This window comes from Ammodytes marinus, assembly GCF_949987685.1.
Source record: "Ammodytes marinus genome assembly, chromosome: 22".
NCBI classification, from domain to species: domain Eukaryota; kingdom Metazoa; phylum Chordata; class Actinopteri; order Uranoscopiformes; family Ammodytidae; genus Ammodytes; species Ammodytes marinus.
Window position 1 is genome coordinate 10,610,089 of NC_137226.1, and position 60,948 is coordinate 10,671,036.

The window sequence follows — 60,948 nt, forward strand, 5'->3', positions numbered from 1 at the left end:
ACATGACCCCCCATGTGTGTGTGTGCGTGTGTGTGTGTGTGTGTGTGTGTGTGTGTGTGTGGCTTCTTGTGTCTTTATTTGATGATCCAAGGGAGGGCTCTAACTGGATAATTGCTCGCCTTGACGTTGTGCTTCATCTGGACCTGCAGCGATTGCTGGTTGCCAAGGTTACATGGGCGTGTGTCAACACGTCCCCCCCTCCTGAAAGGAGACACCTTCCTGAATGGATATTACCATGACGCTGTAGATTCTGCCTCTCTCTCTCTCTCTCTCTCTCTCTCTCTCTCTCTCTCTCTCGCTCTCTCTCTGCAACACACACACACACACACACAAAAACATAAAAGTTACCACACACGCACAAACATATTGGAGAGAAAGCAGACTCAATGCCCAGAGATGCGCTGAGGCTCTGTTTATGTGTGTGTGTGTGTGCACAGGCCCTCTCACTGTATACTGTAAGTGATTAATCTTTTATGTTCCTTCAGGTGTTTTCTTGCTTCACCGGGGCTTCACCTGTACAGTACTGAAACATGGCCCATGTGTGTGTGTCTGTGTGTACCTGCCTTCAAAGCTCCTCTCTCTCCTCTCTTTCTGTCCCTGCTTTCTCATTGTTTTTTAACACTTCCCTGTCTCCCATCCTCTGTCTTCTGGGTTGTGTTTGGCTTCTTTAGAATAGTTAACACGACGTGTTAACACAGTTTTGACTTGCCCGTTTAGGTCAGGTGACATTAATACCCCTTTTACACCCAAATGAGCATGTATAGGCGCAGGTTTTCTAAAAGCGGGTTACACGCCAAAAATAGGCTAATGTCCACTTACAGATTGCAATCAGACCCGGGTCTGATCGCCAGCAGATGGTTGTTCCTCAGTTGCCGGCGGTGCTATGATGTGCAGACCTTGGCCCAGGTCATACCCCAAATTTCCATGTTCATGCCGATCGGAGGTGAAGTCGATAAATACCCATGTATTGCAAAGTAATTTGACCCGGGAATGAATGCCGGTTGCACACATTCGCACTGCAGACAAAAGCCGGATGTTTAAGTGGATGTTTTGGCTAGTGTGAAAGGAGCATAATACGGAGCTCCAAAGTTCATCCCCATATCACTTTTTGACCAAGAAGAGACCTCAATTGGGTTTCTCTTGTAACCTTGACACAATGAAGGTCCCCTAACCATATCAGATAAGACATTTCATCCCAAAACATCCTGTTTTACTATTAACCAAGTGCTTTTTTTAAACTGAACCATCATCTTCCCTAAACCCTTAACACCAAGTCATTTTGGCCCTTCAAACCTATAACCATACCTTAACCATAGCATATAAAGGCTCGCTTCTCCATTGTTCCGTTCTAACCTTTTGATAAAAATGATGTGGCCCTGCTGATAGTGGTGTTGGATCAGAAATGGCTTCAATGTGTTGTGTTGCGCATTTTGTCGTTGGCTGTGAGTGATGAAGTCCTCTCTCTGTCATCATCCCGTCAGAGTTCACGGCGCTCGTTGCCTCATGTCTGACATCCCTCTCCGCGCACACTGCCTCGTAAATTAACCCACAAGGTGTTTTTGATGCATGTGCACTTCCAATCCCTAGCCCCCCTGTCTCACTCTCTTCCAGACCATTTCTCAACCCCGCCTGCATGACTATTATTACCTTTTTTCGCCAACTAGAGGACACGTCGAGGGTGTCGGGCCTAGGATGACAACAAATGGGCTGACGGCTGGCGATGAATGGTGGGGTATGAGTCGGCATGAAGAAAAAAAGGGAGAGAGAGAGAGAGAGAGAGACAGTAAGGGCGGCACAAGAGGAAAAGATAAGTGGCTGCTGAGGAGAGCAGTGTGGGTGATGGAGGGGAGGAGAGAAGAGCAGCTGTGTCCGGAAGACAACAGGAGGTCACTGCCAAAGAGTTGCGAGCCTCTTTTATCCTTCTCCATCTCTCTCTCTTTCTCTCTACCTCTGCCTTTTTCTCTCTCTCTCTCCCTCTTTCTTCCTTTTCCTTTCCTGTTCACTTTCTCTTTCCTCTCTCTGACAGCTTGTCTGTGCTCCCGTCTCGCCAAAACGCCTCGTAGGCTGTGTATGTGTGTGTGGGTTACGCACTACCGCCCCTGCTCCAGTTTTTGCACCACACAGGCTGCTGCCTAGGTGTGTGTGTGTGTGTGTGTGTGTGTGTGTGTGTGTGTGTGTGTGTGTGTGTGTGTTCTCAACAATGCTTTTCTTTTCTGCCAGCTCTGCAGTCTGACATAGGAGATTTTTCAGCCGTGTGCTCTCTCTCTCCCTCAGGAGTCAGCATTTTGGCATTTTCTCAATGCGCCCTGTCATCTGTTGGCATCAATTGGCTGCGTATTGTTTCGTGTGTGTGTGTGTGTGTGTAGGCCTATGTGTTTTTCTTTTTTACTCTGTGTTTTGTCTGTGTTTGTGCAGGGAACCATGAAGGTGGAAAACAGCTCATTTTCAGCCTTAGCCAAATCGTGCTAGGCAGGTTTAGGGATGTGGGCGTAAAAGTGCCGTTACCAGAGTTGTCGACAAGGTCCGTTAAAGGCAAGCGTGAGACGGAGGACAATCAAGCTTGAAGAAGACAATGATTGAGCCCTCTCTCTTCCAACACAAAGGTTCAAGATTCAATGTCTTTTCACTCTGGGTGCCACCTGTGTCAAACCACATGATTCTCTCAGGAAAATGCATTTGATTCAAATTTGAACCTTATAAAGCTACTTAAGGAGAAAACACATTTTAAGGATTTACAGTAATTTCCTCCTTATCTAACCACACTGTAGAGTTAAACTCCTTTTTTGATTAATCTTGGGGCACAAATAAGATCTTCAGTAGCCTTTTTCCATATAAAGTCCGATCCATAGATCATATTAAATCAAATGATGTCTTTCAAAAGTCTCTTGTGTTGGCTTTATATCATGTTTTTTTCATAAAATATTGTTTTTAAGAAAGTTGGTACAAAATCTCTCTCTCTTATACTAAAAAAATGTATGTTACCTTCAAAACCACTTGAGCAGGTGGCAACCGATGAAACTAGACCATGCTTCCATGTCCTAGTCAAAATAGCTTTCAGACTGAGACACTTATAAAAGGAAAACCAATGAAGTATCCAAAATCTTGAAAAAGGCAACACATTAAAGCAGTTCGGATGGATTTGAGTTTGAGCATTTCAGCACAATCATAATATCCCGCCTTCCTCCAATGCAGCCCCACCCCCTCATTCCTATCCCTGTTTTTTTTGTTTTGTTTTTGAAGAAACTTAATTTAGGCTACACAAGCAGACTTACTTGCTTAATACTGTCTCCGTGCACAAAGTGAGTTATATTGTGGCTGAAGAAACTGGTGGCTGTAGTAGGCTACCGGTACCGCGCTGATCTGCTTGTATCACTGGTTTCACTTCAGATATGTCGCCAGAACACCACTTATGCTTATAATGAGACTAGGAGAGGAGGAGTAGGGTTTTATCCGCTCTTTATTTTCCTTCTTTCACAGGCACAGCCGCATATAGATCGCGGAAAAAGAACAAAGGCTTAAACTCCGCTCGTGAGGAGACGTTTGAACAGCTGTTGCGACCCGCGAATCGCAGCCGCTAATAACATGCACAAACTATAACTTATAACAGCGATCGGGACTACATGTACATACTCACACACGGGTGATTCACATTTACACTCAGATAAACACGAATGATGGCTTACTGTGGCAACTTGCTCACACACATCTCACCGAGGGAGAAGCGAAAGGAAATTTACTGAACTGGCTCTCTGGCCGACTGACGTCACGGCCCAACACTAAAACACAGCTTAACACACTGTAAAAAATAACAAGAAATAACAACACTGTAACCTTTTCTACAATGGTCGCTACTCGCTAGGCTACTGTCTGCCGTGGAATCAAAACAAACCCTTTCGTTGAGGACGCGCGTGCACGAATGCGCGGTACACAAGCAGACGGCAAACAGACAGGTCTGTCGGCCAATTAAATCGTTCGGTCCGAACGATTTGATTGGTTGTAGTTTTCACCTAATATTATGAGACTGAAATAATTGTTTCTTTTTATTCCTGGTGGGTCTACCATGCATTTTAGAGTGTAAAAACCTTATTTATACCATTTTAAAGTCATTTAAAATAAGTGTAAAAACTCTACAAAGGTAAGAATAGCTTTAAGGGAAAAGATGACTCATCCGAATTTTGACTGCTGTCAGAATTATATTCTCGTTTTAATTCACCAGCTGCACTCCTACGCACAACACATTTTTATATCATCAAAGACATTTCAAGTCCAACCTTATGTGTCTGTGCTTCTCATTGAGGTCATATTTGTCAGCATTTATTTATCTATTCCAAATAGCTGTCCGCACAAAAAGGAGGATCTTAAACGAAGGACTGATAACACGTAAATCATCCTGTGTACCAGTGTACTTTGACCAGCGGAGCTTCAAGTCACCAGGGGGGTGGGGTGTGTTGGGGGGGAAATCAGCAGTTCTGGCCCAGCTACAGTTGCTTCTCCCTGGCCTTCCTGATCAGGGATTCAGCCTCTCTCGGGGGTTCCAGTCCGGCGGCAAACAAGGCCAGCCAGAGTTTGCTGCTTGTGTGTGTGTGTGTGTGTGTGTGTTCTCAGTTCATCACAGTTAAGAGATGGGGGAGTGTGAGAGGAGAGAGATAAAAACCTAAATGGCTGATGAATCTGACTTTCAGACAGACGACAAGATTCAGGGAGAGAGTGATAGAACAAAGCAAAGAGGTGTAGAGAAACAGATGGTGATACAGAGAAAGTGTGTGTGTGTGTGAGAGAGAGAGAGAGAGAGAGACGGATGGGGAGAAGGAGGGAGAAAGATCTGGGAGGAGAAGTATAGAGAAGATATATTTAGAGAGAGAGGGGAGGGAGTGGGGTGTTTTTGCCTCCCAGCTAGAGGCATGACTCATCTTCTGCCAGCTGACAGAAGGATGGATGGAGGGAAGAAGGGAGGAGATGGACAGAGTGGAGGGGGAGTGGGGTATAGAGAAATGGAGCGGGTGAGAGAGGCAAAAGCGTGACGAGGGCAAGAGACCAGGGAAGAGAGAGGCGACAGGAGGATGTGGGAGGGAAGAAGAAGGAGTGGTGGGGTTGGGGGGCAGAAAAAGAGGATGGGTTTCCACGAGCCATTGTACATGCAACCACACATGTAAAGTAAAAAACAAAAAACAGACAGATATGAAGCCAAGGGTCTCTCCAAAGCCCCTCTCAGCTGCTTCCAAGTCCCACTGCATTTCCCCTGTGTGTGTGTGTGTGTGTGTGTGTGTGTGTGTGTGTGTGTGTGTGTGTGTGTGTGTGTGTGTTTGAGGACGATATAAGCAGTACCTTTCCCCACATTTGACAGTTTGATGTTGCGTGTGTGTGTGTGTTTACATATTTGTGTTTTTCTTTTGATAAAGTAACTGACAAAATGAAAAACAGTGAGCGACAGAGTGGCATCTTTTTATTAAGTGGAGCAGGTAGTTTCATTGTCCCATGTGGTTCTAGGTTGGTTGCATTTTGTTGTAGTTTACAGTTCTTTTTGGTTAATGCAGTTGGCACATATTCCTATTTCTGTTCTTGGCTTGTTGTTCTTTTTATAGGAGCGGGGGTTGACATGAAAACATGTTGATTGCTGACATGGAATAAGATGACACAACAACAGGAAGAGTGGGTTGAATAAACTGTTCGTTTAAGGAATACTTTGGGAGAAATAAATGATCCAGGCCTTGCATACAAAATATACAAGCATAAGAAATACAATGCTGACCAAAAGTATATGAAATATTTGTTCCCCCGCGACCATACTGAAACAGTAAAATGCTACTTACATATGAATACATCTACTCACATAATCTATAGTATTATAAGAATCACAGGGGCAATATTTATGGAAAAAATGTGTAAATTTATTTTGTCAATTGCATACTTGTGAGCCAATAAACTCGGTAAAATGAGCCCGCTTCCAAAAAAAACAAATCTCCCCTAAACCATCACCTTAAAGGGAATAAATGTGTCCCAACCTGATCAAGCCTAATTCTGCAAAAAAAAGAAAGTATTGTTTCCTTGAGGTAGGAAAGACACTACATTTCCTTCCAGGTATCTAGGCTGCCACATGCTCTTTGCTTCTCTTTTCTCTTCCGTCTTGACTTCTCTGAACACTCAGAAGATTTGCCTTTTTCTTTTTTTAACTAGCGGGTGATCAATTTTCAAGTGACAGTATTTAACATTTTGGCATGAGCGGGAGAGGAGAGGGGAGGGGGGGAAACTTCATCAGCCTACTGCAACTGGTTTTCCCTGCAGCAGGAGAGAGAGAGAGAGAGAGAGAGAGAGAGAGAGAGAGAGAGAGAGAGAGAGGCTGGCTATGCTGGCGGCTGGTATAGTCTGGCTCTGTAGGCAACAGAAAAAGAAAAAGAAAAAAAGAAGTGAGGCTGCTGTTAATCCGGAGAGGAGCTGCCGACTTTCTCAGGCGTTGCTCGGCGTTGCATGGCTATTGCTCATATCCTCCAGGGACAAGTCCTCTCGCTCCCTCCCTCCCTCCCTCTCTCTCTCTCTCTCTCTCTCTCTCTCTCTCTCTCTCTCTCTATGTATCCATTACTTGGACACTCCCTCTCTCTTTCACTCTCTCCCTGTTTTCCCTCCCACCTCTTTTCTTTGCTTCATCTCACTTGGTCCAAGTTCTTGCCTCCGCGCCCCCACCTCCCTCCCCTCTCTCTCTTCTCCTCTCTCTCTCTTTGGCTATGGATGTGTGTACTATGGCTGAACTGCTCCTCCTTGTGTTTCAACAGACACAGCACAAGAGAAGACACCAGTAAAAAGAAAGCAGCTCTCTCTCTCTCTCTCTCTCTCTCTCTCTCTCTCTCTCTCTCTCTCTCACAGAACTGCTCCAGTCTGGTATTTCTGTATCTCTGGGTCATGTCCCAGAATAAACTGCTGGCCTGTTTTTTTCTCTCTCTCTCTCTCTCTCTCTCTCTCTCTCTCTCTCTCTCTCTCTCTCTCTCTCTCTCTCTCTCTCTCTCTCTCTTAGTTCCGTAATGAAAAGACAATGAGCATGTTTTTTAATTATCTGTGTCCGCAAGAGGAGAAAGCTCTTTGATTTCAATTTGGCTCCCTCATGTCTCAACCGAATCACCTGGAAATTTAAAAAAAAAACAGTATAACAAGCATCCTGATATGTAACAATACAATAACATGTCCTTTATGCACTGGAGGACCACACACACACATAAAGCAGACTCAGTGGCAAGGTTTGTCAGGGTAAAGCCAGAGTGGCTGCAGTTTACACCAGGTGGCACTGTGGTGTCAGTTACATTTAACAACAGGGTTCGGGTTCCTGCTCCTGATTGGTCTGTCATTATCATGAGTCACTGCTGCTTCTGCTGTGAACCAGCCTTTCATTATGCAGAATATTTCAGCTGCCACAATACAGGACATTGTCCAGGAGGGGTTAAACCCAAACCGTTAAACCTATACATGGATGTGCTACTCCCTTGTGTTACATTGACAATAATACAAAATGCATTCTGCAGGCCGGTTGTACTGCATAAAAGTTTTTTCGAATTACGAGACTTTGTTTCTTCTTTAACTTTGCTTTTAGGACAGGGATTGTGGTCTTCATCTGATGCACAAAGTTCCTCATTTCAGAGCCATGTTACATTTTAGTACTATATTCAAGTTTGATGGCACTAATGGGAGAAGTACTGGTATCATTCAAAGCTAAAGTGCGTAACTTCTGTTGCCCCCCCTGAGGAATTCTGAGTAATTACAACAACAGTGTTGGTGCATCTACATGATATGAGGGAAGCCTTCAGTGATTACACATGGATTTTATACCTTCTGCTGTACGTCCAGGTTTTTTTTTAAGCAGTAAAATCAACAACTGAAACATTTCTTGGGCACTTGTTGGGATTTTTCTGAGCTCCTGTGCCAGTGTCAGGGGGCGCCGCGACACCAGTTTGTAAACGCTGCCATACTGAGAAATACAGAGAGAGTTTTGTGTAGATATCAACTGTGTATCATATTGTTCGGCAATGGCTTGAATGTAACCGACATTCATTTATATGAAAAAGGTACGCACTACAGCTTTATGAATAAAATAGATTATAAGTAAAAGTCCCCCATTTAAAATCCTATACAAAGCACAGAAGTGTAGCATTAAAATGTCCTTAATAAAGTTCTCATTCTGCAGAAAATGGCCCCCTGGACTGATATACTATTAAATACGACATGCACTGACGCATCAATGCATTGGAAGCATTTTATTGCCGTAGCTGCCCGAGGTGGAACTAGTTTGGTCTAGCGGTTCTCATCCTCGGGGTCGGGCCCCCTCAGAGGGTCACTAGATAAATCTGCGGTGTCGGGAGATGATTCATGGGGTAGCTAAAAAGAACAAACAAAAAAGTGATTTATTTTTTGGGAAAATATTGGATCATTGACCTCTTTGGGACTGGAGCAGTTAGTTAAATGAAACCATCTGAGAGTTTAAGAGATGAAATGTCTCCGTGGTAGAACGATAAGATAACAACACATAGACATTGACATTGCTTATTCTATAAGATGTCACCAACTACTGGCTTATCTCAAACAATATATTGTATATTCAGTGGTGGGAAGAAGTAATCAAAATGGTAGCTTCAGTAAAATAAGTGATGTAATGTATCTAAAGTAGCAAAAAGTGTCAATATACTGTATACAAATAATACAAATCAAAGTTTCGCATTCTTAAAGGTTCAGTAAGCGGAATGGTCGGTTTAGCTAACTTCCTGTCAGTTACTGCAGTTAGCAGTCCCCTCGCTCGTCCCTACGTCACCACATTAATGCACTGCGGTCTTCAAGCAGCGAGTTATCTAGCATCATCTCAAATCCATAAGTGTGATAAAACATGATAAAACTATCAAAACAGACATTGGGAAGGATTTTTACCTGCTCCGCCATTGTAGGCGCATACACATTCACCCATCTGTCACTCTGCACGTGCACCGGCAGTGAGAAGGGTGCCGGTTTGTAGCGTTCTCTCTTCTGATTGTTGGTTAACAGTGGGATCCCCGAAAAGTTTATTTTCCGATTACATGCAGATCGAGTGACTGAGACATTGGTTTTATGAAACGCGCACACTATAAGTGATCACTGTACGAATAAAGAGCGATTTAACACTTATATTAACATAAATAAAACGCTTACTTCACCTTTAAGTAAAGATTAAGTGTTATCACCAGCATAATACTTAAAGTATGCTACAAAAAGTTGAATCACAAATTATGAATATTGGCCCATTTCATAATCATAGATAAGATAAATATTGACCAATTTAAGGTTGCAGCTGGTAAAGTTGGAGCTAATTTCAAATACCTTTATAGAATGTATGCTTGGGAGCTAAACCAATAAACTAATAAACTAATAATCTGAATCTGCAAAGAAACTAGTTAGTAAAACTAGTAGGCTAAATAAATGCAGTGCACTAAAAAGTACAATATGTGCCTCCAAGGTAGCATGAAAGTTGAAGTACATTACAAGCTATCTATTACTGTAGGCCTCTATTAAGTCAAAAAATAAACAAGTGGATCCTTGTAATGTCGTTTTTTAAAAGTCAGGGCAGAAGTAGTCTTGGACTAAGTCAATGTCTCTGTTTGACCAGGTGATGGCGCTGTTGCCATAGTGAACCCCTCTTCATACAACGTATTGAGTGACACGACACGAGCTGCATTAGGTCCTTTGGAGAGACGACGACTAGGCTACTACAGAAGTCAAGTGGACAAACAAGAGGAAATGCAAAAGAAAAAAAGGAATTTGATTCGGCCTCGGGGGTCACTCAGATATCGGTTGGACCAGTTTTCTGTTACATATTAAAATGACCTGTCTGTTTCCTGTCATTGTTTATTCACTCGCTCAACCTGACTTTGACCCACCACCACCCCACACCACCCCACCCCACCCTTAGCATGCAGCATATCAATCAGATGTATATTGAAGGGCAGCCAGTTAGATCACTCCTCCACATAGCTGTGTGTGTGTGTGTGTGTGTGTGTGCTTGTGCGCGCGTGTGTGTGTGTGTGTGTGCGTGCGCGCGCGTGTGTGTGCGTTGGGGAGGTTTAGGGCCCCCGAGAGATGAAAGGTGTGTGCGGCCTCTGCTTCACATTGCTGTCTATTATCATGCAGAGACAAGGGACATCCGACTATATCCACTGAGGAAACACCCACAGAAAAGGGTTCAAAATTAAAAATTTTGACGTTTTACGCACGGGAATTATGGATCAATGAAAGCCAAAGTGGACGCGATGGCTTATACGAATATTGTGATTTAACATCAGGTATCTATCTGCTGCATCTCCTATATAATGCGGTTAATAAATTATAATTTTGTTATGATGATCCTGAAAGTAATTTACACAAATATATGTGGTTATTAGTGAATTTGTTTGTGATATTTGCTGTCTTTATCTAATAAGGATTATTATAGAAAATAAAAATAATCGATAGACTCATAGAGCAGTTTCTCCAGGTTTTTGAAGGGGCCCCTACACTAATCTCCCCGGCGTCCTACTCTGGTTGTGCACGGACTCTTTAAGAGAAAGTCAGATCAAAGAGGCTGTTCCTCTGCAGGTTCACCGCCCACCGACCCAGCCGCAGTTTGTCTTTGACCGGGATATGAATTGAGGAGAGCTCGCTCCAACACGCCTTTTCTTTACTTCAGGACTTTTCAGGACTCCTGGCCGTGTGTGTGTGTGTGTGTGTGTGTGTGTGTGTGTGTGTGTGTGTGTGTGTGTGTGTGTGTGTGTGTGTGTGTGTGTGTGTGTGTGTGTGTGTGTGGCAGGGGGTTGTGGTGTGTCTCCTTTTATATTCGATGTCCAAAGGAGAGGGGGGATTATACGATTTCACCTTTTATTCAAACAAATCATTCACTCGAGCTAATAAAAGGAATTTGACGCACGTGAACTTATATAACCCCCATTGTCAACTTGCTCTCTCTTCTTACTTGCGTAAACAGTTCCTCTTGTCGATTATGTTTATTTGTATTCCTTTCTTATTTTCAACATGTTTTAATTGACTTTTTACAAAATAATACAAACATTTTACTTTTAAAGGTTTGTGTAAAGGGCTGAACATTTGGATCCCTGCCTTTCTGAATGGACAATATACTACTCAGTTAGAAATAACGAAGTAGGCCTCCGGTTTTGTAAATAATTAGCCATGATCCACCAGGTCCCCATTTATTACGCCCCACTTTCGTGAATGCAAAATCACAGGTGCTTCCACTCTTGTCTTATGCGTTGAATGTTGACTGCGTCCAATACCCATTTGGTTCACTACATGCGCGCGCAATGTATGGCGTAGGGAAGGATAGGGCAGGGGGGGTTCTGAGGTGAAGTAGGGGGTGAGAAGAGGAGGAGTGTAGTCTAGAGAGAGAAGGAGAGAGAGAGAGATGTTGAGTGGTCGTGAAGGGGACAGGAAGGGAAAGGAACGGTCACTTTGCTGCTAAAAAAAGAGTTTGAATCTCCTTTTTTCATTCCTCTACTCCTTGTCAATATTTCCTGTCAGACAACAGCCTTCGTTTATTGATTCCTCGCTTTTAAATGGAAAGAAAAGGGAGCAGGAGTAATCCCCTCGCACTTTGCGTTAAATAACCCAAGTGATACCAACCTCTTTTTACGCACGACTTCGAATTGGAGTTTCAACCATAGTCAACTGGATTCACATTTCTTAAACAGGCAGCCTCCTCCGACCTTACGGATACAATGCTGCTGTAATTTCAGATTCCACTATTGACTTTCTCAACCACAGTTTAAACCTACCTGGGGGATTACAAACTGTCCTGTCTTTTTTTGGGGGTCACTTTTTCAGCTCCCCGTTTTTTAATGGCACTTTTGATCCATAGTTTGAAATAGTAGAAGAAGAAAAAAGACCCAGCAGCAGGACTTAAGCAAAGGACGCCTCCTTATTCTTCTCGTGCTGTCCATGTCTCGACAGCAGAGCACTTTCCCCGTGAGGAGGAGCGGCTGTGTGGCGGTGACGCGGCGGACCATGGACAACAGCAGGCCCGTCCGGACGAGGCGAACCGGTGCCGTGCGACATCTGCTGCTGGCGGCCGCGTTCCTCGCATGCAGCGCACAACTGCTGGTGGTGGATGCCAACTCGTGGTGGTGAGTTACTGACTTGACTGATGCATTGATTCTTGAGAGATAGCATCTGTGGTGCATGCATGGCCTAGAAAGACGTGGATGAACTATGACCTTCCTTTATTAGTGGCAACAGTATAGGAGGAGAGAGGATAATAACTGTTGACAGATTGTCCGAATAATGTTTAGAAAAAAAAAAAGTTGTTTATGTCACAGCCTTTCATTTGCAGTTGACATCCTCCACTTATTTCAGTTTTTGGAACAATCTAACCTACAGAGTATACAGATTAAGTGAGGCATCTGGAGTGTGTGTGTGTGTGTGTGTGTGTGTGTGTGTGTGTGTGTGTGTGTGTGTGTGTGTGTGTGTGTGTGTGTGTGTGTGTGTGTGTTGGTGAGGAGTGGAACAAATGTGAGGGCTCTGTCACAATATTTACCCTGGCCTCAGCCCCAAATGGCACCACTGCTGCTGCTGCTGCTACCTGCTGCTGTGCCTATATAGGACCCCCTCAATTAGCCACACTTGTTCTTGATTTACAAAACAACTATGCGACAATGCCGTAGTGTGTGTGTGTGTGTGTGTGTGTGTGTGTGTGTGTGTGTGTGTGTGTGTGTGTGTGTGTGTGTGTGTGTGTGTGTGTGTGTGTGTGTGCGCAGAGCAGTGGAGATCAACTTTCTCTCTACATGTTCGTGCAAAATTCAGAGGAAGATTTTGACTTTGGAGTGCAATTGAATACATGGACAAGACCCCCCCTGTTGCGCAAACCATGCCACAATTTCACGAATGCATCTAATACATGTGATAGCATGGTAACTGAGCTCCCTGTAGCTCTTTAGATGGCCATGAAATTGTTAAGTGTCAGCTTAGATTTGATTTGTGTGTGTGTGTGTGTGTGTGCGCGTGCACATATTGCCCTTTTTTCAGGAGCAGCAGTGATTCAAAATGTACGATTACTTTACAGTCGTTGGGGGTCGAACATGGAAACTTGAGTAGGGTGGTTGCAGTGATGAACACCAGAAGAGTCTATTGCTCTGCACTTTATAGGCCAGTTGTACTAATAAACTTGTGTCTTGAACTTTGTCCTCAACACAGCGCCGTGCTCATCTCAGAGAAAGAGAGAGAGACAGAAAGAGAGAGAGAGAGAGAGAGTTGTAGATCACAGGAATGTGATCTACAACTCTCCGAGCTTAACAGATAGGGTTTATTGGGTTTAAATTTAGACTTATTGTGGCCTGCTCCGTCTCTTTTAGGTCACTGGCTCTGACCCCGATCCAGCGGCCAGAGATGTACATCATCGGAGCTCAGCCTCTTTGCAGTCAGCTGTCTGGCCTCTCCCAGGTAAGTTCCTGTCCTGTCCATTGCAAACACATGTCTCACCGCACTATAGGCATGGGCCGGTATGATATTCTGACGTTATGTTGATAAAAATTAACAGTTTAAACAGTATCACGGTATCGCGATTACAGCTCTCAAATGTGTTTCTGTTGTCTGGATTAAAAAAATTTTTTTTTTTTACAATATTAACAATATTCTACATTTTTAAACACATATAGAATATTCTGGACATTAATAAACTTTTGTTTTAACATCCTGTTTGTGTGTGTGTGTGTGTGTGTGGGGAGGGCAGTAATACCCTAGAATGGTATGACGAAAAATAATAGTAGTTTTGAAACCTTGACATTTCAAACTGCCGTTTACCTTGAAACCGGATAACCCCGACCCATGCTTAAACCACACTCATAAATTCGGCTCAGCTGTGGGAATCTCAATTCAAATGAGCATGGTGAATTCTCCTCCACAGGGCCAGAGGAAGCTGTGCCAGCTGTACCAGGACCACATGGTCTACATCGGAGACGGAGCCAAGACGGGCATCAAGGAGTGTCAGTTCCAGTTCAGACAGAGAAGGTGGAACTGCAGCACGGTGGACAACACATCTGTGTTCGGACGGGTCATGCAGATCGGTGAGTTTTTTTTAACCTATTTATGATGAGAAAAGTCAGGAGCAGCACAGGGAAAGGTTGTTGTTAAAGTGTCTTAAAGGTGCACTATGTAACTTTTTCTTAGGTGTATTCTCATAACTAAATAAATAAACTTTCCTCACCGGAACATTGGATCCCTGGAACACTGTTTGAAGTTAGAAAGCTTCCTAAAAAAAAGTAACTGTTTCACTGTTGTTGTGTACAGCAGCTGTGTGTGTTATTACCTTTATTGGATGGTATTAAGCACAAAGTTGTAATGGGGAGAGAGAGAGAGGTGTAGGGGGTGGGTAGGGGGGGGGGGGGGGGCGTGCAATAAAACCGCCCGGGCCACAGGTCTGCTGCAACAAAGACTTTTGCCTTAATGGTACGCGCCCTACCGGTGAGCCACTAGTGCGCCCCCTGCCTCCAAAATCTATACGACATTGGGTATTTCTTATGTCTGTATTTCCAAATGTATCTTATATTTGGTTATATTCAGACATCCATACATGCAGAAGAACCAGAAGTTACTGTTGACTTTGATCAAATCATGTCAAAGGTTGGACAGAAACAGGTTTGTACAGTCTTCAGTATCATGTTTGTCACAATCATCTATCTTCTGTTGCTATACGTGGTGGCAGTAGTAGTGCATACGTTCATTGTTTGACTTTATTAGGATTCTGTGGTTTGGGCAGGTCATGTGGTTCAGGAGGAGTGTTGAATGTGGATATATTATTAATACAATGTACCACATATCGTTGTTTAGACAGGAATATGAGTTTGACAGCAGAGTATAGTGAGGTTGTTAGTGGAAATACTACTGGGCGCCAATGAATGGATGGATCATTCAGACTCAGAGGTCAGGGGGGAGCAGACTTTACTTTAGACAAACCCGAAAGAAAAGCTTAGACCAACCATGTAGCATAATAGCATCCAAAATGAATACACATCAGAGTATTCACTTTAATACTCCTCGAGAGATTTACAATAGCATAGCCTATATAGTGTGGGCTGTGATACTCAACTTTTTTTATAGCCTGCCCTACACATTTATATCGGTTAATTTTTATCCTTTTTATTTATTTTTTATTTAGTAGCTAATCATTTCAGTATTAAGATTCCTAACATGGTCCAGATACAATTTTGCATGCTTCTCTTTTTATTGTAGGACTTTTCCGAGTATGTGCATTTCTTGATAACATCTACTGTAAGTATATAGGATTACAGTGGATTTAGCTATTGTTGCGTAAAAGATAAAAATACCCCGAGATGTTAAGAACACGTCAACAGGACTTTTTAATCTATTCCTAGCATTTCACATAATGACGACTTCGCCCCAAAGAGAGACACACACCCATAGCCTGTGAATGTAAATCGAAACAACGTAAACTCGCTCGTCTCATTCGTCGTTCCCACTTTACGCAGGCGCAATGGGGGACGGGTCATCTTTTGGAGGCAGTGAGACGCACACGAACTAGATAAATTGACAGAAAAAAAAGAAAACAAATCTGCGTCACTGCGTAGGTGCAGCAGTAATTTAAGTAAACATCCACACACTCGGAGTATACGCTCAGATCCTGGATCAGTATCTTGTGCGCGTAATTCTCAGCAGGCGATGTGGGAAAGCTCTCATCAACAAGTAAGTGTCAAATCCGCTGCGGGCAGTCAGACGAGGTGTTTGCTGCTCTTTCTCTGTCTCCGTCGCTCTGTCTCTGGCCGTCTCTCTCTATTGACAGTCGGCCTATCTCCAGGTTTATACGGAGGTGTTAGTCGGTCCATTGTCCTAAGGGCTCTCCTTTTGAAATGCGCTGATGAGCTGACACCGAGCCGGCAGATCCGGACCCCGCTATTTGAAGTCTGGGCCCCAGCAGTCCCATAAACTACTCGGCCTCTGTCTCTGTGTCTCTGCCTCTTCATCCGGATGCATAATGTGTACGGGGGACCCTGCCTGGCTGCTACTAAAAAAACCTGAATGAGGAGCTCGCGCGTCTCAGCTCTGCATTCATTGCATACCTGTATGTCTGTCTGTGTGTGTGTGTGTGTGTGTGTGTGTGTGTGTGTGTGTGTGTGTGTGTGTGTGTGTGTGTGTGTGTGTGCGTGCGTGTGCGTGTGTGTGTGTGTGTGTGGCCGGTGTTGATTCCAGACAATGGGAATGTATTATAGAGCGATACTAGAACGAAAAGTATTCCACTGTAGAATTTCAAGACAGTAGCCTATGTGGCTACAAGCTGGAATTTTATTGTATTGTATATAGGCTACATAGCAACTCCAATAACATAGCAATAACACAGTATGCAACATGCTTTAAGAGACATATCAATAAAGGGATCAAATGGAATATTTTTTTTCATGTTTATTTGAAAATTGTAAATTAACCAAAATAAGTCTAAAAAAAGCCAATTTTAAGGGTTGTGTCTGGCAAAACACTTGTTTTAAATGACCCGAATATAGAATAAAAATATATGAAACGCAATACAATAAAGTATGGTAAAGGCATCACTTATCAGCGAGTCCCACAACACACTGGTAACAAGGTACAAGATTCCTAAAGCATGAGAAATACATGAGGCCGAAAATGAGAATACCTACAGTCTATAAAATTAACATGTAGCAGTTTTCTTCCAACATTACAGGAATGTCATAGCACACTTAAGGGTGACATTTCCCCTTTATCGATGCAGAATTTCAATCTTCAACCTCCCTTTGGTCTTTGTAAATGCAGAAATACCACAAGGCTCTTTTGCTGTTCACATGTTAATGTTCAGTTTCACAGCACTTAACCTCCTACCTGTCAGGCTTTCGTCTTTGTCCTGTTTTTTTCCCCTAAACGGTTTGTGTATTAATGCAGAGAATAGACTGAGTGTTTGTGTATTCCAGAGTAACGTGGCGACGTTAGAAATCATTAATATAGACCCATCTGCTGAATGTGATGCCTCGAGGTAGCTACAAAGAGCATAACAGCAGAAGAAGAAAGATATTTAGCAGATTTTTTTTTCTATTGTTAGAATAAAGTCAGAATCCATAATCCAGCTTCATGGTTCAACCCTGACATGCTGTAAGTAGTATGGTAGGTCTTTGCACAGTGCAGTAAACACAGAGTTTGTAGCCTGTAAAAATGAAGTTCTCCCACTGACTCCTTTTCATCCCCCTCTTACCTTTGGTCTTTTTAAAGGGTCTGTTCGCCCCAAATCACAATCCCATAGCATTAGTGGCATCTATCTACCCATGGATAGGGTTTTATTAGACTTGTTCATGATTCGAGATCTTTTACCCTGAACTTTAACCCATTTTGATGTCTGGCAAATAACATTAGGCACAGATATACACTGTCAACAGCTTTGTGTCGGGAATAATCATTAGTAGTTTTGAAGAGAATTGCTCACACAGAGTAAAAAGAATTTTGCTTCCGATAAGACGTGCTACTTTGATAAATCGGTAACACTTTATAATAACTATCTGTTGTAACTCGTTAATAGATCATTAGTAAACTCTTAATTAATGATTATTAATGATTTGTTAAGTGTTTGATAGCAGTTTGTTAAGGATTTATAACAATGGTAGATAGTTAATAGCTTAATAATTGAATCAGTTCATCTGGGAGGTAATCCGAGATTAATTGATCACGTCACGTTCAAGTCCATGGCATGCACAGTCTGTATTGAGACTATTTAAAAATATTTGAAAATGGGGCTGCCCTCAGTTGCCCATGCACTGTGTATAGTCTATAGTCTATTTCAGCCTCGTCGGTATCTCGGATTACCTCCCAGATGAACTGATTCAATTATTAAGCTATTAACTATCTATCATTGTTATAAATCCTTAACAAACTGCTAACACACACTTAACAAATCATTAATAATCATTAATTAAGAGTTTACTAATGATCTATTAACGAGTTACAATGGATAGTTATTATAAAGTGTTACCGATAAATCTATATGATTTAAACCAAAACTATCTGACTGCTCCACACCTGTGTGAATCCAACATTATGGTTGAAAAGCCAGAAGAACTAGGGCAGGTACACCCAAAGGCCTACTATATGGGAAAAGTTTACTTACGCCATTGAATGCTCCACATGTTTTGGCTGGTACTTAAAAGTGTCTGAGTTTAACCAGGTACCAGAGTTTAGAGCCTCAAATCACAGCTATTGTCTATTGTTAGGTCAAGTGGGTGTGGGGCTGTTTGCGCTGTGTGTGTGTGTGTGTGTGTTTGCGTGCGTGCGTGCGTGCGTGTCTGTGTGTGTTGGGGGGGTTTAACCTGAGCAGTTACCCATGTTTCCTGTCAGTGAACACATGCATTCACCACAGCCCTGAATAAAAAAAAACATGAACGCCATCATGACAAAAAGTAGCTCACTATTTGCATATCATTGGCTACTACATAACACAGGTAAAAATATAAGAGGAATATCCTGCTCCATGTGACACATAATCTATCCTTCGCCTCCACTCATTGTATATATATATATATATCTCTTCTCTCTATTTAGGCTCCAGGGAAACAGCCTTCACTTACTCCATCAGTGCGGCCGGAGTGGTCAACGCAATCAGCAGGGCGTGTCGCGAGGGCGAGCTCTCCACGTGCGGGTGTAGCCGTGCGGCGCGCCCCCGAGACCTGCCACGTGATTGGCTGTGGGGCGGCTGCGGCGACAACGTGCACTACGGCTATCGGTTCGCCCGGGAGTTTGTGGATGCCAGGGAGAGAGAGAAGAACTACCAGAAGGGCTCAATTGAGCACGCCCGCACACTGATGAACCTGCAAAACAACGAAGCCGGGAGAAAGGTACATTCATGCCTTTTTCAAACCCATACTATACCTGTAAGGAATGTGTGTGTGTGTGTGTGTGTGTGTGTGTGTGTGTGTGTGTGTGTGTGTGTGTGTGTGAGACAAGGCACCCCAGATTGACTGACCGGGCAGTATTTGTGAGTGTGTGTGTGTGAGTGAGTTATTTATTGGGAGTGTCTAACGCCCTTGGAGTCTGGCTATAGGTCTCCAGGTCAATGCACATTCCAGTTAAGAAAGAAACACACACACACACACTATCTATAAACGCAGCAACACAATGGACAACAACATGTGTAATTGTGTGATGAAGTTGAAACTTTGTAGAAAACAAGAAAGAGATGGATGGGTTGACAGATAAATGATGGATAAATGGTGCTGGTTAAATGTTTTCTCAAACTTGCCATGCTTCAGTTTCTGAGGTTTTTTGTCCCACTATGGCTGCCATACAGTGCCATACGGCAACAATGACAAGTTTCAAACTTGATAATGGTGCTAAAGTTGTTTTCAAATGCACAAAAAGAAACCTTTCACCTTTCGGCTGAGCTCTACATACAGACACTAGCACACACACACACACACACGCACACACACACACACACACACACACACACACACACACACACACACACACACACACACACACACACACATAAACACTTTTCTCGTAAAATGTCAATTTGCCGTTGGTTGGTACACATTGAATCAGGAGTATATGTTTATCTTTAGTTAGAGGAGCTTTGTTAAAGCTGTTTGCAAGACAGATACGCTGTTTGTGTGTGTGTGTCCTCGTCCCGGCTCCATTTGATTTGTGTGAGAGACAGTGAGCCTGTTTTTGTGTGTGTGTGTATCAGGGGTCAAAGGTGAGGGTCTGGAGAGGTTGTGTTTCTGCTAAAGGGTCCCATTGGGGCTGTAGCAGGGGAGCGCATGCAGGAGACAGATTCACTGCTACAGCCTTGTTCTCACACACACACACACACACACTTCCCTTTCTGTAACATACACACTCTTTTGAATGACTTTTCCTCCTCTCCTGTTTGATCCCTGTGTTTCATTGTCATCTGTCCATCGAAATGGAAGAGAGGAGAAGAGAGAGATGAAAAGGAGGGGAGAGCAAGCGAGAGGAAGACAGTTTCTCTCCTCCTCCTCATCCCTCCTTCTCCTCTTTCTTTTCGTGGACACGCCGGGTTTGTCCCAAGCGGGATTTGTCTTGCTTGGTTGAACAAGGCAAACCGCAGGGCTTTTGTGGAGGTGACAGGGGTGTGCCGCTTAGCTGTCTGTGTGTGTGTGTGTGTGTGTGTGTGTGTGTGTGTGTGTGTGTGTGTGTGTGTGTGTGTGTGTGTGTGTGTGTGTGTGTGTGTGTGTGTGTGTGTGTGTGTGTGTGTCTGCGTGCTCAGCTTCATTTGATTTGTGTGCAAGGCGGATAACATGGTCGCCTGTGTGTACAAGCGTCTGGAGACAGAGACACAGGGCGAGGGATGGACCTCCGTCACACTCCCGCGACTCTCAAAGCCACACGCACACACACACACACACACACACACACACACACACACACACACACACACACACACACACACACACACACAAATGTACACAGCCTCCTAGGTCACACTGTCTCCATTTCACACAAATCAAATGAGGCAGGCCTTGTCACATAGAGACCAAAACAACTACTAGATGTACATTCCCGGGCCTAAAGACAACAACAGACCACGTTTCTTTGCCACATTTGCTCTTACTTGGTTTCCAGAGGACACACACTGTTTATAAGGCAATGTCGTGTGCTGTGTGTGAAACACCGTTTCTCTAAGAGTTATTTAAGGATGAAAAATTATCATCAATTTGTTCCGAAGCAATGCTCTCATGTAATCTTCAAAAGTAATCTTGTTAGAATGGACTTTGATGGTCCATTTCTGCAATACATCTCCTTGTGAGAACAGAGGAAGTTTTAAGTGACTGTCGAGTCATGTGCATTTTTATCTATATAGCCCCAAACCCCAAATGTGCCCTTTACTATCAGTACAGCACACAGACCCATAGTTTGGATAACTCCTTAAAACCCCTTTAACAGACAAAAAAGTAAAAGGAAGGAATCCAATGGGAGAGCAATGGACAAAAATAAGTCAATTTAAAACTTTAAAAAACTGTATGAGAAGATTGGATTGGATTTACAAATATTAATAATGTTTATGAAGACTAAAGATCAGGGGAACTCATAATCAGTAAAAAGTTTTTAAAAAGTTACTATTACTTAACTATACCTTATATACCATTTGAATCAACAGTCAGTGTGAATGTCAGTGTCAAACAGCAAGTGACAAAGTTACAAGCAAAGGTTTAATGCCCTAATGATATTTTTAACCTAACAACAACAACAAGAGCAGACAGGAAAATGTGTCCCTCTCCTTGGTTTACAAAGGGTGGGCTATTTTGCTCTATTTCTAACCCATTCTTGTACACACACACACACACACACACACACACACACACACACACACACACACACACACACACACACACACACACACACACACACACACACACACACACACACACACACACACACACACACACACACACACACACACACACACACACACACACACACACACTCACACACACACACAGCTCCCAACCCCTAACCCTGTCTGAGCAGAAACCTATTGTGCCTGACACAGAGACCGTGTCTCCACCATGGATGACTGACCGTGTGTGTGTGTGTGTGTGTGTGTTTGTGTGTGTGTTCAGCAGGTCCAGTGCCACTGCTGCGCCCTGCAGGCACGACTCTCCAAATAGCTCAGTGTGACGCTGGGACACACACGCAGACACATGCAGTACATGCGTGGCTCAGTTTGACAGGTTATTGGCAGCTTGCAATATTATTAATGAACTGTTTCTATAGCCTCATTACAATGAAATATACAGGGTAGCAACAGCAGGTAAATAAAAATATGGGGAAAAAAATGAAAGATTAAACTTTTTTTGCAGGCTTTATGTATATAAAACTGGCCTCCTTCATATCTTTCATGCTATCGACAGCATGGGGCCATAGATGAAAAAGAGTTGAATCCCTACTTTTCTTATTTCCGGGGTTCTGACTGCACCTCTAATAAAAGCCACAGCAGGGGATGTGAGTAAACATGAAGGCTCGTAAAACGACAGGGAGTCATAAAATATAAGGATCTCCCCCTCTGGGTTTTATGTTTGAAACTAAATCCTCGCTCACCCGGAACAATGAGAAAGATACCAGGAGGAAACACTGAGAAATGATTTCAGAAGTTAGTTTTCCCATTTAAATTGAAACTTTTCTAAACTGGCAAAAACAGGGCACACAATCAGAGGGCCTCTGCCATCACAAAATGTCATTGTCCTCTCCACTCTGTCGGAGCGAGGTCACGGGGGTTGAGTCTCAGGATTGGATGGTGCCGAGTGCTATGCCTGCTGGGTAGTAAAGTTAGAGGGGTGGTGGGGTGGGTGGGGAGGTGATGGGGGGATGCAGGGGTTAACAGAGGTGAGAAGGTAATTGAGATCAGGCAATGTGAGGAGACGGGCTGGTGGCTATTCATTTGTGTAAGGGGGGAAGTTAGGAATCGGAAATTATTTGTTTCAGCGAGGAGGCTACACCGCTGTGTGTGTGTGTGTGTGTGTGTGTGGGGGGGGGGGGGGGGGGGGGGTGTGTGTGTGCGCGTGTGTGATGTTTTATGTGACTTGTTTATGGAATTCTGCTTAAGTGCTTAACTGATGACTGACGTGGGGAAGCTGTGTGACTGAAGGGCTCCCCCTAAAGTTCACTGCTGCTAGGACCATAAATCTTGTATGTCCTGTTCTGTTTTGCTTTTCTTAACCTACCCATTATGTTAAAAATAAAAAAATAAAAATAAAGAAAGCCTAATTATGTTGAGACCCAACCTAATTTGCAAAATCATCCTGCATTGAAATAATGAGAATGCAGGAAAATAATGTGGAGATACATTGTCTCAGCTGATGAGTTTTTTGGGGGGTAAAATGGGGCATTTAGATTGTAAATCATAGTGGGATTTTACAGGATCCAGACCAGGAATTATGGTGTGTACAGTCATATATTTAGCCAATGCTGCTTTCTCAAAATGAAAGAGTGAAACATAGGGCTCTTTTTCATTAAAAACGAATAAATATCAGATGAGTGGATCCACCTCTTTTATAGGAGGAGGATTTCCCTGAAAGCTAAACTTATTTTATGTAAATTATAGTTTTCTCACAGGTACTCTTTAACGCTTTCTATGTAGGAACAGCGTGGGAAACCGGGTTTACAATAGAGCCACATTCCCTCTGGTTAGCAGTAGCTCTTCTATTCTCAGTTGTTTGTTTTAGTTTGGTGGAGTAGTATTGACAGCCGTGTCGGGCAAAAAAACCTTTTCTTTGTTTTTCTATGCTATGCTTTGCATTTCTCCCCCTTTAAGGTTACCGCACATTTGAACACATTGTGTGGGTGTGTGTGTGTGTGTGTGTGTGTGTGTGTGTGTGTGTGTGTGTGTGTGTGTGTGTGTGTGTGTGTGTGTGTGTGTGTGTGTGTGTGGCACCAGAACACAATGGTGACAGATTACAAGAGACAGGAATATGATTTAGATTTATTGCTGCTTATTTTGGAGAAAAGGTCCCTCGGGTGGCGCCTTCCTTTTAGCCATCATTCACATGTTCTTTCAGGCAGGAGAGTGTGATAGTGTGAAATGACCCAAAAGGTTGTAATGCCTTCATTTTTATATTGTTTTCGAAGCATTTTAGTCACACAAAATAGCACTCAAGATTTCTACCAGTCAAAAGCCTTATTGGCATGACGGCTGTACTCTGCTAAGTTAGGCTAATTATCTTTTAAGCCAATTACCTTTTAAGCCAAACTAATTCAGCTGTTTGTTTGTTTTCGCTCTTCATTATGGGATTTAGCAACTTTCTTGTTAGTTAGTTGTGGTTTAAAAAAAGAATGACTCTGTTTGTTTGAGTTTTATTTCTTCAAACTGAAATTTTAAAAGAAAATGTATCTGGCTGAACAGATATTATTCCTAACTTAATCTTGACTTAATATTTATTATCAGAATTTTTTAGAGCATTATTATCTAAAGAAATTTAAAATTCTTGTGTTTGAATATCATCTTAATTCATCTTGATTTATTCAATGGTTGTGCTTTTCTAAGTATTTGTCGGGAGGCAGTGGTTACACATGTTCTCCACTAGATGGTAGCAGCGTATAAATATAGTATCTCTGCATCACAACATGAATATGTTTTAAACTGTGTAAACCAGAGGTCTTTAACTACCAGCCAGAACATTGGATCTAGTCAGAAAAGTTAACAGTTTCAAAAAAGAGTGACAGTTGATTTTTTATATATATATAATAACGTGTGTTTGTTTATAATGGAAATGAATTGTGGGGGGAAAGAAGCACTAGAGCTGTTTTTCTTTTTGTGTTCTTCATGTGTAGAAAGATAAAGATGATATAAAGCAACCACACCTATCTTACAGCTCCTTCTTCTCCCCCCCCTCTCCACCAGGCGGTCTATAACCTGGCCAATGTGGCCTGTAAGTGTCATGGCGTCTCAGGTTCCTGCAGTCTGAAGACCTGTTGGCTCCAGCTGGCCGACTTCAGGACTGTAGGAGAATACCTGAAGGAGAAATACGACAGTGCGGCTGCCATGCGCATTGGACGCAAGGTATGGACCTCACAAGCCTGGTGCAACCAGACCATCGTACTTCATTTCATTTGTACAGAAGGTCTGGAACTGCTGTAATTGGCAAACGTTCACTCACTTGGAGGCGGGTGTCTGTTGAAGTTTAAAACTATTGGATCTGCTCAGTGCCACTCTGGATCAGCCAACCAATCGCATAACGTTTGGTCGGCTTCTGACGGTGCGTTTCAGTTGTACTGGGAACTCGGAAATTTCCGACTTCAGTTCATATTGTAGTCTATGGATCTAGCGGTACCTGGCAACGGTAACTTGCTAGAGCCTAACGTTTAGTTATTTGGATGAGAAAGGTTGTAGGCGTCCATACTTTCCCGAGCAGATACACTGGAACACAGACAGGTCGGAACTCGGAACTACCAAGTCGGAAATTTCCGAGTTCCGAGTATAAAGGGACGCAGCATTCAACTGAAATTGGAGTGCGACTTCGACGTCATCGTTCTCAGCCACTTCCTCTGTTCGCTGATTGGACACCCAGAAATTTGTTCGAGCAAAATCCCACTAATATGCCCCGTCCTCAGACTGACTACTGAAGGGAAAATGAAATTTGGGCGGAAGTAGGTGGGCGGGTAGAGCCAGGCTAGGACCTCACAGCAAAACCACTGAAGTGTCATGCATATATATATACATATAGCCTATGTCAAACATATGGGAAATATATACATTATTATTTTATTTTTGTATAGGGACGATGCAGTTTTACATTACAGTTCCATTACAAAGAATGCAACTGATGACCTGAAAGGAAATTTAATAGCTTTCCGCTTATTTACAACCCTTGTCCCTACTTGGGCAACTTAATCAACATACAAAGCCTTCATTGATCAACATATTAAAACCATAGTACAACACAGAATACACATACAGCAACACACATGCTGTACTATATCATCACATTACATAACACTATAACCTGTAAGCAACGAAAGTAAGCCAAAAATGGGTACAGGCTTGTTTTGCTTTTAGCCAGATTTTAAAGGTGCTGTAAGCGGAATGGTTCTTTTAGCTAACTTCCTGTCAGTTACTGCAGTTAGCAGTCCCCTCGCTCGTCCCTACGTCACCACATTAATGCACTATGGTCTTCAAGCAGCGAGTTATCTAGCATCATCTCAGATCCATAAGTGTGATAAAACATGATATAAACCATCAAAACAGACATTGGGAAGGATTTTTACCTGCTCCGCCATTGTAGGCGCATAAACATTCACCCATCTGTTGCTCCGGCGTGCACCGGCAGTGAGACCATGGAGTGTATATAGTATGTATGAGTGAGACAGGTGACGGTTTGTAACGTTCTCTCTTCTGATTGGATAAAAATTTCGGGATTCTACAATAAGTGTATTTGCCAATTACATGCAAAGCAGCTGACTGAGAGATCGGCTTTATGAAACGAGCACATTATGTAAGTGATCACTGTATGAATAAAGAGCGATTTAACACTTATATTAACATAAATAAACCGCTTACTTCACCTTTAACCTTTGCTGTGAACAACTTTATATTTGGTATTAATTTGATTTGACAGGTAACGTCACATGTTCCATCTAGTATACACAATGATCCTGAATCTCACACCAACTGACTCTCTCTCTCTCTCTCTCTCTCTCTCTCTGCACTTCTTCTTCTCTCTAGGGCAAGCTGGAGCTGTTGGACAAGCGCTTCAACGCCCCGACGGCAGACGACCTGGCGTACATCGACCCCAGCCCGGACTACTGTCTGCGCAACGAGACCACGGGCTCCCTGGGCACGCAGGGCCGCCTCTGCAACAAAACCTCGGAGGGCATGGACGGCTGTGAGCTCATGTGCTGCGGCCGTGGCTACGACCAGTTCAAGATCTACAAGCACGAGCGCTGCCACTGCAAGTTCCACTGGTGCTGCTACGTCAAGTGCAAGCGCTGCACGTCGCTCGTCGACCAGTTTGTGTGCAAGTAGCAGCGTGGACAGGGGAAGGGAAGGGAAAGGGGGATGAGAAAGGAGGAGGGGAAAAGGATGGAGGAGGTGGATGGGATGTCGCAGAAGGAAGGTTTGATGACAAGGAGTTGAAAATGTCAGGGGTTTTGTTCAGGATAAGTTAAAGGAGAAGTAAGTGATATGGTCCTTTTTTAGCTAACTTCCTGTCAGTGACTGCAGTTAGCAATCCCCTCCCTCGTCCCTACATCACTACCACATGAACGCACAGCCGTCTTTGTCAGATATTGTCAGAGAGCAGCCAGTCCTCGTTCACGGGCACAGAGACCCGCCTCTTTATAGCGCTCTGTCTCCTGATTGGTTAAAACGAGCGAAATTTTATCTGAAAATGACTGCAAAGCTGAATGACTGGGAGAACCTGGATATGACCGGCACACACTGTTTAAGTGATTGCTGTATGAATATAGAGTGATTTAACACTTATATTAACAAACAAATATCACTTACTTCTCCTTTAAGGCACCACAAGTTCCATTTTCTGACCGGTTTCCCCTTCTTCTCCTGCATTATATGAGTCTCCTGCCCTTATCTTTAACGTCAAGAGTAAACAGCATTTTTCATGTGTGTGTGGGCCTATACCACATAAATGAGATGAGAGGGAATGAGAGCAGATGGATGGGAAGAATGGGAGACAAGGTGGTGGTGTTGTGATGACTTTGCCCCTTTTTGCTGACAACTCCACAATCACGTTTGTCACCGCTCCATCATCCCCAAGTCTGCTGCTTCTGCACTGTAAACTATCCTGATCACAACCCTGGAACCGACAAGGGAAGGACAAACTGAATGGAAAAATAGACCCCAGAAAGTGGAACAACTGGACCCTAAAACAAGGGACACACACGCGACTTAGGTGTGATGATCAAGATATGAGAGATGAAATAAATATATAAGTAAATAATAAATAAACGTACAACTCTTGATTGTTATTTAAAGAGACTCGAAATGAAAAGCTAAGGCGCACTCGTATATTTTTGGGAACCCAACAACTCTCAGTTCATTTTGGAGTTTGAAGCCATCGGAGAGCTGGACGGCGACAAAGAGCTTTTGACCTTTAACCCCGGAAATGAAGACAAGTAGAGGAGAAGGAATCGCTTATTTCGAAATGAATGGAGGGAATAGATGAAAAAAGGGAAAAATGAACAGAACAAGGGACGATTATTATGCATCAACAAATCAGGAGACAGTCTCTCAGGCCACACAGCTGAATTTGAAACTCAATCAAAGGTGTTTCCAACATGCTGATTTCTGTGAACATTTTGTTTTGCAATAGGGTGCATTAATAAACACTTCATCAAGCCAGATACCCAGCACCTATGATTTGACAAATATGCCCGTGTGGGTTAATGAGGCTCGCCCGGTTTTCGGCTGTCACACGTTGCGCTACCGTCTCCACGACCTTCACTTGACAGTGGACTCTAGAGAGAATCTCCATTAGTGAGATTAATGTTCTGCATATCTGCCTTAATGAACCCGCACTAAGAGACACATTGGCTGTGAGTGAGTGAGTGAGTGGACCTCTTCATCTCATCATATTGTAATGCAACTTGCTATGTCAACGCGAAACGCCCCTGCGGTGTCGACTTGCCACCATTTTTAACAATTTATAATGCTGTGTTGTACCACCAATCTTGCAATGTGTAAGGCCTATGGGTTGGGTTAGAGGCACGTGTGTAATGTAGTCCATTCCATTGATGCAGTTGATGACAAACATGAGGAGGGCAAATTGGACAGATGAGGACTGAACACGTGGCGGAAGAAAAAAACAGAGAGGACTGCAGTCTATTATGTGCTACTTAAAAAAAATGAAAGTAGTGAATCAGAAAAAAAAGAAGGTATATTTTATTATGGTTTTAAATTGTTTCTGTTTTCTATGTTTTATACATGAGTATTATGGTGTATTCTTTTGATAAACTAGTCTTGGACAATGAGGCTTTGTGCTGTTTATTGAGTCTGCTGCAGTTCTTCTTCATGGAAAAGTCTGACTAACTTGACAACTAGAAACACGTCTTGAGCATGTTTTAGAAAAAGATGCTCTAAAATGGGGGAAATGCAGTACAGCTAACACATGCAACAGCAAGAAGAAGAAAAAATCACCATGTGTATAAAAAGTGTGTAAAAAATCACTAATATTACATGGTTTGAAGATTTGATTAATATGGTAAGTTATTCCAGACTGGAACACATTTTGCAGGCCACACTGCCACAGCAAAACTCAACGTTTAAAAGCTTTGACAGCTCTGAAGCTGCAACACCTTCGCTGCTGTGAAAAGGCCACAGAATAAACATCCACTGAAAACTATATATAAATATTTATATATATAATATTGTGTATACAGTAGCCTATATCAGTGATTCTGGCTCATAAAAAAGTTCAATATTACGTAGGTTTGTGTATATATTTATACTTCATTTGCATTCATTTGATTGTGGGCAGTCCTGCTTCTTCTTGTCATTTTGTCTGATCTAATCTTATTTTCTTGCGCCTCCCTGAGACCTTTGATTCCATGTGAAGGCTGAATCTATTGACGAGCAGACTCTCCTATCTGCTAAGAAGGCGTCAGGCTGCTTTTATACTCTTACTGTTTGTGTGTCAAATAACGTCATTTGCATACCGCCCTCTCTTGTGGGTACAGTGTGTCCTCCATCCGCTAAACAACTTGTCCCAACTTTTCCTGCTCAAATGCCAGTCCCACAGTCAAGGCCTATTAACTAACAATCCAATTTCTATTAGCCGCTCTCAGCTAATACCGTCTGTGTGAAATCCTCCTTACCTGATTGAGGACTGTGTGTGTGTGTGTGTGTGTGTGTGTGTGTGTGTGTGTGTGTGTGTGTACGTATGTGTGTGTGTACATGTGCATGTTTGTTTGCTGAAATTATTAGAGTGAACTTTTAACCCAGTAGTTTCTCTCTAATCCATTTCACCTGACACACTGCGGGTTAGGCCTATCATTTGCTATAATTTTCTGTTATTATAATATACATATTAAGTCTGTTCTCATGCAATTATAGGACATTTATTGTACAGTATCCGCTGCGTGAAGACTGTGAATGCACTTTACTGTAGCACGGAAACTTGCTGTGACCTCAGGGAGCTTTGCTGACTTTACCATCAGTTTGTCTGCAGCTTTCATGCTTAAAAGTCACAGTGCGTAACTTTTTCATATAAAAAATGAATGTCAGTTACCAAACAAGTTGACACAAAGTTGACAAAGGCTATCAGCTCCGCATTGCTCTCTCTGTCTTTCTCAGTATGGCAGCGTTTTCAAACTGGTGTCACCCCCCTGTGACACCAGTTTGAAAACGCGGAAGGTCTTAAACACATTTGTGATCACCAAAGGCATAAATCATAAAGATGTGCCTAAATTGTTGTTGTAATTCCTCAGAATTCCTAGTGGGGGCGACAGAAGTTCCATAGAGCTTTCATCCAATCTTTTGTGTCATTCTCAAGGACAAAAAAAACCCTTTCTAAATTATTACATTTTCCTCCTTTCTGATTTAAGCTAAACTCTCTAAAGGGGGGCTTTTTCTTCTTTCAGTCAGCACTATCACCTTTGAGTTTGACTTTCTGTCTGCTGTTCTCCTGAGGTGTTCTGTGAACTGGAGCTGTCCTGAAGCTTAGACTTTAATATCCACACATTCCAACCTTATCTTCCTCTCCACAGCCCTTTTTCTCTTCCTGGAAACACAGCTCAGAGGCAGAAAAGGGGATGAAACACATTTGGGACTTCTGGGCTCTCTGCATATCTGCAAGCAAACTGGCCCTGCAACATCAGCACAGTGGTTAACGAGGGCATTAATGAGACCTGATGATGTCCTCTGGTTCTTACCTGCTGGACCTTTTTAAGTGTTTGACTGCAAGCTGTCTAGTAATGAAGCCAAACCAACTTAATGGTGTAATTTTTCTTTTTGCCAGTGGACTAACATTGCTATAAGAATGCCTCATGCGATTTTTCCTGTTTTACATAATTCCATACTACTGTGTGTGTTTTTGGAGACGAGCACCGAAGTAATCCCTGTAGGCTATAGCCGGCTCTCTGTGTGTCACATTCGCAGCATGGCAGGAGTAGGAAGCTCTTTCTGCTCTTCCCCAGAGTCCAGATGGGTATAAACAGCCAAAGCTGGAGGGAATTCTGAGTAGAAAAAAACCTAACAACATTAAAATAGATAAATGTCCCCAAGTAGAAGGAAGCTAGAATGTTCCATATAAAAATGTATGCATGTCTCACTAAGACAAAGATGCTTCTGTACATAATGCCAGAAGCAAACTGTAAATTGTGTGTGTGTGTGTGTGTGTGTGTGTGTGTGTGTGTGTGTGTGTGTGTGTGAGTGTGAGAGAGAGTGTGTGTGTGTGTGTGTGTGTGTGTGTGTGTGTGTGTGTGTGTGTGTGTGTGTGTGTGTGTGTGTGTGTGTGTGTGTGTGTGTGTGTGTGTGTGGATTAGCCAGCAGCTGTCTGCTACACACATACACACACACACACAACAAATTTTTGTTGCTGCATCCAGCGTTCTTCTGTCAAAGACCAAATCAAACCCAAATGCTCAGCCACTTTCCCATTTATCCATGTTCTTTCTACAAGCTACAGCTTAAGAAGAATGGTACACTCATACCACAATATCTAATATCCTAGGGATGGTCCTGTAGATTCAGTGTGTCTAGTTTAAGTTCTCACACCAGTGTGACTAACTAATGTTGTTTAAACCTATTGAATGTATTAACTCATTCTCTTGCAGGGCGTTAAGGACATGTGGGATTATGTGTGTTACTTTCAGACTTGTTTCGCCCAGATGTCATCATTGTATCTTCACAGTTGCTACACTGTAGACAGTGGGCGCACTTTAAAGTCTAAGATAAGGGCTTTATTTCTTAATTTGTCTGGTTTATGCTGAGACAAGTTGCAGCTCCTTGCTGAATTTTTTTTTCAGCAACAACCACACAAGTTGTGAGTGTTGTTACACACCATTCAACCTTTTAGATGACAGCGACTGAAAGAACACACACTTTCAATTCAAGTTTAAAAAAAATAAATATTGACCTGTTGTTAGGTGTGGTCCACCTGCTGAGACTTGTGGAAGCTGAGTTGATGTCAGCATCCCAGCAACCCACACACAATCTATTCAACAGAGTTCACAGCCACGAGTTGATTTGAAATTGTCTAGGAAATTCTGTTAATTATGAATGAGCTAGAGAAGAATGAACTGCTCTGTGAACATATTTCTTTATCGTTATTCTAAATTCCAAATGTTGTTCTTTTGTATTTATTAATTCAATTTACGAAAAATACATGGACTCTCAGGTCATCAAAAATACTTGACGAAAATCTTTTTCAGTTATTTTTGTGTCCTCCAGAAACACACATAGAACACGCACTTTGCAAGAACACATTGTTCCAATTGCGTATTGAGTCTTTCACATTTCTTTAACTAAGTCCTAGCCAAGTATTAAATAATCTCCACACTTATAAAGCAGCCAAGCGTGCCTTGTTGCTCCAGTTGGTAAAGCAGCGACCGATTATATAAACGGCCATATTACCAAACGAAGGGCTATAGATAGAGAGACAAAGGGACATTTGACATGCCGCATTAGCAATGTGAACATGGTGCAATCAGAAATCAAGATTAACCAGTGACCCCTGGGCATTTGCGGTGCATGTCGCCACCACAGTAAGTACACTGGAGGGACTTGGAAATCCCCCATGTGCAAATGTAACATGGAATGAGCCAGAAACAATACAAGACTCAACCTCTGATAAGATAAAACGGAAAACCTATTTTACAGATTACATTTTATAAATTGAGGATGCTAATTAATGACGCAAATTCCGAGACATACTGACAAATGACAACCGCTGTGATGCTGAGATATCATATTTTGTTATTTGCCCCTCTGGCTTATCTGCTTTAAGAGAGACAGGAAAGACAAATTCCTAGAACAGAACATTTCTGGACAATTTCCCTTCTTTGAAGCACTTCATCTTGTCACTTCAGAGAAACATTATGTTGATGAAACCCACTCACAGTACCAGACAATCGATCAAATTATTTGGCTGCGAACACGTGCAAGGTTGGAGTTTGTCAGAAGGACAGACAGAGGGAGATGAAGTCTATACCCTCTGCCTTAGTCAATAAAACCACACGTTAGCTACATAGTATGCTGTGTAAAGTTCCTTTTCAAGTCATTACAGGTTAGTTGACAAGTTGTCAGAAAGAATACTTTAAATCTCTATGTAATTATATACTGTATATAGATGTGAGTATATTTTATTACTATATTTCTATACGTCATTGTAGGCTTGTTTTCAGATTGCCCTCAGCACAGTCATACCATGGACTATACCCTCTGATTCAAACAAAAGACAACACTCATAATTTTCTATTCTTATCGATCAGTCAAGATGATAAGATAAAGTATGGAGCACACAACAATATATGGTCAAAGTACTGAGGTGATGTCATACACTGTCTCAGCCAATATGCAAAACATCTGCAATATTACGGCAATAGCAGCAAAGTTTTCTTCAGCCTTAGAGTTTTCCCTTCCAATTTTTTTTTCTGAGGCCTCTCCTCCCCTGGCAACAAACAGATATCGGTTGAAAGAGCAGTTCCATGTTTAGTGGTGAGTTTGAAGAACCTGATGAACCAGAACAGTGAAACTAGGCTGAGACTGCAGCAACACACCCAGCTGCCACTGCCTTTTATCATTGCATCACAATAAGACCATTTGCACAATCATGCAATCAGTCAACCATGAATGCAACGGCGCACACAGTCCGTGTGTGTGTGTGTGTGTGTGTGTGTGTGTGTGTGTGTGTGTGTGTCTGTGTGTGTCTGTGTGTGGGTACACACGTGGAGAACGTCCCAGGTCAGGGGAGCACAGTGAGGACACGGGGCACTGAGCAGGTGATCCAATGTGGCATGATTGTCAGTATAATGTCATGTTTAACACACTGTTTACTCCCCCAGATTAGATATAAGGGAGGAGTTGAACTGTCACACCAACTACACCTGTTTTACTTGAACTGCAGTGGATCATATAGATCATCGTTCACAGAAAAGCACCCTCCCAAAAACTTTTCTATGATAAATGACATGTTTACAACATATTTCAAGCAAAAACGAAATAACTTTTTTTTACACAAAAACATGTAATACATTAATAGCTCATGGTCATTCGTACAGTGTATATGGAATGTGTCTTCTGATGTTTCTATAGCCACTATACTTTTCTATGATAGAATTTAGAAAATTGGTTTAAAAAAACAACCTACGTTAGTGTAACTTATAAGCAATTTGAAGACGTAAATTTGGGTTTTGTGGGCATTTTTCCAGATATTCTAAAGTCTCAACAAGTTTTTAATCACAAAGATATTGAATAGGTCCTACCTTCATTGCTAATTAATGCATAATTAGCAAAAGTACACAATTAAGGTAGGTCATTATACTCCTACTGTAGTAGCCCATGTCTTTTGTGGAATTAGGGTTATTATATAGCCTACCAAAAGCTGATGGGTTGACAAAACATTCCTGAAAGTTGCTCCATTTCTACAGCCTCCTGCAAAACAGGTTTCTAACTAAAAGATTGAACTGATATGGAAAGAAGAGTAGCACAGTTTACATTATATTCCATAACCTGACACATATAATAAGCCTTTATTTGTTTCAGCACAGAAATGTTACTAAATGTTACTACATCCTCTAATTATACACACTTTTCATCCTACAATTTGCCAGAGTGCATAAAAACTACAACAATGTTGCTTAATTTTGTAGCATCTCTCTTCCTGTTCCTGTTCGTCAGCAGTGTTTTTTTTTCTTACGTCGGTCGATCTGATTGGCTGCCTGACGCTCATGCGAGTGGCGTCACGCGGTGATTGCCTCCCTCACGTCGCGAGGATCCAGTCCCTGATCCAGTCTGGTCTAGCGACAGTCAGTCACCCCTCATAGCGGAGGGGAGTACGGCACAGCAGCGACTACAACTCTCTCATTCAACTGTCACAGCACCCAGAGGACGGACCCCTCCTCAGGCAGCAGGGCCAGGTGAGTCACGCTCCTGACAATGTTCATAATAGCTTGTTTTTTTCGTTGTTATGGCTTGTTTGAGAAATGTTTAACCCCAGGACTTTCCCAGCGCAGCGTCTGTGAACGTAACCTGCCCTGCTAGCAGCTCTGCTATCCGGCTAATTCTGGCTGTCAAAACAACAGGGAGAAGCATAATCTGCTAGGCGAGCAACAAAGCCCAGTTCTGCTCTCTTTGTTTCTCTCTCCGTCTCAAACGGAGGCAGTATTTGGAACATTTAAAGGCAAATACATCGATGTGGAGAGCTGTCAAAATCGAGAAAAGCTCCGTTCCATAGTTATTTCGCTTCTTTCGGATGTCGCAGCTGTTATTAGCGGACTAGCCAGCACCGCTAGCTCGGTGTAAACAAACCATCACCATCGATAGTCTGTCGATGGGCCGCTTGTGGTTTTGCCTTTGTCAACACATCTTGGGGGCAAATTTAAGATGAGGCATTTCTTGCAACAGCGTGAGGTTAAGGAAAAAACAACGAGCCCTTTGTGTGGGACTTGTGTTGGAAGCTGTCAACAAGAAGGTAGTCTGGCTGGAGTTTGGGCTTTCTTTGTCTTGCTTGCTCGCCAGTGTTGTTTTGACTCCTCTGTGCTCTGCCTGTGCCTAACATTAGAGCATTCCTTTTTTTTTCCCAAGTGTGGCTCAATTTGCTTCTATTGTGATTGTACACGAATTATGCCATTGCCAACAGGATGCTAGTAGAGTTTTCTGTAAAGGCTAATTTATCTAATAACTCTTGAGTCCTGTTTTGGCTCATCATGCTTATAAAAAGACATGTGTTTTTTAGGTGTCCATCCATCCATGTTATATAGCTTTTTCCAGATCAAGACAGCAGGCTAGTGCTTTCTGTGTGGACCCAGCCCTTTTGGACTGTGTAGTAATTATATCTTGAACAAAATAATTATCTTCTTATGTAAGATGGCACAAGTTGATTTTCTGTTGTCAAAGGGCGGACCTGAAGACTGATTGCTTCTCTTCATGTAAGGCTGTGGGGGGACTTGCTTTTAATTTGATATGATGATTTGACATTTTTAAACGGGGATGTTCTTTCTTAGTGATTATTTTACCAAATAAATATGCTACTTTCTGCAAATAGGTCTGCTGACAGTGATATTCAGCATAACAATTACTACTTGACTGATCCCTACAGGGAATTACATTTTTTTTTGTGTGTTACTGAATACATATGCAACGCTGCTTGTGTGTGTGCCCATCCCATTTCAGCGTCCTTGTGACTATTTGGTTTGCCACAAAATGTGAGGTCATCTCATGCATAGTTGATGGGCTGGGTAGCCGATCTGTCTTGACCAAAACTTACACAGAAACATTCCCAGTTGTCCACTATTGCTTGAGATTAGCCCTTGCATATTTCATGGAGCTGTGTGTTGTTTGCTAGTATTTTTTCCGAATGAATCCCATTTTGCATTTTTAATCAGTGCCTTCTTCTTGTACAAGCTTGACTCTTTAAGACAGCGTCATTATTTGCAAAGTGTAGGTATGCCCCTATGCACCTCTCTCAGAAAGAGAGAGAGAAAAACTGCGATCCCCTGCTGTTGTTGCTCATGCGCATGTACTACTTATGTATAGCAATAGTTTTCCCAAGAAAATCGTATTGGTCACGATATAGTAGTACCCACACACAGTACCACAGTCAGTTTACCACATGGAGCTCATTTATGCAAGATATTGATTTGCAATTGGAACAAAGAAAGAATTCAGAACTTGTGTGCATGGCTATTGAGCAATAACATCATGTGTTTTACTGGGAGTACAATTCTCCAGAGAATTTGAATGTATAAAAGAAGTCAGTCTTTGACAGTGTGCCAGCCAGGCAGCAGTGTGCGGCTAAACATAGCTTCCAAGAATAGTAGAGAACTGTCAGGGCAAATTTGATTGATCATAAGACATAGTAGCGGCCTCTCTCCCTTATTTTCTTGAATAATATTCCTTTAATTGTGTCACCGTTTGTGCTCTCAAAAACAGGACTGTGCATGTGGTGGACAAGACAAAAAAAAGAAACAAAACACGCCTTTTGTCTTAAACGTTTACGTTGTCGTTGCCTAAGTGAATTATACATACACTTAGCAACACCAGAAATACGCCCAGTTGTATAAGCCTGTCACAAGTTAATTACTTTATCCATAAGCACAGGAAGCTTCTTACGCCCCGAAGACTGAGCTTAATCAGCGTCTACGGAAAGAATATGTCTGTGTTTTTGCGTGTGCATTCAACAAGCTCCAGTAGGTTTTGCACTGAATGTTGGTTTGTATAGTGTGAGTTAGTCCTGGAGTGGATAGGCCGACTGACATGGGTGTGTGTGTGTAGTATATATGTGGATTATTTTTTCAGTACATCATGTTCTGCCGTTGCCTTGCGTTCCCAACAATAGAAAACCTTGCTAGGAAAACACAGAATTGTTGGCACTTGAATAGGCTTTAATAAGGTTATGTAGTCTTAAGTTCAAGGCACCATCCCAATTTCACACCTTGTTCAACAGCTGATGGGAAAATGAACAAAACAAAACACTTCATGGATTTGACCTTAACTGTGTTCTTCCATTCAGCCTGAAGGCATTGGTGCTCTTAATATAGTCAGCAGTAGCTTTCGCTTCCCTTCTCATCAGAAGATTTTAGGGGGAAACTATTTTTATCTACACGTGACCCACCTTTTGGATCACCACCCTGTTCTTAGAAACCACTGCATTTGGTTGCACTGTGTGTTGACCAGCAGAGCCAAAAAATGTGGTGACGTCGTGGTCTCCTCATGTTCAGAAGAGCAGTGTCTTTGAATATCCTTTGGCTGCTTATTTGAACAACACTTGCATACTGTATAGTGGGGGCAGAAGAAGATTTTTTATATATATATTCACAGATTCTCTTTAATTAGGTTAGGATTTGCTTTTGAGACAGGCTGACAAACTCGGCCAGTGTAATCTGTAAGATTTTTCAGCCTTAAGCACCCACAAACTGAATAACGTGGTGAAACATGCAGACAGTGTCAGGCTATTGCATAGATTTATTATGTGCTTATTCTGCTTTTGCACATGGTGCTTAGAATTGTGTGTCAGTGTGGAAAGCTGTGAATAGGGGAGCAAAATCAGTTCATTTTTTGTATTTGTTGGTGGGCATGTTTTGTTTCCGTCCTTGTACCCGTAATTAATGCTGTTTACTTTTCATGGATGAGAAAATAAATAAAATATGTGCTATTTTGGGTGAGTTTGTTTCATAATATCAATCCAAATAATTGACTATGATAAAGGTGGCCTATCTGCTCTGGCCAAGGACACCTGAATGTCACCTAACATATTTTTACATTGTATATTTTTCCTTTGTCTGGGTGGTGGAAGGAATTGTAGTTACAGTGTTTTACCTCCCTAGGAATATTTAATGGTAAAGTCCTTCCACCGCGTGTCAAGCGTGTGTACGTACTTGGTAGGAACTGCGCTACGTGGCTGCCTGTGTACGGAGAACGAGAGAGAACAAGGGAAGTGTGTGCGTGGTTGACTTCACACTGGTTGGCTTTGTTTATCCCTCCATCATAAGACTGCCGCATCAGTAACTCCCTGCTGTGCCAGGACTGAGCCATCACCGTGGGACACACACTCACACACACACAGCCTAGTATGATGTGTGACAGTGATTAAATCATAAATGAAATTTGTATATGATTTATCATTATTTTAGTTTTATTAATTACTGTTAATATATAGTGCTACTTGGATATTTTTCTATGCTTGTCTGGCTTGCAAATAGTCTGAAGTCTCTATCATTTCTCATTAAAGTAGCTCAGGGGAACATTCAGTTTATGTTGATTCTAGCGGCCCCTTTGGACAAAAGCGGTAGTGTATTTGTTTAGGAAGCGATTGCAAGAGAGAGAGAGAGAGATTGGAATGAGGTAATGTATTTATATGTGACTATTGTCAAATTAATAATGGTATTATTACGATGGTGAAGCAAAGTAAACTTTTATTTAGTACCGTTCAGGAAACATGGGCTTTTCCGGTCTGCCTGCTATATATAAACTACCGGTATATTTACAGCGTTTTTACTGATGGCCTGCTTTGCTGTTACATGTCATTTGTGATCTTCAGAAGAAATAGACCCCACCCATGTAAAGTTGCCAGTGCATTAAAGACTTTGATCACGCAATCATTTGCACCACTGACTATAGCCTTTATGTGTAGCTTTATGGAGACAAGAGAATCAAAGGTGTGTCATTCTATGCTATGGGTGGGTGTGCACGTGTGTGGTTATGTTTAAGTGCAGGTCTCAGTATGACCACATAGTTCCAGCTAACAGTAGTAGCATTCATGTGGTATCCGACAGCAGGTTTGCATTATTGTGAAGCCCTCCTAAATACAAAGGGAGGCCTATTCACGGGACCATACGCAGCACAAAAAAAGGAACTGAGCCACCAAATAGAGATATTAAAATGTGGTGTCAAACTATGCCACATTTGTTAAATATGAAATGATAAACAATAATGCAGCCAAATCAGTCATGTTTTTCAGATAGTGTGGTTGATCTATGTAGGAAAGGTACTGCTTTTTTTTTTTTTTTTTTTTTTTTATCAAAATGTGATATTGAGCATTCAGTTCTAAATTTAACTTTTGATTTTAATTCTTCTCTTTCACCAAGATGAATAAGGCTTGAGGTCATTTCAGATTAGTCTGACAATGTACTGGTTTATTGCATCGTAGGCACAAAACCACCTGAAAAAAATAGAATAATTAATAATTAATAATAATAATTGCTTGGATTTATATAGCGCCTTTCATGATACTCAAAGCGCTTTACAGGGTTCCAGACAATTCGTTCACACACAGTCATACCGGTGGTGGTAAACTACCATAGTAGCCACAGCTGCCCTGGGGCAGACTGACAGAAGCGAGGCTGCCATTCAGCGCCATCGGCCCCTCCGACCACCACCTCAAACATACAGCAGTCATACACATTCACACGAGGCAAGGTGGGTGAAGTGTCTTGCCCAGGGACACAACGACCATGACACAAGTGGCCGGGCTGGGATCGAACCGCCAACCCTAGGATCATTGGCCAATCAGCTTAACCACCTGAGCCACAGTCGCCCCAAAAGGAGAAGAAAGGATTTTTTATCTTATATGAGCAAACAGTGATTGGAGAGACAGACATGACAGCAGGTCACCACGTTGTTTAAAGGGCAAAATGTATTGTCACAAGAAGTCATTATCTTATGTTACGTTACGTGTTGTTTAGCTTTTGGTCCAAAAGTCGAGTATAAAAAATGATTCAGCTCCCTGACATGTGTGTCAGGTAAATTAAATTGTGACATCGCTTACAGAAAAGCTGATATTCTGAAATAAATGTATAATTACAACAACAAAAAAATTATCATCATGGATGGTTAGATGGAAATTCACCTATTTTGCAATTTCTTCAACATATCAAAAGTTGTATTAAACTTTTAAATACGCATGTTATAGATGTCCAATAAGCCTTAGCCGAGTATCAGGCTTTACTGCAACCTCCACGTGCAGCTTTTGCTATCACAAAGATACTAATCAGTGTCGGTGAACCGGTTTGGACAACTTTTGATTTGACCGTGACAGCCCTGTGTAACCAGTTTGAACTGCTGACTGCTGCAGGCTGTGTCTATAGCCTGAAGAACCAAGTGAGAGGTCGTCGCAAAGCATTAAAAGCACTTACGTCATTCCCAAGATGAATGTCTTGTTTAAGATGCTATCACCTGTTTGTTTAGGCAACACTGGGTAAACACGCAATCACTTTGATAAACTAACTGTCCCACAATCTGTTCTGGCAAAGGACCTACGTGCTGAAAGAAAAGTAGAAAGTCAATAGGCTGGTTTGAAGACGCCTATATTTAAAAATATATGATATATAATTGTATCTGCAGCCCTTCTTTGTGGCTTTACGGAGCCTTATGGCCAGTTTGGGTTCAACTTCTAGATTAAAAGTTCACTGTTTTGGTTCATACTCACAGCTTTTATAGCATTGTTTGTGTTACTGCATTTGGTGAGATTTGTATTCAACAACATTGTCTGTTGTTAATGTCAGTATTATAATCCAGTCATGGTTCACCCTAGTGTCTTGTTATTGCTGCGATCGTTCTGATAAAAAAATTCTAATGTGTGTGTGTGAGAGAGAGGGATGAGAAATATTTTCATTTCTTCCTTGCCTCTGTGTGACACGTGTTTGTTTTGTGACTTTTCCCAGTCCCTGTGTGTGTGTGTGTGTAGGTGTGTGTGTGTGTGTGTGTGTGTGTGTGTGTGTGTGTGTGTTGGTTGTGTGTGTGTCAGAGAAAGAGAGAGTAATGACATAGCAAGTGACAGGCTACAGGCCAAAACTGACGGAGTGACTCAGACATTTCATTGGACACACGCTGTAGGGGGAAAAGGCACGCCGCATGACAGCCTCTGACATTCACAGCGCAAGAATTATAGCAGCCTCCAGTGAAAGAAGGTGAACAAGGATTGCTGTTACAGTGCTCTGGATGTGGATTCAGGTTCTTTGTTGTGAGTCAAAAGCCAGTATTTGAGCATGTTCTATTTGAACCTGGAGCAGTTGTCATTGTAATGTGCACTGAGAAATAGAAAATACAAGAGGAAAAGGCTTGATTTGATATGCTCAGACTCTTTTGAGATTCCTGTTGCTGCCAACACAGTGTGTTTGTTGACTTTCCAGCACACCTGTCTTGAATAAAGCACTAAATAAGAGTCACCTTTAGCGTCCAAGAGCTGCTTGTAAATAGGTCCCTAACCTCACATATCGGCTAACAAATAGAAAACGAACGCATGCCGTTGAAAGATTATATTTGCAAAGAAATGAATGCAAATCTCGCTTGTCGTTAATAACGCTATGTAGCTTGCATGAGAGAGGGCTCTTTGCCCCAAGCCATAATTAGACACGGCTGAATAAGAGTCAGACTACAGTATGAATGTGTCCACTATGTAGCATTGTTTATCTGCTTGAAATTGAATCACAAAATCTTCCTCATTCCTTACAGCACTCTCTCTTGTCTACTCTCTAAGTATTTCTGTCTTCTCAGTAAGGTTTTGAAACACGGTTTGAAAAAATCATCTTTGAATTATTTTAGTGTATGGAGCCTTTACACAGTTCTTGTTCTTCCACGTTGTTTAACCTTTGTCCTACATTTGTAAAGGGAAGCAATGTCTTCTAATCTAATGTCCTAGTAAAACCTGCTCTATGACAACGCTGCAAAGCACGCTTCAGTGAGTCATACAGTATAGCTTCTGTCCTCTCTTAACATCTTTTTCCTACATCTTTCCCTCCCTTTTTCCTTTCACCAACTTGTTCTGGCCACTGCCTACTTCCTCCGTGAACTTCCCCCATGAAACACATTCTATCTCCCTTGGCTTCCTCAACCATTTGCCTCATATTCAGGCAGCGTTCAACATCAATCACGTCACCTGGCGAATCCCACCTCCTGTATTACGCATCATTTATATACAAAGTGATATACATGGGATTGTATAGTCACAGTCTTGACAGATGTTCCCCATTAACCTTATGTGGGTCCCCCCAGTCCACAGTGTAACTATACCAGAACATGGTAATATTGCCTTTTTTCCCCTCTCGCACTTCCACCTGTTTTAGAGCTGTTCGCCCAGGTTCACCACTCAGCCTTTCCTTTGATGAGAAAAAAAAACAAGCAACAAATCAATTCTCATTCACATTCCTCTTGGGTTTTTCATTCATTGTTATTTTCTCTTTGCCTGTTTCACCCGAGGTTCCTGCCGGGTTTGTCTGTCAGTTGCCAGCATTGATTTTATGCAGCCGCCACCTCTTCACAGCTCCACATATTGACAATGTCTACCTCGCAGTCAAGTCTTCTGTGTGTTTGAGAGAGAGGAGAAGTGAGAGCGACACAAAGAGACATTAAGCGTGATTAAATGCCGAGCACATATGCTCATGCCTGTGTGGAATAGTGCACATCACGCATTTGTGTGTGTGTGCGCACTGCTGGGCTGTTAAAATGCAAATTTTAGCTTGTTTAACATTGTGTACAGTAACCATTAAAAGGTTGGTTTCGGATAAAAAAGTGTTTTAGCTATACATATCCTATCATTTTATGAAGTAGTTTATGAGCTCTGTGAATGATGAATGGCTAAATCGACTGTAATGGCAATTGATCCAATACGTGTCATGATGTCATATCACTCTGGCTGGACAGAAGACGGAATGGTTGAAAGATAATTTAAAACGGGTATTGATAAGTTATTCATAATTACCATTTATTAAAAATAACAATTAATTGTTAAAACGCTTCGGTCTTTATGCTAAGCTAAGCTTACTGGCTTCTGGCTCTAGAGTCTAGTTCATATTTACTGTTTAGGTGTAATAGTGGTATCCGAAAACCATGCCAAACCAATTCTTTTTTACGTCTTTTTTTATAAGATGTACAGGAAAAATGTATTTGTCAGCGCATTTCATTGATAAGCATCAAGGGACTCGTAACATGGCACAATACGAATCTGCAGATAGTGGCCTATAGTGACGAGAGAGATTGTTTTTATCAATACAAGGTCACAGGGTTTAATGGCCCCCCGTGTGACAGCAGCCTCCACATGCCACAAAATCAAGGGACATACAGAAAGTAGAGACTGTAATGTAATGGAGTCAACCCAGCAATCTTTCATCTGAAAGCTATTTAAAATCAAGATTGCTTGGGTGGCAGTACATCGGCAAAAAAAAAAAAACGTGCAGCGACATGCAGCTCAGATATGATGTGTTTGCTGTGTATGACAATAAATAAAAAAACGATTGAAAACGATTTAAAGTACAAAGTCGGAGTCTGACATTTCTAATTATTCACTCTCGCAAACCCATCTACGTACTACAACCTGGAGACATTATTTTACAAGGTCACACATCAGCGACGTCAATATTGTTGACCCTTAATGGCATTGTGACAAAATTGCTATGTTTTTCAAATTGCCAACACACGCTTTGTTTGTCAGCTGTAGTGGATACTACACTCACGTTGATGCTGGTATTGACCCCCTTTGGGCCAGGGTCAAATCAATACCATCAATGTTGAGAGTTCAGTCAATGGCATCCATAGTTAAAGGAAGATAATGTTGTTGACGACATCGCTGTTGTAGCCTCAGAGATAGTGTACAATGTCAAGAGAATAACAGATTAAGAATTGAAAGAAGTGAAAAAAGACTATTTCCCCATTGCTGACAGCACACAACTTTGATTGCTTATCTGTGTGTTTTTATGTGTACAAAAAAAAAAACGGACTTCTCAGGATTTTCATCAGCCAAGATAGGGAAGTGTTACTCAAGGGCACACCACCAATAGACTTCATGTATTGGTTCATCGCTGTCTCGTGACCCAGGTTTACCCACTGGGTCACGACAAGCCTGTTTTTCTATCCACCGTGTCCTCTCCTCTCTCTTCAGGAGGTCAAAGTGTTACTCCAGTGCACTTTGATGCTATTATCTCTAGTAGCAGAAAAACATGTAGCTCGACAGTGGAAAATAATTGAACCTCATACAGGGACTTCTAATAGGGACGAAATTAGGCTGTACACTACACGACATTGGCAAAGGCTTTTATGAGCCAAAGCACTTGTGATGGTACAGTTTACCCCGGCACGAAACATCTCCATGACTCATTTGACATCCTGTTGTGGACGGACATAGCGTGTCAGCTGTTCCCTCCGAGCTGAAACGTGAACATACATACGCAGTTGGCACGGACCCCTGGAAACCTTCCCAATGATTGTGTGTGTGTGTGTGTGTGCGTGTGTGTGCGTGTGCGTGCGTTGTTCAGACAAGACAGACTGTATTGAAGTTATGATATCAGAAAATATTTTGTGAAGTAATGCAAAATTGCTTGACACATGATGGACTTGCGTTGCAACTTACGCTAGTCTGCACCTCCAATGAGTGTACGTTTTTAAAGTTACAAATTGCATACAGAAACACTGAAAACACACACACACACACACACACACACACACACACACACACACATGATGACCATACTCTCTTTATATATATGTGTGTGTGTGATGGTCACGTGATGTCGTGCACAGGAGTTTCTAAAAAAAAAATATATTTTCTTCTTCCACACTGCTTCCAGACTCTTATCAGGCCCACACAGAACTAAACTTCTCTGCAGTTTCAATTGTCAGGAGAGCTGTTTGTTCTTGTGTGGCAGTCAGGCCACGCGACTGTTATCTTGGGAATTGACTTCAGTTCCAAGAAAAAGAAACCACCATCAAAAGTAGTTTATTCCCCTTATTCCCGAGCTGAAAAGTACCCAGCATGAAATCGCACTTTTCATCATGATAGAAAATGAGGGTTCAGTGAGTCCAAAAAAAAATTGTCAGTGTCATTTTCAAGATATAGTCGATTGTGCAGGAAGAGGAGGGAGGGAAATCGGAGAGATTGATTGGACGCTCTCTAAATGTGTGGAAGGCTTTGATTTGGATTATGGAGCCTGCCCTCGGGCCAGTCATCTCAATTCAGCTCCAATAGTCTTCCCAGTCATCTTCACAGCACAGAATGGCCGTATTGTCTGTTGGTCGATGTCACTGTGTCATGAAACTCTCTGAAACTGCTCCCATGGCTCTTTTAATGATTTTGTGTAGGTTTTTCTTTGTGCATGCTCAGACACAATCAGGTGCTGATTAGCAGTATTGTGAAGGAAATGACTTTACTATGGCCTTTAACCTTTTTGAATTTTTACCTATCTGTTTTTGTTACAGTAAAAGGGCAATCATCTCTAGTAAAGAAGGAATTTAAAGGTCACATATTATGCTAATTTTCAGGTTCAAAATAGTTATTTGGGTTTCTACTAGAAACTGTTTTCATGGTGTAGTGTCCAAATACAACTATATATTTCTCAGTGCCATTGTTGAATTTCCTCTTTTCAGCCTCTGTCTGGTGCGCTCTGTTTTAGAGCCTGTCTCTGACTGGCCATGGTTGGAGTTGGAGAAAAAGAGAAGAGCTTGTTTGTTTCTTATACAGGGAGTATCTGGTCACACCATGGACCCATATCAATGTTGAAAACCCATTCAAATGTGCAAATTGGGCCGTTTATGTGTAGTTCCGTATATTGTAAGAGCTTTCCCTAGTTTGATTTCGATCCATTGCAGCTCTTTTGCCTTTAGCAGTCTGTGCGTGTACGTTTACAATTACATGCTCAGGTGTGTTTTTGTGCGGCATGCTCTTTTGTGTTGTTTCCTTTCCACCCTTTGAGTGAGTAATCCCCTAATGTATGTTTGTGGAAGCACAAGGGGGTGGATTTAAATGAAGTGGGCCAGTGCCCGTGAGCATGCTCACATTGACTTGGTCCCTCCAGAGACGTGTGTGCGTGTGTGTGTGTGCGAGTTTGTGTGTGTGTGTTCGTGTTCTCGTGTGTGTATGGGAGAATGAGATGGGCACCGAGAAAGACACTGATTTGAATGTGCAGCTGCAGTTCGAATCATTTCTGGAACATTAATGCCTTGGTCGCGTGAAGGTTTTCTGTAAAAAGCGAAAACAAATGTGCAGATAAAATGGGTCTAGGTCAGGAACACAGGGGGGCAGTTTATCTTTTATGAAGGCCGAATGTCTACGCAAGGATAGAAAAGTAAATCTTCCAAAACCAAGCACATATTATGTTAGTAAGCCTGGTCATGCTTGCTCCCAGTTTAGGTTGTGGTGAAGGTCTGCACGTGTTCAGTAATAACACCTGCACACTTTTAACTCCGTTCATGCCATCGTTAAAAAAGATTCATGTCTGAGTTTATGGCTTTGTAGTAGCACTGATGCCACCATTTAATTTATTCCTGATTTATACTGTCAGAGACGAGCAGACTTTTAATTATTTTTTTTCTTTTTCAGAATTTATATTTACACTTCAGCTGTCGTATACCTGCCAATGTGATATTATAATTCAGTTTTTAAAATTCTGGTTCTGTGCTATTGTAGAAGCAATTGTTGGATTTTGATTTACGTATACATTTTCCACCTTTTTCTTCAGCACTCTTTGTCTAACTGGAATTTAAAACACAAGTTATATAGTGTTATATTTCCCTGTAAAAGTATGCAAAGAAAATTGTAGGTTCTCAACAGCGAACACATTAACATCAACTTCCTGTGTGTGAATCGCTCGTTCCTGTCACTGACACCTCACGTTGCCTGGCAACTCGCCATAACTTGGATGCCAGTGTTGTGGCGGTGTGTATATCGAGGCCTCTATACCGCGGCAGGGTAACTTTCATATTGACTGACAACAATAAAAGCATTTGAAAAGCCACTTTATCTCCAATGCAGAACTGCTTTGAGTGAATGAACTGATATGGGGACAGCGATATATCTATAGGTATCTTGTAAGGGGAGTGACCTCGTGCCTTAATGCCTCTACTATCATATATTAAGTCTGGCCAGTTAGGCCCTAATGCTTTGGCAGTGATACTCATTGATAGTTATTGCTCAGTTTTAAAGCCATCTTTAATATTTATTGGTAACATGATTGGCCTGTATCTTTTATTGTTTGGGAAACTGCCACAACGTGTTATTTTATTTCTCCAATGTTGTAAAGAGATGATGTTTTAACAGTTTTGATGTCTGGGGTTCTTCATTCTGTTTTGATTTGTTTTGATTGGATGTTGTTACTGTCATTTGAGCATAAACAAAACCATGGAGACTAAATTCCCCCTTCTTTTCGTCTCTTTCTCCTTCTATCTACCTCCTCCTCCTCTCTCTGTCTGTCTCTCTCTCTCTAGCTTTGTCCCAGAAAGTCCTGAGTGAAGATCTTAATCCAGTTCAAATACTTCAGCCACTTCAGTGGAGTCAAGGTATGGGCCACACATCTTCTACTGTTATCTATGTTCTGCTCACGTCTGCTACAGTTTGGCCCTCTCTCTCTCCAACTCCCATCTTACCCATTTATTCTTGCTCAGTTCCAGTGCCATCCGGTTTGGATTCAGGCGACTCCATCCATCCAGTCTTCTGTCCGTGGAGGCCGGTCCAGCCTTTCAAGCTGGACGTAGGAGAGACGACCGGGCCTGAGGGCCCCGCCTTCGTGCTGCGACACAGAACTTCCAACCTGGTTGATAGCACCACAGATGGCACCACCAGCCCCAGAGACAAGGGAGACACGCCTACATCAGGGCTTTCAACCAGTCACCTCAGCACCTCCGAGTGCTGCTCCTCACACAATGGGGTGAGTGTTCAGTACACACACACACACACACACACACTAACATGTGGCATGATATGGGTCGACTGACCTCACGGTAAAACTATCCATCCAAAACACAATCACACCCTCACATTAATAATTCAATAGTTGGTAGCAGGAGAGTATTGTATTCTGGACTGAAGTCTTTCAGTATAATAACAAAAGCATTTAAGCAAACATTGTTGCATATTGCCCACACACATACAAGGCAAAAGCCTACTTCTTCTAATGAACTTGTGTGTGTGTGTGTGTGTGTGTGTGTGTGTGTGTGTGTGTGTGTGTGTGTGTGCACACGCAAGCAACATGTTATAGAACCAGTTACACTTTGAAGACCTAATATGTTTCCTCAGATCAAGACGTAGATTAACACTGGAGTTCATTAAACATAAGAGGATCATTTGTCCTCACTTGAAAAGTTAAAGAACAGATTTACGTTTCAAGTCGGTTTAGGGAAGTTTTTGGACAACGTTTGAAACTTGTGTATGCCGAGCACTATGGTCAAAGCATTTAAGTTTTTGGTGCCTTGTTCACAGAGCAGAAGTTTAACCAACAATTCATTGGATTGGATCAGCCTGGTTTCCAAGCTCCTACACCTCCTGATACCTTCACTTATTATCAACACTCTAACCACCTTAAAAGCTTTTTCAATCTCACAATTAACAGTGCATTTTTATAGGGTTGGTCGATGTTAAGTTTTAGTGCTACTGTCAAGTCTCAAGTCACATGGATTTTTAATGTGATGTGAATGTGAGATTCGCAGCCCCTAAAAATAGGCCTATTATGTCTTCCTGGAAGGATATCAAACACATTTTGATTACCCAAAAATCAGCGAGATAAGGAATCGCACAAAGGCAAACCCAACTCAAACTGATCAAACAAATGTGCCGGACACTCGTGTTCCCTTTTTTACTTTGAGCGCGCGCGTGTGTGTACAGACAAAGCTGCCGGCCTGTTGTTCACTGTGAAAGGCAATCAGCATAGAGCCGCTGAGCTGAAACACTATAGTGTTAGTCTGTGTGCGTGCATTGTGTCAGTGTGTGTGTGGCCTTTTTACCTGCTGTAACACAACACTGATACCTGAGAGGAAGCTAGGGGCCCCCTGCCCTAGTTAACACCCCGCTGGCAGCACTTTTGAATTTTTCAGCGTTTTTTGGATAAGCGTGTTTGTGTGTGTAAGTAAGTAAGTAAGCTAGCTTTATTTATAGAGCGCCCTTCACAGACCAGGGTCACAAAGCGCTTCACAATGGGAAGCAACAACAGATTAAAATTGTACATACATTTAAAAGGCCAAGACAATACAGTGATAAACATAGCAGCCCCAAGAACAAATTAGGCAAAAGCCTGTACAAATAAATAGGTTTTGGCAGATCGTTTTATCCAATTTAGGCCATTAAGACTTGGAAGAATTTTTGATTGAATTAGCTGTTTAGTTTGAGTCAATTTAAATTGAAAGTGTGTGCTAATGCTTCTAATGAAAATTACAGAGAAGAGTAAACGTTTTACCAGAGAATAAATAGACTCAAACAAACCCAATATGTTCTGTACACTCAGAGGAATGAGAAGCGGGGAAATCTCATTTTATAACATACGCACAACTCAAGCCCAAGAAAATAAGGGCAATACCAATAAACAGAGAACAAATAAACCAGCGAAACAATGTGTTAGATTATTGACCTTTTGAGTCCACTGCACATCCTCTCTTTGTGCCAAAGGCCTGTATTGCTTTCATGCATAGACGCACAGCTTCAGGTGCATCGGACATCCAGTTTCCTCTTATTGTACCTGTCATCTTCGGTCACAGTCCTTCAGTTTTCTACAGTAAATGAGTTGAACCCTGTGACATTTAAGGGAGAAAAAAACCCAAAGGTGTTAATCCTGACGTGCTGTTCCACACCTTAAGAACTATAGTGGAAAGAGTAATGTTAGTTTATTAAGTTGTAAATAACTAAATGAAGAATTATTGCTATTTTTAGTTTTTGAGTTAAAAAAAAAATATATATATTTTTTTGCAATATTATTGACATTTCCCAGTCATGGAGTTGCCTCTACATTTCTACATTCAACACTGCATTGCCTTAAAGGAAAAGTCTAACAAACAAACTCTTATTTGCTAGTTAAAGGTAACCCCTCTACATCATCAACAAGTAGCTACAATTAAAATTTTAGAATCTCTTAAAACTCGCTCCACATCCATCTTCCAATCCAAAAAATCAAGAAAAGAACAAAAAAACAACGACTTTGAAATGGTTTTAAAATTTAGAAAGATCCTCGGCTGAAGCCCTCAAATTGTGAACGGTTTGATTCAAAATCTACGTTACTTTGTTGCACACTAATGCCGATTTTGTATGCCTTTCTCATGGCCACGAACAGTGTGTCTTGTGGAAGGCTGAGCTCACCGTCTCAATGTGTTTTAGCCTCTGCCTTGTGCGTGTGTGTGTTTGGAACATACTGTCTGTTTTATGGAGGGTCTTGGCGTCTTTTCCAAATTGTTATCGTCCCCAGGAGAGCCATGTGCATGTGTGAGTCACATGTCCAATCTCTCCATCTGTGCTGTGCAGGGGTTACAATGTACAAGGGTGAGCTCTTCCCCTCTTTTGGTCTCCGTTCAGACTCCACTCTCATTGGTCCACACAGTTTCAGCTTGGGTTCTTATTGGCTGACAGCTGGTTCCTGGATCCCACCCTCGGGGGCCAAAGTGCCAGCATGTGACTTTGTTTACAACGAGCTCCATGGTTCACTTTTTTTTTTCCCTCAAATCTTCCTCCCTCTTCGCTTCCTTCGCAAACTTCTTCTACCAGTGGACTGTACAGCGCAGTACAACTAATTGGAGTGGGGGCTGCCTCACAATACAGTATTTCAGGTGTGTGTGTGTGTGAGTGTGAATGCTTATTAAGTAAAAGTTAATAACAAGATCTTCATACAGAATGGTAATGAGTCTGAGGGGAGCTGAATATATGTTTTTTTTTGTCTAAGTGTGTAGGGTACGATTGCTCTTAAGGGACTCTCAAGAAAACTGCCTCATTTAATCTTAAGCAAGCCGCTGTCTCGAGGGATTTTCCTGTGCGTATTAGCTCATAGACTTTGTCCTGGAAAAACACACTTCTCTTTTTTATCTTTACTACACTTTATTACACTTTACTACTACATCCTCTGGTTTTTGAACTGTTGAGTTTAATTTGTACTTACTTACTTTTCCTTTTGTCTTGAGACAAAATTTGTAAACTATTTAAATCATTTGCCACTCAAGATTAGATCAGAATCATAAAAATAAAACAGATTTGTTAAAAAAAGTCAACTAATCGTGCCTTAAAACTTTAGTGTGTGCCCTTAGTTTGCACTGATAAGGCTTTTAACCTTTTCTTTTCTAACATGTCAACAACACATGTACACAAACTTGTACATACACACACAGAGGAAACACAGTGCTTATGTAGAGTTGTCGGTATGCTGTTTATTTTTTAACAACACATTACATTGGAAACTAGTGTTTCCCGGTTCTAGCTTTGCAAATGTAAATATTTGTTAGTTTTCTTTTGGTTTGTTATGCCAGTAAACTGAAAGTATTTGGGTTTTGGACTGTTGGTTGGACAACATAAGCAATCCAAACAATCTTTCAGACTTTCAGACACCAGTGAGCAAACAATTCATTGATGAACTGCCCAAATAATAAATGGTTTCAGACCTAAAATAGTTTTATCGTGCAGCAGTCAATGCTAGATTTGAATGTGTTTATGGCATAGCCTAAAGGAAACAGGGATAATTACTCTCTTCCCCAAGTATTCTTAGAAATAAACCAGAAAGCCAAATATTTACTTTTCTAATAGACTAGCTTCCCCTTAAACAGGTTGAACAGGTTGAACATGTTGTCAAATCTGTTCTCGGAGTTCTAAAAAGATTCCCTGAGGCTTTTTCCACTAAAAAATGGGAACAGTGCTCTACTGGAGTGAGATCATTAGCAAACATGTGTGGCTATGTGTCAGACTAGGGAGCCCACCAGGCCACACTGACCTCCATACTGTTTTAGTCATACATGATGAATCGATGATAGACACTCCCCAGAATATGCGCACACACACACACAACACACAACATACACATACACACACATACACACTGAAATTCAACCCCACCATTTAGGACTTGTTGGGATACAGAGCAGCCGAAGTTCAGTCACGTGCGGCAGATGTACAGCGTTGTTCCAAGTACTGTGTGTGTAGTGTACTTGGGCGGGTTTGTGGACGTAAGCACATCAGTGTGTTAGGGATAGCCCACGTTTCCAAGAGAACCTTAACCTAGTTCACTCCCACAGTCCTCCTGTTAAAAGATCTGATTACAGCAACTTCAGCTGAGCGTTTTACAGCCAAGCGCTCTGCCTCACCTGCTGCTAAACCTCAACACTGCGGCTGCCACTGTCTACATTGAGTTTGGCACAGATGTGGCACAGAAAAAAGTTTTCAAGCTCGATACTGGTCATTATCTTTTATTTTTATCCCCTCATGCAAATATCAGCAAAGAGCCACAGCTCCCTGTTTATAGCTCATCACTCTTCGCATGCAAACTAACAGGGGCACAACACCTATATTACGCTTAGATATTCCTGCGATCAAGGCAGGAACTAACTCTGTGGCAGAATTTACCAACAGCATGCACTGTTTTCAATTTTATGTGGTTTAAGTCCTGTTAAAAGGAAAAACAAACTTGTTCATCTCTTTTCAATGGACCCGTTGCATTTAAAAAAGTTTAAGTTGTTCTTAAGAATTAAAGGTACTTCTGCTAACGGTAAAGAAACACTGCAAGACCTCTGCTTATGGTAAGCAGTTCAACGCTATATTAGCCACTACTAGCATACCTCAAACACCCTCATTTCCGCCCGAACATTTTGGCGATGCGAGATGCATTGTGGATAATGTAGGCAGTGCACCAGACATGTTTTTTGTCATGATTTAGTTATGATTCGCAAGCTCTCTTTTTAATTGACACCAATGCAGGTTTCTGCAGGATTTACCATCGCAAGGGTGAACTCCTAATATACGTTACATCCTGTTTTTTTCGCCAATTTAGACCGGTCCAGACCAGTCCAGAGGGGTGTTACTCATTTTCACAAGCACACAGGCTTTCGTTCTCTTTCTCACAAAGCTGACCTAATACAAACCAGAGTGTGACCGTAGCGTAGCCCAACAGATAAAGGTGGTTTCTAGGGAGAAGGTGGCTCATCATAAATCACTTTAATGCCCAGGTTGTAGGTTAAATGCTTCCCATTCAGCTCCACTGCTCTCTCCCTATCTATGTAGCTCTCTTTTTCACTGTGTGTGTGTGTGTGTGTGTGTGTGTGTGTGTGTGTGTGTGTGTGTGTGTGTGTGTGTGTGTGTGTGTGTGTGTGTGTGTGTGTGTGTGTGTGTGTGTGTGTGTGTGTGTGTGTGTGTGTGTGTGTGTGTGTGTGTGTGTGTGTGTGTGTGTGTGTGTGTGTGTGTGTGTGTGTGTGTGTGTGCATGACATGCTGTCCTCTAATCTATTCAATATGTCAGTGCTATAGTGCTGATGGAAATTGTATTGTTTTTTGTTTTGGTATAATCTTACTCCAGAATCATCTAGTGGAGGTATGAATGTGCGTGCTAGCTTCTCGGGCAGCATCCATTTCAGTGACAACATTTTGAGTACACTCAGAGGACACCCTTGCACGCACGCACGCACACGCACTTGCCCACAAAGTAGTATTCACACCCTTCAAGAATAACCTCGCAAACAGCAAGACCGGCGGCATCTGGATTTAAGCTTACACCGACATTACTCGCATGCATGGCCCCACATGAGTGGCTATTACTGACACAAACACACACATACACACACGCACGCACACACACAAAGACTGCATTGCACACGTGACTTTACTATTTGGCAGTCGACCAGATACCCTCTGCTCATATAGTACACTCAATCACTGATGCGCACACTCTCACACACACACACACACACACACACACACACACACACACACACACACACACACACACACACTTTCGATGTCAGGTGTCACCTTTATCTCGGCTTAGGTTTACAGTAGATTTATGACAATGGGATTTTTACTGGCGAGTGTGTGTGTGTCTGTCTCTTCTAGCAGCAGACTCAGATTCGTCCTCATGCATGATTGGACGCGGCCTTCTCATTTTCTGAGCGGAGTGGACACACACATGTGGACACACACACAAACACACCCACACACATTTGGGCAGATGTCAGACTAACATAGTCAGACTTCAAGGACCTAAAAGTGTTGACTGTCAAGACTGTGACCGCGTGAGACACATAAATGTCAACATAAGAGACGCTCACACAAGCAGGGGGCCACGCAGTCAGGGTTTATTTAGCTTGTGGGTCTTTTGTAAAATGGGTTAGTCATGCATTATATACATACAGCAGGAATCCTTCTCTCTCTTTCAGCATTCTCTTGTCTCTCTCTCTCTCTCTCTCTGCTTTCTTTAAACATATATTTATAATCAGAAAGGACTTTGTCGTCAAATAAAAATATGTTTTGTGTTGACAACATGGCTCATTTTGAATTTGTCCACCTGAATCCACACACAGCTTGGCTGCTTTTAGTGTGTCAGCGTGTGTTTATTCGTGTCAGTTATGATGAATGTCTGTGTATTAACACAAAGCACTTGCCATATTAATTTTGGTGCGCCGACTTCTCCCCCAGCTGTGACAGCCATTGTGTTAGATTGACTTCACACTGTCTGTCCGACACACTGTGTCGACATGTGTTCAATCTAAAATTAGCTCTCTCTCTCTTTCTCTTTTTTTTTTTTTTTATAATGTTTTGCTAACCTGAAAACAGTTTAATAAAAAATAAATCTGCATCACCTTACTCCTCAGTCTGTGCGTGTATGAAACTCCCTTTGGCTTCAATTGGTCCATTTTTGAATCAGACGGTGTTGCCAAAGCTATGAGTCTGAACCGCCACAAGGGGTTTATAAGATGAGGAGTTATGAGATGATTAATATGATAGAAAAATAATAAAAATACCTAAATAATCTTTATTTTTCTATAATCAGTCAAGTACAGGTTAGGTACATCCCTCCTGTCTTCTAAATAAATCACACATTGGGAGAAGGGTTTCATTGTTTTAATAGCGTGAGGAGATGGTTTGATAGGTTAAAAAAAACTTCCTTTTTCTCTTTGTTCTAACAAGCGGAAAAATGTCTTAACAATTATGTCTTTTTTTTCCTTCTCAGAGCGTCCCAGAGTGCGAGGAGGACCTAGGAATAAACAAAGAGGATGACAGAGGAGGAGAGGAGAAGGAGGAGGAGGAGAAAGAGGAGGAGAGGGCCAGTGATGAAGGCTTCATGGGAATGACTCCGCTGCTGCAAGCTCACCACGCCATGGAGAGGATGGAGGAGTTTGTACACAAGGTAGGGAACACACACATGCGCGACAGACATGCGCACGCACACACACACACACACACACACACACACACACAGGTGCATTTGGATATGCTAAACTGTTTAAATGTATTTCCCCCTTTTTCATAAGAACTACCTCCCTTAAACTCATCTATAAAGATGTTTTATTCCACCACCTACTTCGTTTGTTAACATTCCCAATTGCCATGTTTGTTTTACTGAGATTTTTACAACAACACTCAGTAAAACCACATCGTAAAATACACCAATGAACCCAACAAAAGCTTTATTTGCGCGGGTTTATCATTTATTTTAGTTTTTTTAAACGTTATCTCTCGTACAGTACATGTTTCACAAGTCTGGGCACAAGCCAAACTGTAAATGTGTCCGACATAGAGAAATTTGATTTAATGCCCGGTAAAAAATGTTTTTAAGTGTAGTGTATTAAAAAGAAACAGCAGGTTCTTGGTTTCTTCTTTCTTCCATTTCCTTTGCCAGAAAGTCTCACAACATGAAGCCAGCCTGCTGAGGTTTTTTCTTGATCAGCTCTGTGTTATTACTTTTTATTATTTTAAATTAAAATGAACAAGTAGGACGACATCGAGAGTTTGCTTGTAAGATAACACTGCTGGAACTTGGCGTTGTATGAGCCCAGTAGCCAACACACACACGCGCACACACACACACGCACACACACTCTCTGAGAGCGTGCTGAAATTGAAACCAGCGGGTTGTAAATTAGTGGGAATGAATCACTGCAGAGAAACTGTCGAATAATTCTTTCCGTCCGTTCTCTCCATCAGAGGCGCTTTAGTTTATTTATTGACATCACTTGACCCACGATGCTTCTCATTTGACACTTACATTAGCGCTACACACGCCCTTGATCACATGCTGTGTTACCCTCTTAAACACACACACACACACACACACACACACACCCTATTTTTAGGTCAAACAACCATTTGCTTCTCATTAAGGGCATTAGATTTGACACCAGCCTTCATGTTGTTTATGTGACCGTGTCCTTTTGTTTGTCTTAATGAAACCAGGTGTGGGAGGGCCGGTGGCGCGTCTTACCTCACGATCTGCTCCCTGATTGGCTGAAGGACAACGACTTCCTGGTTCACGGTCACAGGCCGCCCATGCCTTCGTTCCGCGCCTGCTTCAAGAGCATCTTCAGAATCCACACGGAGACGGGAAACATCTGGACACATCTGCTAGGTTAGCTTAGCACTCACTGATGCTCCCGTAGCCCTAAACACCCATCAACCTTTAACTGTACCTTAAACAATCCTCATCTTTATTCAGACTTTGTATACAGACCTTTACAGTAAAGCAATGATAAAAGCCAACCAGAACCACAACATGTCCAAGATCTGAAACAGTATAAAGTATAGTACAATAAATATCATGGCTTTAGAAAGAGCCCAACAATAAAAAGTACATAGTACACATACAGTATGTACAAGACAAGAAAAACATGGTATGTCAGTAACGACAAAGGAAAGAATGAAGTAAGTGAAAATTATAAATATAAATAGTCTCATATCCTTTAGTAAGTCTACATTACACCAGACAGCTTAGATAACAAAATATGTAAAAATGTGACACCTTCAAGCAAAAAGCCAAGTTTAAGTCTTCAAATCCATCAAATTCCGGTGTCTTTCTTTTAAAGGTTTTCAGTGAGCAAATTTAAATTTGTTTGTACTTGTGTTTTTAAAAAAAACTTCAGTTTAAGGCTGTTTTTCAAATTTGCTCAGTTCAAGCCAAGTCCTTGTTTCCTCAATATTACTGTTTGTTTTCAAGGACCTGTTCATTGTTGTCTGACTTAGAAACTGCTGTGTGAGTGTCTGCTGCCACCTAGTGTTTAAACAGAGAAGCTGCACCTAGATGTCAATCAATGTCATGTTACTGCTCTTGATTTTCGAAAGGCTGCCTTGTTGCTACCTTTTTTTGTGTATGAAAAATGCTTTCTATATAAAGTTTGATTTGAATATTGAAAGCTTAATCTTCCGTCTCTCTCTCTCTCTGTCTGCAGGCTGTCTGTTCTTCCTCTTCCTTGGTCTGATGTACATGTTCCGGCCAAACATGTCGTTCGTAGCTCCGGTCCAGGAGAAGGTGGTGATCGGGATGTTTTTCCTGGGAGCCATCCTCTGCCTCTCCTTCTCCTGGCTCTTCCACACAGTCTACTGTCACTCTGAGGGAGTCTCACGAGTCTTCTCAAAGTAAGAACAAAAAACCTCAAGATTATCATTACCATCATTATTATTATTAGAAGACTATCCCTGTGTTCCAAATCCCATACTCTTTTCTTTTTTCTATCCTACATCTGACCATAAAAATATTTTAGGTAGCATACAGTAGACATTCAATTGGGACTTATTTATTTCATCATTACATTGCGCCTTGATCTTGCCTCTTGCTTTTATATCCATTACATCCCCGGGTTGCTTTCATTCAGAGGCTCCATTGATGTGACGTCACTCCCGGTGAGCACTGGAGTGTGCGTCAGAATCGCCCAAATAGCATAGAAATCTCGGCCGGAAGAGGTAGACATCCGGGTATTTTTAAGCATACTAAAACTGACCTGAAGAATTGGGACATCCTAAATCTTTTTTTTTTTACCATACTAAATAGAATGTATGGTAATTGGAATGCAGCCCATCACTAGCTGAGATTCTACAGTCAAAAAAAGAAAAGAAAAAAGCTGTTTGATGTGTTGTGTTTAACCCTGTTCTCTGTGTTGCCAGGTTGGACTACAGCGGCATAGCCTTCCTAATCATGGGCTCCTTTGTCCCTTGGCTGTACTACTCATTCTACTGCTCCCCTCAGCCACGCTTCATCTACCTGATAGTGGTGTGCACTCTGGGGCTGGCCGCCATCACTGTCTCCCAGTGCGACTTCTTCGCCAAGCCGCAGTACAGAGGAGTCAGAGCAGGTGAGCTGAGATCCTACACGTGATATATTTCAATACTTGCCTTTTTATTTTGTGATGTTAAAGCTTTAGTGCGTAACTTCTTCATAGAAATGGATGTTGGTTACATTCAAGCCTTTCAGCTCCACAAAACTCTCTCTGTATTTTCTCAGAAGGGCAGCGTTTACAAACTGGTGTCGCCGCTTATGTAGGAAATGGATTAAATGTGTAATGTGATTTCCCACCCGTTTTCTGTTTAGGAGTGTTTGTGGGTCTGGGTCTGAGCGGCGTTGTTCCCTGCCTGCACTTTGTCATCACTGAGGGCATGTTGAAGGCGACCACCATCGGTCAGATGGGCTGGTTCATCCTCATGGCAACGCTCTACATCACCGGAGCCTGTCTGTACGCCGCCCGCATCCCAGAGAGGTTCTTCCCTGGCAAGTGTGACATCTGGGTAAGCCACTGAACCAACACACACCAATATTTTAATTTGAATGGTTCTATTACAGGAACCAGCTTTATTTTTTGCGATATTGTTTTATTTTGCCATGCAGTTTAAGCAGAAGCAGGCAGGAGCAATTTGAGTGCGAGGGTGCAGAGTTTGAGGCAACAAATTAAAACAACTCGATTTTCAGAGCATGATTTATTGATTTCACATTCAAAGACCAAGTTCTTGAATAGAGATCGGGATAACACACACACACACACACACACACACACACACACACACACACACACACAACACCTACTTACTGCAGAAAATATGAGGGACACAAGAGCATTTTTCTTCACCTTTTCTCTTTATGTCTAATGTTCTCCTCCTCTTTCTCTCTCTCTCTTCCCTAGTTCCACTCCCACCAGCTGTTCCACATCCTGGTGGTGGCGGGGGCGTGTGTTCACTTCCACGGCGTCTCCAACCTGCAGGAGTTTCGCCTCCAAGCGGGAGGCGGCTGCGAGGATGACGGCACCCTTTAATGCACACACACGCATTCAAACTCCCTCATTCACCCGCACCTGTTTTTACAGGGAGGCACAGAAATACACACACACACTCGCACATGAGACCGAAGACACGCAAACACACACAAACACACACACAAAAACACACACACGCACGTGCTCTCCCCACTAAAACTCAAGACCCAAAGTGGTTTTTTTCTGCTGGGTGTCTGTGTGCGTAATACACAGTATGGCCTCCCAGAGGGCGCTATTAAAAACTGACTGGCAAGAGGTTATTTGTTCTCCTTCTGTCCCTCTGTCTGTCAGTCCATCCCCCAAGACGCTGTGTGTGTGTTTTACGGGAAGGTTTTTTTTTGAGACTCTGCTCTTCCCACGAAAGAGAGAATAGGCCGGGCGTTTCAAAAAACTTCCGTACATTTTCTTCTGTGTTGAATTCTGACCTTTAAAGAGTTTAATGGTTTGATTTTGAAATGGAAGCATAATTGTGACTTTAAAAAAAAAATTATACATTTTTGGGTATTTTTTTTCTCTCTTCTGATTGCCGTTTTCCAAGGCCCACTTTAAGAGCATTCAAAAATCCAAAAAAAGAAAGAAAAATAATTAAGTGTTTGGATTTTTTTTCCATGCTTGTGAAAGTAGCAGGGGGAGATGTCGGGACGTGGGGTGGGCAGGAGGGGTAACAAGTCACTTTAAAAAGAAAAACAAAACAACAAAAAAAACTTTTCCATGTAAATAAGATTTCTAAATTTTGGGTTATAGATTTGTATGAAATATATATGAAAAATGAAAAAAAAAATGTTATACAAGATTAAGAAACTGTCCTGATTAATGAAAGAAAAAGATGGCAGGATGGATGAAGAGCAAGTGGAGAGAATAACACGACAAGTGCTTCGTGTAGTTTTCTTTTATGCGTGGACGAAACACGAGGCACAACATCTGAATCTCATCAAAATTCTTTCAAAATGCTTTCACCCTTTCAAACCAAAATCTAAAGTCAGAGCCTACGCCACGTATATTAAATCATGATGACTCTTGAGTTGTAGCCGTTTTTTATTTTGTAAATCTTTAAAAATTAAACCAATTTCCATGTTCCCCAATGCAAGTTTATGTTTTTCTATGACAATGCCCCAAAATGATTATGGACAGATGCAGTTCACTGTCGTCTTCCTCCCTTGTGACATTTGATAGGATTGTGTCTGTCTGAAAACAATGTTTTTGCTTTTTGATTGGATTGGATTGGATTTTAATTTATCCACTGCTGTTGTTGGTATTATTTGTATTATTATTATTACTGCTACTATTCTTTTTCTTTTCTATTATTTATCATTGGTGTATCTCATTTATCAAGAGATCATGTGACGTGAGAGTAAAACAGTTTTTCTCACCAGAAAACATCTAAGCAAAGTGTCAAGTTTCTAACGTGTATGAACAGCTTCAGATAGTGAGATTTGAATACCTTTTTAAAAAGTGTTTCCTGACAGTACCAAAAGTGATGATCGTCTCTTCTTTGCATCACACACACTATAATTTTCTTTTTCTATCTAGTTTACATTAATTTATTTAGTTTTTGGGGGAAGCGCATATTGTTGAAGCACACGTTCCGTTCTGATGGGAGTGTTTTCATTGCAATAGACCTTTATATCTGCTGTATTGTTCTAATAAAAAAAACAACATTTTTTGAATCTGTAATTTTTTCGTCTTATTTGTTTATATAATGCGCACAACACTGACCACATTAAAGCACATGATATACTAACAGGATTGACGCTCATGAAACTTACTCCACTTATTAACATCAGTCATGCAAATATACCCACCAAAGAATATGATTCTCGGATGAAGAGAAATCAATTTTGAGAGGGGGTGCTTTTCACAGCAAGCCAGTCC

At 41.9% G+C, this 60,948-nt stretch overlaps 2 protein-coding genes across 4 annotated transcripts in view; both read left to right on the forward strand.

Moving 5' to 3' along the window:
- The window catches only part of wnt5b (wingless-type MMTV integration site family, member 5b), a gene marked incomplete at its 5' end in the record, with an annotated part of 89,804 nt that extends 61,466 nt beyond the window's left edge, over window positions 1-28,338 (forward strand). Inside the window, 6 exons of one of the 3 annotated variants that reach the window (XM_080050717.1) lie at window positions 11,944-12,116; window positions 13,341-13,428; window positions 13,892-14,051; window positions 18,541-18,833; window positions 24,362-24,520; window positions 26,183-28,338. In XM_080050717.1, coding sequence (XP_079906843.1) covers window positions 11,998-12,116; window positions 13,341-13,428; window positions 13,892-14,051; window positions 18,541-18,833; window positions 24,362-24,520; window positions 26,183-26,482 — 1,119 coding nt within the window. In that variant the 3' untranslated portion in view covers window positions 26,483-28,338. Of the gene's footprint in view, window positions 1-11,931; window positions 12,117-13,340; window positions 13,429-13,891; window positions 14,052-18,540; window positions 18,834-24,361; window positions 24,521-26,182 lie in introns of those variants that run through there. The other 2 variants (XM_080050718.1, XM_080050716.1) reach the window with 2 other exon arrangements.
- A 2,234-nt stretch (window positions 28,339-30,572) lies between these two features.
- On the forward strand, window positions 30,573-60,744 carry LOC307268765 (adiponectin receptor protein 2-like; the record flags this gene model as incomplete). Its single annotated transcript, XM_080051511.1, has 10 exons — window positions 30,573-30,620; window positions 34,407-34,551; window positions 47,324-47,395; window positions 47,501-47,763; window positions 55,014-55,190; window positions 56,237-56,408; window positions 57,226-57,412; window positions 57,938-58,125; window positions 58,362-58,555; window positions 58,948-60,744. 10 exons carry the CDS (start codon window positions 30,573-30,575, stop codon window positions 59,074-59,076), a joined length of 1,575 nt encoding a protein of 524 aa, XP_079907637.1. The 3' UTR covers window positions 59,077-60,744.
- Window positions 60,745-60,948: the final 204 nt, after the last annotated feature.